Source organism: Triticum aestivum, chromosome 4A (assembly GCF_018294505.1).
Source record: "Triticum aestivum cultivar Chinese Spring chromosome 4A, IWGSC CS RefSeq v2.1, whole genome shotgun sequence".
Lineage (NCBI taxonomy): Eukaryota > Viridiplantae > Streptophyta > Magnoliopsida > Poales > Poaceae > Triticum > Triticum aestivum.
The window spans coordinates 738,631,581-738,703,669 of record NC_057803.1 but is presented as its reverse complement, the minus strand read 5'-3'; the positions used below and the strand labels follow the sequence as shown (position 1 = coordinate 738,703,669).

Below are 72,089 nucleotides of genomic sequence, written 5' to 3'. Positions count from 1 at the left end.
GCAACCACGGCAGATGCATCCAGCGACAAACAGGGGACTCCACCGGCAAGCTCTGGTCCCGACAAAGATGGATCTGCGCAGGCGCATGAGAAGATGCAGAGAAGAATGGTGCAGCGCCCAGTTTACTTTGTCAGTTCCCTTCTGCAGGGGGCTAGGTCAAGGTACTCTGGTGTGCAGAAATTTCTTTTTGGCCTTCTCATGGCCTCGAGAAAGCTGCACCATTACTTCCAAGCACACGAGATCACAGTCGTCACTCGTTTTTCGCTGAAGAGGATACTGCAAAATCCAGAAGCAACAGGCAGGATTGTTGAGTGGGCACTGGAACTGTCAAGCTTTGGCCTCAAGTTTGAGAGCACTTCAACTATCCAAAGCAGAGCATTGGCGGAGTTCATAGCAGAATGGACGCCAACACAAGATGGAGAAATTCCAGAAACGAGCATCCCCGTCAAGGAAGCAAGCAAAGAGAGGCTGATGTACTTTGATGGTGCTTTCTCGCTGCAAGGCGCCGGTGCGGGCGTGCTACTTGTTGCACCCACCGGAGAGCACCTCAAGTACGTAGTCCAGATGCACTTTCCCAAGGAGCAAGCAACGAACAATACCGCAGAGTAAGAAGGTTTGCTTGCCGGTCTCAGGATCACAGCAGACCTTGGGATCAGGAAGCTCATTGTCAGAGGTGACTCACAGCTTGTCGTTCGCCAAGTGAACAAAGATTATCAGAGTCCGTTGATGGAAGCTTACGTTGATGAAGTAAGAAAGCTAGAAGAGCACTTTGATGGCCTACAGATGGAACATGTTCCAAGAGCTCAGAATGACATTGCCGATGGCCTGTCAAAATGCGCCGCACTTAAATTACCTGTGGAACCAGGGATCTTTGTGCTCAAGCTGACTCAACCGTCTATAACGCCATCAACTGGATGGAGCAAGAAGAGTAAGTTGATTTCTGGTGACTATTTTCCGGCAGAGCTCCCCGAAGCCGCCGCCAAGAAAGTCCTCAAAATCAACACCAAAGGTGCTTAGGAGCAGTCTGCTCCGGCAAGCCCTAGGGTTTGTTCCGTTGAAGCAGACGCTCCCGACAAGTTTTGCTCCGGCAAGCTTGCCGGGGAACGTCAAGCTCCGGCTGAGCCGCAGGTTCTTGCCGTAGAAGCGGATGTTCCCGCAGCAGCAGATGTGCCTTTAGTCCTTGTTGTTGAGCCGCAAGCTCCAGCATGGGCACAGCAGATTGTCCATTTCCTTCAAACAGGAGAACTTCCCGAAGAGCAAGAAGAAGCGGAAAGAGTAGCCCGGCAGTCAAGTATGTACCAGTTTGTCGACAACACACTGTACAGAAGAAGACTCAACGGCATGAAATTGAAGTGTATTCACCGGGAAGACGGACAAAAGCTGTTGGCAGAGATACATGGAGGCATATGTGGTCACCACATTGGCGCAAGAGCACTTGGCGGCAAAGAATTCCGGCAAGGTTTCTTTTGGCCGACAGCCCTCCAGGATGCAACTGCACAAGTAACCAAGTGTGAAGCGTGCCAGTTCCATTCCAAGCAGATACACCAGCCAGCTCAAGCTCTCCAGACGATCCCTTTATCCTGTCCATTTTCGGTCTGGGGGCTCGACATCCTCGGCCCCTTTCCCCGAGCTGTCGGGGGCTTTGAGTACTTGTACGTTGCAATCGACAAGTTCACAAAGTGGCCGGAAGTGGAACCAGTGAGGAAGGTGACAGCACAGTCAGCAGTCAAGTTCTTCAGGTCGATTGTTTGCCGTTTTGGGATCCCTAAAAGGATCATCACCAACAACGGCACGCAATTCACGAGACACACCTTCATGCAGTATGTCCAAGATCTTGGCGCCAAGGTCTGCTTCGCTTCTGTTGCTCATCCGAGAAGCAACGGTCAAGCGGAGAGGGCAAATGCTGAAGTGCTGCGCGGGCTCAAGACCAGGACTTTCGACAGGCTGCGCAAGTGCGGAAAGAACTGGATTGAGGAGCTGCCGGTGGTTCTTTGGTCGATCAGGACGACGCCAAATCGAGCCACTGGCCAGACACCTTTCGCTCTAGTCTATGGAGCAGAGGCAGTTCTGCCCACGGAACTCGTATACAGGTCACCCCGAGTGCTCGCTTATGACGAGCTTGAGCAAGAGCAGCTGCGACAAGATGACGCGCTGCTCCTTGAGGAGGACCGTCTTCAGGCCGCTGTACGAGCTGCTCGATACCAGCAAGCTTTGCGCCGCTACCATAGCCGCAATGTTAATGCCAGAAGTCTCGAGGAAGGCGACCTTGTTCTTCGGCGCGTTCAGTCCGCCAAGAATTCCAACAAGTTGACGCCGAAGTGGGAAGGCCCTTACCGGGTGAAATGAGTCACTAGGCCTGGCGCTGTCCGCCTTGAGACCGAAGATGGCGTTCCGGTGAGCAACTCCTGGAACATTGAGCATCTTCGTAAGTTTTACCCGTAGGGCGCGGTTGCTGGAACCTGTTGCGGCAACCACCTTTTGTACAAGTCTTGCCGATGTTGCATATAATCCTTTGTACGAAGCCAGGCGCAGACCCCGTGCATAAGTAAAGCTCATGTGCTCCGCACATCTTGTCAATTTCATGGTTTTTTACTTTACATGCGTTATCTGACACTTTGTGCAGCGCCTACCCCCGGTAAGCAATAACGAGCCGCAAGGCTCCATATCTTTATTTTCTCTTCTTTCTCTTTCTCAAAGAAAGGAAGGTTCCCTCGCCCACAAGTTTGCCGGGGGGGAAAAGAGAAGATAATGGTGTGGACCAAGCGTCGTTCGAGGAAGTTTCGCCTTACCGGGAAGCAAACGACAGAAAAGCTAAGTTGCTAAAGTTTGAGCAATCAGTTTTAATTTTTTTTAAGTTATCTTCCTCGAACGACCGTGCTTTGTATGGAAAACCTGTGCGCGGAGGAACCAACTCGTAGCTAGTTGCGCCCTTACTTTGTTTCGAGTCCGCTCAACAACTTAAGTGAGCTGCGACTAGTTGCGACAAGGTTTCTTGTCGGTAGCGGCACCACCAGCAGGCTGCTGACGTCTCGCACTCAGCGCTCGCGGCTAAGGTGCCTGCGCCGACAAGTTCCCTAAAAGCGAAGGGCAAAAACATACAAAGGAAGGAATCAAGTAAAGGAAATAACACAACAATCTCTACCCAAAATAGAGTCATATTACAAGATAGCTTGTCGCGGCTCTAACAGTTTGTTCTCATAACATGACCAGCAGTGACAAGAAAAAGAGAAAACGGGCGGCCTAATCTACGCGATCGCCCTCAACCCTCTTGATCCCACTCACCTTGTCCACAATGGGTGCGACAAGGGCCTTGAGCGCTTCCAGATCAGCATCCGGCGGCAGGGACCTGAGGACATTGGTGAGGTTGATGCCTGGGTTGCGGAAGGCCACCTTCACCAGCAACTTTTGAAGAGCTCCCGCGCAGATCTTGCGCGACTCGTCGGCCAGCTGCTTTGGGATCTTCTCCCGGAGTCGCTGGAGGGCCGTCGCCACGCCTTTGAAGAACAAGCTGAGCTTGACGCTGGGTTGGATGTGCTCATCGGAGGAGTACCCGAGATCCTCCATCCCCAGCTGCGCCAGCTCCCCGTCGATGGCTGCGGCAACATTCACAAGACCCTCGGTCTAGTGCTCCACATTCTCCCTAAAAGTGTCCTGGGCGGCAGCAGCACTCGCCAGCAGCGCCTCATCGGCCTTGATCTTCTCCGTCAAGGCCACCTCCCGCTCCCTGGCGCCGTCCAGCGTCTGAGTCAAAGTAGCCAGCTTCAACTCAAGATCTGCGTTGGAGTCCTTGGCAGCACTAAGCTCTTTGCTCCTCTCAGCAAGACGACCTTGCAGCTCGCCATGAGCGGCGGCGTCCTTTTCGCGCTCACGCTTGAGCGCAGCAAGCTCCTCGCCGCTCGCCTTGAGGTCGGCCTCCAGCTGCGCCATCTTCGTCTCCAGCTCCTTCTTGGCGGCTTCGGCAGCTACGGCAGCATCCTCTGCTTCCTTGAGAGCCCCGCCAATTGCTTGCTCGCGCGCGGCAAGCTCCTCCTCGTGGCTGTCAAGGTTTACCTTGCGCTGCGCCAACTCGCCATCCTGCGCAGATAGCTTCTCGGCAGCAAGCCGCTGTTGCTCTTCAACCTCAGCCTTCTCGAGGAGGAAGGCTTTACGCTCCTCGGCGAGTTGCTCTCGCTCCTCTGCCAAGGACCGGAGAGCTTCCTGCCTGAGACCCCGGAGCTCCTCCGCGCGCTTCTCGATGTCCACTCCCGCCTTCGCGACAAGCGCTTCTCGGGATTCCAGCTTGGCCTGTCGGGCACGGTAGAGCGACAACAGCTTCCGCAGCAACCGCTCCTCCTCAGGCTCGTCACTGCTGCTGCTTGGCGCGTCGACCAACGTCAACCCAGCGGAGGTGAGCACCTCTCCATCCAAGATCTCTCCTTCGACCGGCGCCCTGGAGCTTGACGCCCAGGGGAGCTTGATGAAGATGACGTCGCCGGCCTTCAAGTAGGCGCCGGGCTGGGGCTCTTCGGAGCCTGGCGCTGCAGCAGCGGCGAGGGATCGGCGGTCGGCGTAGCGCCTGACGCTCCTGCGGCCTCGGGGCCGTCAGTATGATCGCCGGACCCCTCGTCAGCTTCTGCGGCGGCAGCCTTGGCGGCCTCTTCGCCGGCGGGATCATCGGCGCCGGCCTCTTCTTCGATGGCAGCGGCGTCGTTGGTATTGCCGTGCGCGTTCTCGTCGCCGGCGACATCGGTTTCCATCGGCTCCGTGGCAGATGGATCTGATGACCGGAAAAAGGAGAAAAGTCAAGCAAAATATCCAAAAAGAAAATCCGAAGAAGAAGAACCCAAGGGAAGTTTTCAAGCAAGAGGATTACCTGTACTAGGATCTGCAGTCATGGTCTCAACCACCGGAGGCTCACTGGTGTTGTCCCTTGCCGGAGAAATGTCCCTTGCCGGAGAATTCTCCCTTGCCGGAGAAGGCTCCCTTGCCGGGGAATCTTCCCTTGGCGGTGTAGTCGAAGCGGATGGCATTTCGGGAGCGGCTTTCGGGCACTCCTGGTGAGGCTGCTCTGCTCCTACACAAACCAACATTCAGATACCAGCAAAGAAAGAGCACCCATGCGCGCCTGACAGCAGAAAGTAAACCATATACTTACGTTGGGGGCTGCGCTGGGGGCTGCTTTGGGGAAAAGTTGCCGGGTCCGGCAAGGTGGTCTCGGACATGCCCCCTGCTGCCGTGGTGGGTTCGTCCTCGATGACAATCACCGGGACCTTGGCTCTCTTCGCCGCTCTCTGGGCCAGAGTCCTGAAAAGGAATGGGTTTGGAGTAAAGCAAATCAGATATAAGACAAAGCGACAAAATTGAAGAACTACAAGTACAGCAAAGAGTCTTACTCTTCTTCTTCCTCGTCAGAGCTGAGCGCGGAGAGATCGAAGTCCGGCTCGCCTCCGGTGCGACGAGGCAGAGGAGTAGGTTCCCTTGTCCGCTTGGCAGGGGCAGTAGCGGTGGACCGGGAAGACCCTGCTCCAGTTGCTGCAGCGGCGTGAGGCGCTTCCGCGGCAGCAGTGCTTGCCGTGGTAGAGCGCGTCGCGCGGCACGGCGGCTGTTGACTCATCTGCCGCCCCTCTATGTCCCCGGCCTTGCGAAGACGCCTTCTTGGTGGAGCTGGGGGCTCCGCTTGCGGCGAGCTGGCTGAAGGTGGGGAGGAGGAGGAGCCGATCTTCAACGAGTCGCTCGCACCCTCGGCGGGCTCGCTTGACTCAGCTTCAGGCCCGACAAGCTCTTCCTCGCCGGCAAGCTCCTCTCGCTCGACAAGGCTTGTCGGCTCTGCTGCCTCCGCCTCCTCCACGGTGAATCCAAACTCGCCCGCGGCAGCGGCTGCCGCCGCCTCTTCCAGCCTAGTGGCGATGCGCTGCATCTCCGCATCGATGGTGTTGCGGGTGAGGCTCTTCTGTTCATCGGGGCTTACCGGCACTTCTACCAGGCCATCAAAGAACTCCTGCACGACATCATCTGCAGGCTCTTGCCATTTTGGGACAATTCCATGCGAGTCGCACAGCGACATCATTGCACGGATGCGGTCGAGTAAGGAGTTGTTGCACAGCGGAACGACACCCCTCGGCAACATGAACGCTTCGGGATGTTGAGGATCGCGCTTGAACAATTCCAGGATCATCGCGTCCAGTTCCAGGACAGTGAAGTTGAAGTTGAGGCCCGGTCGCAGCCTCATGATATCCGCCGCATTCTAGAACTCCCAGGCGGGTCTCCTCCTCTCCTGCAGGGGGGCGATGCGGCGACGAAGAAAATCTGCGCCAACAGCACCTACGGTGAGCCTGGCAAGCCTGAGGCGTAGGATCCGGGTGACGGCAATTTTCAGCCTATCGTCTTCCGGGGCCACGTTGCTCCAATCGTTGCCGCGCACTATTGGGGCTTGGCGCTGGGTGGTAAATGGCTGCGGGTTCTCCTCGACAATCCAACACCATTCTGCTTTCCATTCCTCCCACTTGCTGCGGAGCTCTCCCTCCAGATAAGCGTCCTTCTTGCCGGTTCTCGAGATCCATGCGATTCCGCCAGCAAGAGGCTCCCCTCTCTCAACTCGGGGCATAAAGAAGTGGCGGAAAAGAGCTACGTTTGGATAGTCTCCGACAAAGTTTTCGCAGAGATGTGCGAAAACTGCCATGGTCAAAACAACATTGGGGGTGAAGTCAAGGAGGCGGAACCCGTAGGTGTTCATGATATCGCAGAAGAATTCAGAGAAAGGCGGGCAGAGCCCACAGTAGAAGAACAGCGCGAAGAAAGGGTATCCATTCGGAGCCAGTTCCGAAGCGGCGGCTGGGAGTACCTTCGTACGCGGATGCGCTCGCGTCTCCGTCGACCAGAAGAGGTAGTAGTACTCCCTCAGCTCCTTCGCGGCGAGCTAGGAGGGGGAGATTGTCCGCTCCTTTCGCAGCGCCGCGAGCCGCTGCGCCTCGGCCGACTTCACGACCTTCCCCTTGTCGGCTTTCAGAGCCATGGCGGAGGTGGTGGGGGAGATCGACGGCGTTGGTGTTGCTGGTGGCGATGGGGGGCGGAGCGCTGCTCTCATTCAGCTTTGGGAAGAGGGGGGGAGCGGCGGAGATTTCTGAGATTAGAGTAGCAACCGGCGAGATGGGTGAACTGCCCCTGTTTCCCCTGCTTATAAAGAGGGAGGGGGCAGGCGTTCCGTCTTTCCGAATAAAGAAACCACCCACGATCTCTCCCACGATGCCGCATTCGACGCGTGCCGTTCGGGGAGGGCGCAGTGGATGCGGAGTAAGATACGGCGTGACCCAGGCCGCGCGTGCCCGTGCCCTGTTTTGGGCCTGGCCCAACAGCGCTCGGCGCCATGTGTGGCCCAGGCCCGGGGGCTCCTGTCGGTGTACTATAGTAGGGGTACCCTAGTATCCCGGACTTGTGCACGGGCAGTCGCAGCACCCCCGCGGCAAGGCTTGCCGGGCGACCGCCAAGGTCCTCCGTGGTTCCTCTGGAGCCATTCAAGAACAAAGTATTCAAGCCAAGGAGACAAGGCCCCGGCAAGAGGAGCTTGCCGGGAAGGTCAACCAAGGCGTCTCAAGGAACTTGCCGCGACGCGTCCCGGCAAGGCCTGGTGAGCGACAAGCTTCCAGACGCGACAAGACAATGACCGCGGCAAGGCGCTTGCCGCGGCAAGCGACCACTCTGTACCCACGCTCCAGCACATCCACCAACATGTCGCCCAGGGACCTTTCCAAGCGCGCGTGGCGGGAGGCTGTGCAGCCAGCGGTGCACAGTGGCAAGCGACGCTGACAAGATAACCATCGTGGCAAGCGGTGGCGTCCCTGACGGTCCCTTTCTGCACTGTTTGGGCGACTCAGACGGGCATTTAATGCCTTTGTCCCCTGCCGTCAGGGTTAGGTAGGATACACTGTTCAGGTAGCTGTACCAGCCACAATTCCTTTTCCATTTTTACCCTTGTCTACGTTGCCACCTGTCGGTGACCCCTTGAGCATATAAAAGGAGGCCCATGCGCAACGTAGAGGGGGGTTCGAGGGCAGAAAAACACTCACGCTCGGTCTCGTTAGCAGCTAGTGTGTACTGTAGCACTCAGCGCTCCCGAGCAAGAACTGAATACACTCAGACATGCAGCAGTAGGAGTGTTATCTCTCCGGAGAGCTCCGAAGCTGGGTAAACTGCTCGTGTGCTTCGCCTCGATCCGCTCTTCGTGCGATCTCCGCCCCCCGCCGAACCGAAAGGGGCTCGGTCCGCCGGTCCCATAGGTGTTCGTGGATCAGTTTCCCCGACATGATCTAAAATAAGATGGAGAATGTGCACTTGTATCATACCTATCACATGATGGATATGGATCTATATGAGCATAGGGAGGCATTCACGACATTGGCATTGGTGGCCCAAAATAAGGACATGAATATGTTGCATTAAAATTCTCACTTTGCCAATACCGATCCTCATATTTGTGCCTTGGGGGTGATCTTGGTTTCTTTGCATGATTTGGCTGATAAGCAATCTTCTCTTCACTCTTCTTTTGATATTTTTCCAATAGTTCAGCGAAGGTGATTTTTGATCTCTTACACTTGCACTTATTTCGGCCTTTGTTTTCTTTTGGTTTGCTTTCATCGATCATTGGATTTGCTTGCTGCCCCCAAGTCCTTGGCGTCTCCACTGTAGCTTCGATGGAATTCTCGCCCTCAAGATTATGTTTATTATGCTCTTCAACTACTTCTTTACTTGAAAGCTTGATCCCATCTACAGTTTTTACCTTCTCTTTAAATGGATCGGCTTGAAGTAGCCGATGCAAAAACTTTTTTCCATCATGACCAATCAGAATAGAGTGGTCATCTCTTGGTGTTTCAACAAATTTCAATTGTCCTTTTTCAATGGCTAATTTAGCTATTTGACGAAACATGTGGCAGTCCTCAAAATTATGCTTGGATGAATCATGCAACTTACAATACATTCGTCCTTGGATAGATGGCCTGACATGGTGATCAAGAATTCTAATGTAATTATTTTTCAACAACAAATCAAAGATTTGATCACACATGTTTGAATCGAAGGTATACCTTTTGTTTTCAAGCCGATATTGTTGTGAGAATGGCTTTGGAGTTAAGCAAACGAATGGTTCAAATTTGGAATCTCCCCATTTGGCTATGCAATGTGTTTTGCACTCTATATCCGATGACTTTTGATAAGATATCATAATAGCATCGGTTTTCTCAAAAGAATTTAACCTTGGCTTTAAATTTCTGAAACAAAAATAGTTAGAGCATACATGTCTCAATTGAGACCAAATGCAAGCCAAGTAGTAAATAAGCAAAGCTACCCAATTAGACATGAAGTTTAGATAAAGCAATGGGGAAAACCCTGGCTGCAACAACAAGTCATTATCGGTCTTTATAAATGGCGCAATGGGTTGACCGATATGCTCAATAAAATTTTTTTATTGCTAACAAGTAAATTACCGTTCTTCATTGGTCTTTCAAAATTACTTATGAGGATTTGTCTAATAGATGCATCAACAATAAAGTTGTGACCAAATCTGAAAACAGGTAAATTACTTGACAGCCATACCTCTTCAAATATGTTGGGAGAGCATGATGGTGGTGCGACTTGAAGAACATCTTGCTCCATCTTTGGATGGCTCCCCAACACCTTGTCATCATCTTTTTCTTGATTCCGTGCATCATTGCTTTGAAGATCCATGTTAGCCGAACTTTGTTCGGCTACTTGTTCTTGTCCATGAGGCTTGTCAATTTCTATGGTACGAAACTCATAGGGCAGGAAGTAGGTTCCATTGACTTCGGAAAAATCAAGCATGGTTGCTTTGGTATGCTTGCCATGCCCTTTCTCAATAATGCTTGCCTCTTTGGATTTGATGGATTCAGAATATATACTAATTGATTCGGCTTTTTGAACCGAAGCACCTTCATGTTTCGAATCATCCTTCTTTTCATTGATACTACCAATTGGCAACGATTCTTTTATCTGAGCCAATTCTTTTTCTATTTGTTTCTTGCGGTGAGCGGCAAAATTGGCTTTAAGCTTTTTCTCAACTTCATCCCACTCCGGATATGATTGCCCCCCAGTGCCTTTAGATTTTTTCGGCAATGACACAAAGGTGTTGCCGAAACCTTGCAATTGTGTAGGGGGGCGTATAATATGATATAGTACAAGGTGAAGGCGTATCCATTGTTGTAGAACCATATTTTTGCTCGCCAATTCTATCAGTTGGCAAAGATTCATCTTCTTGCAAAACTCTAGCTCTTATTGCATTATAATCAGGAACTAGCCCCTTATCATGTTCTTCAAGGCAAAGAGCACTAATTCTCTTGTTTTGTGCCAAGCTCTTTTTTAATGCAGCCACAACCTCTTCTGGAAGGGATTGCTCCACAATACTTTCAGATTCTTTCGGCAATGATTCGTGAGTGTTGCCGAAATTCTTGAATTGCGTAGAGTAGGCATTATATGCTACAGTATTTGATGACGGCACATGTGTTCCTGTAAAATTTTCAGTTATTCGGCTATGACCATGAAGATGCGGGGCCGAATTATGAACATCTATAGTTGCATACGGTGCTGAAAAATTACTAGCATGAGGTGTAGCATATGACGGTTGACAGTAACTGACCGAATATCTAGTAGTAGCATGGCCAATTGTCCCATGCATCGGCAATGTTGGATTTACATATTGCAAATTAGTTGCCAATGATTAAAAGGGTGAAACACTTTCTTGTATGCTATTAGGAAGTTTAACATGAGGTGTTTCAAATGGATTAACCAAACTCATCATGTTGTTCATCGGCATATGGATATGTGGGGTTGCCGATGCATGAGAGTTAGGATACATATGTTGTTCGTTGCTAAAATCATAAGAATTTGAAGCATGGAGATTATTTTGCATCGGCCCTTGCGCATAATTAGATGCATGGTTGATAAAACTAGGGCTAGCTGATACATTATGCTCATTAGGCGACCTAGCAACAACATATGAATTATTTGCATCTACAAAGGGAAATTGGGTGTTCATATTACCTTTGTAGATTGCAAACCCTAGATGACAATATCTTCGTAACAAGAATGGGTCGGAGACCGTTCAAAGCTTCGTTCCCCAGCGGAGTCGCCAAAAAGTGTGTTCGCACAGGAACACATCACCGTGTACCTCCAATGCCAGGGGTGATGCACCGCAGCTCATGTCGAAGGAGACCCGTCCGGAAGCACGGTACGCAAGCAATCCGGCGGGCGCTTTTGAGTATCCGAAACCCCACACACCCGGGAGGGACCCGGTTAGGGCGCGCGGCGGCTATGGGCTGCCCTAGGTCGACCTGATCACCCCTAGGGCCTCGAGGTTCGCCGCCCTGCAACAAGAAGAACAGACGAAGAACGAGGAAGAAGAAGAACAAGGGAGAAGGAAAAGTAAAGGTAAAAAGTGTAGATAGATTTGTTCGATTGTGTGTTGTTCTTCAATCGGCCGTCACCTCTTACATATATATGAGGAGGCTGGACTTTCCGTATAAGAAAAGAACTCAAATCCCGTCCAAAACATCAAAAGATAACCTAACTCAGACTACGAGGGCCAGAACTTCCGGTCAGCCCGGAACTTCCGGGCTAAAATTACATCAAGTTGCCCTTTTGCACAGCTCCTGCAGGTCGCATATGGCTTCGGATCGTGATGGTCCCAAAAGCAAAGTTGTAGACTTGCAGTGGAGAAAAATTCTTTAGTTGATCACTTTTTCATCCGAGGTCATCTTGATGTTGAAATTGGCCCCGCAAATCTTCAAATAATGTTAAAATTCCAGTTTTCGGGGTGCACTACATGCAAACTTTCGGTTTAGCTTGGAACCTACCCGGAAGTTTTGCCCGGAACTTCCGGGACAGACTTATGCAGCACACTATTTTGGCTCTAACTTTTGCATACGAACTCCGATTTAGACGTTTTTTCATATCAAAATCGATCGTACGAGATGAAGACAATCCATGTAGAAACCTTTCTCATACGAGGCCATTTTGGGGGATTAATCAGACGAATAGTGTTCTGAATACAAAAACTCAATAATTCAAACACAACTTCGGCCATAGAGATGAGATCGGATCGGCCGCCTTTGGGAGCCGCGACCTAGGAGGAGGCCCCACAGCTAGCCACCGCCACGACGTGGGCTTCGTCCGGTGGTGGGTGGTGGCCTCTCGCGGCGGCGAGGGAAGAAGGCAGAGGAGAGTTGGTCTGTGGCGGCACGGTAGGGGCCTACCAGTCGTGTTGCCTAGGTTATGCGGCGCGGGGAAAGGGAAGTGTCAACTTTTTTCCTAGCTTAGATAAACTTGCACTCTCTCAAATCCATATTAATTGTTGGTAATTACAATTCTCAACTCTAATTAAGGTCTAAAATACCCCTCAACTCCCCAACCGTCACTGTACATTGTAACCTCTCCCCAGCATTATTTCTGGATTTATTTCAGGATTTCCGGCGATGCGCTTTCAGCGGGAGGAGACGTTCCCGTCGACGACGAGGCGCCTACGGTGGTTTCGTAAATCTCAAGATGATATGCCAGCTCAGTCTCTCGGAGGTGCTCATAGAGATAGGGTGTGCGTACGTGCGTTCATAGGGATGAGTGTATGCATGTGTGTATGAGCGCTTGTGTCTGTACTGATGCTTAAAGAAAAAACCTCTCCCCAGTTTTCACTTTTTACCCTGGTTTGTGCCTATAGGTGTCGCCACATCTGCCAGGCAGAAAGGACATGGCCCCACTTGTCATCACCTTCCCCACCTCTTACCTCCAGTCGCCAGATTGGATGCAGCTAACCAAGGGCGGCGCGGCCCGCTGCCGAACAGCACCACAGCAAGTCTGGCGTGGCGGATCCCAGTCCTCTCCGGAAATGTCTCCCCCGTCGGAATCGAGCGCATCCCCTCCGTCAGCTCCGTCCACCTCCGGCCTATCCCCGCCGGCACGGTGACCTCTGCAAGCCCCTGTAGACTTTATTCCCCCCTCCACGGCCGTTTCTTCGATGCTGATGCCGATTTTAAGGTATTGTCTGTATGAACCTGCCTGCTGTCCGTGTTGTTCTAATTCCACTAGGTTGGTTCGGCGACTAACGCTGCACTGAATTTCCAACAGTCCAGTACTGTCCATAGATTCAGACAGGGGTCTTACCGGGCTCGGGATGTCGCGACATGGTGGTGCTCTGTGCCAAGTCTGCACAACGACTAGCAATTACTAGTGTGTTGCAAGTACTGATTAGCGTGCTGGCTGCTAGAATTTCGACATGGTTTCTCGCTTGTCATCGTCAGAGCTTCTAGTTTGACATACAAGACAGCTTCTTTGCTGGTTGCTACTACTTCAAATTGTGTCTTCAGAACGCTCCAAACAGACCTGATGACGAATTAGTCCAATGAAGGTGGATCCCAAGCAACATAGCCGGTCCTAAGCCCGGGTAAAGGAGGAGGGTTGTGATAGGCTTGGCGAGCCAACGTAAAAACTCAGCCACTCTTATGGAGATGAAACCCAAAAGATTTTCGTTGGGGCGTAACCCTCTCAGCGACGCGCCACATCGGGCCAAGGTCGCTAGAACGAAGTGGTGGAAGCTCAAGGGGGAGGTAGCTCAGGTGTTCAAGGAGAGGGTATTTAAGGAGGGCCCTTGGGAGGAAGGAGGGGATGCGGACAATGTGTGGATGAAGATGGTGACTTGCATTCGTAAGGTGGCCTCGGAGGAGTTTGGAGTGTCCAGGGGAAGGAGAAGCGAAGATAAGGATACCTGGTGGTGGAATGATGATGTCTAGAAGGCGCTTAAAGAGAAGAAAGATTGCTTTAGACGCCTATACCTGGATAGGAGTGCAGACAACATAGAGAAGTACAAGATGGCGAAGAAGGCCGCAAAGCGAGCTGTTGGTGAAGCAAGGGGTCGGGCATATGAGGACCTCTACCAACGGTTAGGCACGAAGGAAGGTGAAAGGGACATCTATATTGGCCAAGTCAAATGCATCAAGGATGCAGCAGGCCAACTCTTGGTGAAGGACGAAAAGATTAAGCATAGATGGCGGGAGTACTTCGACAAGCTGTTCAATGGGGAGAATGAGAGTTCTACCATTGAACTGAATGACTCCTTTGATGAGACCAGCATGCGTTTTGTGCGGCGCATCCAGGAGTCTGAGGTGAAGGAGGCTTTAAAAAGGATGAAAGGAGGCAAGGCGATGGGCCCTGATTGTATCCCCATTGAGGTGTGGAAAGGTCTCGGGGACATAGCGATAGTATGGCTAACCAAGCTTTTCAACCTCATTTTTCGGGCAAACAAGATGCCAGAAGAATGGAGACGGAGTATATTAGTACCAATCTTCAAGAACAAGGGGGATGTTCAGAGTTGTACTAATTACCGTGGAATTAAGCTGATGAGCCATACAATGAAGCTCTGGGAGAGAGTCATTGAGCACCGCTTAAGAAGAATGACAAGCGTGACCAAAAATCAGTTTGGTTTCATGCCTGGGAGGTCGACCATGGAAGCCATTTTCTTGGTACGACAATTTATGGAGAGATATAGGGAGCATAAGAAGGACTTGCATATGGTGTTCATTGACTTGGAGAAGGCCTATGATAAGATACCGTGGAATGTCATGTGGTGGGCCTTGGAGAAACACAAAGTCCCAGCAAAGTACATTACCCTCATCAAGGACATGTACAATAATGTTGTGAAAAGTGTTCGAACAAGTGATGTCGACACCGACGACTTCCCGATTAAGATAGGACTACATCAGGGGTCAGCTTTGAGCCCTTATCTTTTTGCATTGGTGATGGATGAGGTCACAAGGGGTATACAAGGAGATATTCCATGGTGTATGCTCTTTGCGGATGATGTGGTGCTAGTTGACGATAGTCGGACAGGGGTAAATAGGAAGTTAGAGTTATGTTGACAAACCTTGGAATCGAAAGGGTTTAGGCTTAGTAGAACTAAAACCGAGTACATGATGTGCGGTTTCAGTACTACTAGCTGTGAGGAGGAGGAGGTTAGCCTTGATGGCCAGGTGGTACCTCGGAAGGACACCTTTCGGTATTTGGGGTCAATGTTGCAGGAGGATGGGGGTATTGATGAAGATGTGAACCATCGAATCAAAGCCGGATGGATGAAGTGGCGCCAAGCTTCTGGCATTCTCTGTGACAAGAGAGTGCCACAAAAGCTAAAAGGCAAGTTCTACAGGACGGCGGTTCGACCCGCAATGTTGTATGGCGCGGAGTGTTGGCCGACTAAAAGGCGACATGTTCAACAGTTAGGTGTGGCGGAGATGCGTATGTTGAGATGGATGTGTGGCCACACGAGGAAGGATCGAGTCCGGAATGATGATATACGAGATAGAGTTGGGGTAGCACCAATTGAGGAGAAGCTTGTCCAACATCGTTTGAGATGGTTTGGGCATATTCAGCGCAGGCCTCCAAAAGCTCCAGTGCATAGCGGACGGCTAAAGCGTGCGGAGAATGTCAAGAGAGGGCGGGGTCGACCGATTTTGACATGGGAGGAGTCCGTTAAGAGAGACCTGAAGAATTGGAGTATCGACAAAGAGCTAGCTATGGACAGGGGTGCATGGAAGCTTGCTATCCATGTGCCAGAGCCATGAGTTGGTTGCGAGATCTTATGGGTTTCACCTCTAGCCTACCCCAACTTGTTTGGGACTAAAGGCTTTGTTGTTGTTGTTGTTGTTGAAGGTGGATCCCGACCTTCCTCAGAAATGTCTCCCCCCTCCCTCCACGGCTGTTCTCTTCGAGGCCGATGATGATTTAGGTATCTATTATTAGTCGGGAGTACTGTCCGTGTTGTACTACTAATTCCTCTGAAGGTTGGTTCAGCGACTAACCTTGCACTGAATTTCCAACAGGCCAGAGATTTCATTCAGGGCTCAAAGTGCAAGTCTGCATACTGACGCTCAATCAGTGTGTTGCAAGTACGGTTCAGTTTCATTGCAGGTACTAATTAGTGTGCTGGCTGCAGGAATTTCGACAAATTTTCTTGCTTGTCATCGTCAGAGCTTCTCGTTTGCATACAAGACAGCTTGTTTGCTGATAGCCACTACTTCAAATTGTTTCTTCAGAGTGCTCCATACAGATCCGAGCACGAGTTAGTCCAATGAAGATACTGGATGCCGAGGAGCAACGTGTCAGCAAGGTGGGAGGACCTGGTGTGTGGAAGGAACTCCGATTCAAGACCATTGATATCCCTGATGCTGCTCAGTGGAGCTCTGGTCCAGTGCAACTGACTTCCTGTCCGAAATTTCGCCCATCTTCGGTGACCAGCACATAGATTCCGACAGGTTAGCACAAACTAGAACCAAGCTGTTTTCTCTTGAACCTTTCCTTTATTTTAGCCTTAGTTTCCATGCTAATTATCATGTACTAGCATGGGAATTCGAATTATTAAAAGGAAATCAACAAAAAAAGCTCTCCACAAATTGCAGGAACAAATATTATTGTCGACAACAGAAAAAATAGATGGCCTTGTAACTGAATGAAGGATGATTATAATGTTTTGCGGAACATATGCCAAAGTTAACAACATACATGCATGAAAATTAACTTATGTTGCAGTACAAATAGAAACTTAAACGAGAAGCTTATTGGAAGCACTTCACCATCTTAGGGATATGAGTCCATAGCCTTATCAATCTGGTACGGCCATATAGCAAGCAGTAGCAGATGGGGATTCACCATTAGCATGTAAACACGCCAGGGGATCAATCGACAGACCAATAGCCAAAGTAACATAAGCGAAGGCTACTTTAAACACCAATGCCGACCTGATACTCATAGCAAACCTAGTCCTGTCCCAACTCCCGAGCAAGATTAACCCAAAACACGGGTACTCCAGAAGAAAAAACAATACCATCAGGGATCTGCCAACCGAGGCACCAATGGCCCCCATCCACTTCTTTGATGGAAAACCTCAATTTTCATCAGAGACAACAACTGCGAGCCAAGACACTGTTTGTTTTGTAGGCTTCGTTTCTGTAAACCGGCCAAAAACGAAGTTTGCAAGAAAAGTTGATAACCAACCAATCATTAACCAATATTTGGCATTTGCCAAATTTTGTTATGACAACTTGTGGCATCAAACCAATCATGTGATCCTCGGATAAGGGGGTTTCTTGATGCAAGTAATTTTGAGTCAAAGATCTATTTGCGATGGTTCGAAAATGTGGTTCTATTGTTGCCAAGAGAAAAAGCTCGATGGGTACTTGTGTAGGGCTTCAAAATGTTAAAAAGGAAACTAGTCCAGCGACCGCCGCCGTCTCCCACATCTTCTCCGTTGGTCACAGTTCGCTCATTCCAAGTAGGCTGCATACGCAATATCCACATCACCACCGCCTCCGTCGTGTGGCCCGGCCTCGCTACATGCGCCATCGGTGCTAGATCTCTTCGGAAATGCCCCTTCGTCGAAATCTCCTCAGCCAGCGCCTCCGCAAGCTCATGGAGTTCTTCATCTTCCTCTGCGACGACTGGTTCTTGTGCTCTGTGATTTAGGGATGTTTTGTCTGAACAATTTTTTTTGACATATTTTGTCTGAACATTATTAGTCAGTAAAACTGTACTTACTTGACACACTCTGTTCATCTTTCGGCTGCTACAACGGTAGCCAGTGGGTCTAATTTTCCCACTTGATGTCTGTCTAGAAAAGGTTCATGGCCTCAAGAATGGACATAGATGATCTTCTTGTTCAATGCTTGTTCCGTACATCCGTTCCGTTAGGTTGAGCGACTAACCTTTCCCTGAAATTTCCACCAGGCCAGAGATGTTCATTATGATAACGAATCGGCGTGCGGCTGTAGGAGGTTTGACATGGTTAATTTTTTGCTTATCATCTTTTGAGCTTTGCACTTGCATACCAAATAGCTCGTTTGATGGTAGCTGCTACCTCAAATTTGTGTCCTCTCGGAGTATCTCAAACAGCTCCGAGTAAGGAATATTCAACTGAAGATGCTGGATTCACAAGGTCGTGGATTGCGCACGCAAGGATTGGCATGTTGGTGACAGCGGGGTGCGTGTGGTTGGTGAGGAAACGAAAGGGGTGGAGGGGAGGTGAAGCTGGGTCAAGAGGGAAGCAGGCATGGGAGGAATAGAAAAGTTTCCAGTTTCACCGGGAAACGAAGTAGGTACATGTCAGACTGGTCAGTCCAAACTAGCATCAACATTGTTTTCTCTCGAACATTTTCTCCCTAGCCTACTATCTATCCTCTCAGCATATTTCTAGAGGTCTCATGTTCTTTTCTTGTGCGCTTTCTGTGTCGACTTTCTAGAGAGAACTCCAAAATCTTACCAAAGAAGATGCAGAAACTGGCTGTTTTATTTGACAAGAAATTAAATCGGGATTTGTGCAGATTAGTTAAAGAGTCATTTTCCTTAGTTTTTGTTATTTAACATTGGTACGATAGTAGTAGTACATACATAATTGCTAGTCCTATCAAACCTGAGTCATGCACAACAACTAATCAAGGTGGTGGCAGGTAGCTGTTTTCTATTCTAATGTCTGAAACTTGTAGGAACATGAGTGGAAATTTCCAGCTATGACGAAAGCCAATTGCACCGTAAATGTGTACTATATGCCACCAGTTCAACTTGCTGTAAAACAAACTAGCGTGTTAGTTCAGGCATCCCTCTCAGCTGGTTGTTGTTCTGTATTTTAACTAGATGCCAGTTATCCACCAGCTGGATGATCTATTTTTTTTTCCAAGCATGACTTACTCTTCACCTAATTGACACATAAAATTGTTTGAAATAACGTATTTATCCATAGAACTCCGACTTCTCCGCGGAGTTGGTAAGTTCCCACAACCAACTATTGGCCAAAGCTTTCTCTCAGCTAGCTCTGAACATCATTGGCACGGTTCATAACACACACATAGCCATTCCTTGGGTTTGGTTCTCCGAACAGCATGCCAACTTAATTTCCCCCATGCCTTCCATCCTACCTCTGAAAAAGCTCTATGGCGTTGCAAGGTGTTGCATGGGGCATATCCGTTGCAGGCTGGATCATGTCCCCTATTATCTCCAAGCTTTTGGACAAAGTCTTGTCCTACTGCAAATTCGACAAAGAAGAGACACTGCATCGCCTGTTGACGGACGTTCTTCCTCGGCTGACGCTTACTCTGGAAGCAGCGGAGGCCATTAATCATAGGGTATTCTTCGAGGGGGTAGTGAAGGGTCTCAAATCTGCTTTCTATGACATTGAAGACATCCTTGATGATCTAGAGTACATTCGTCACCAAAAGATGCTGGACGAACAGAAAAGGTCTTCATCAAAACAGAAAAAGAAGAGACGCAAAACTGCTTCGGATGGTGAAGCTGGCCCCTCAAACCAGGTCCGTTCTTGTTCTTTAATTTTTTTATCCCAAACAAATATACTTAATTATCCTTGCATGGTGCCTTTATCCTAGTCTAATTGTGCTACTCTCTCCGATCCATATTAATCGTTGCAACTTTAGTACAAAGTTGTACTTAAGCTGCCGCAATTAATATGGATCGGAGGGTGTACTTTTCCCCTTGTATTTTGGTATGATGGATCATGTTAATGGCATATTTCGATAGTTTCTATACCAATATAAAAAGTAAGTGTTTGTGGAATACAAAATGTTCTGAAGCGTCCATCCAATGGCCCTTGTATTCAGTTTTGCCCTTGTAAATGTGTTTTAATTTGCACGCTAACTCCTATAGTATACCCCTGAAATCTTACACATTGAACGCTGGTTGTGTGTTAGTTAGGCTACTCGGTAACGTTATCTTTGTGCTAGATCGTTCCACGATGGTTTGGTGAATTTTCTTGTGATATTTCTAAGCACACATCATTTACTTTGTGGTTTCTGCAACATTTATCATTTTTATCATGGGCAGTATCATGTGATTTATGATTTCTATGCTTTTAATGAATCTATTTGCATGACACGGATACAAAATAGTGTTGTTTATGATTTCAGAGACGAGCCAACGATCTGCTAAATCAACATTTAATGCCAACAAGCAAGCGTGCATTGCAGCTACATGGCTGAACGTAGGCATGAAGCATGCCACTCTATCTCAGGGTTTGACGCAACTAATATCCTTCCACTAAACTAGATCTTACAGTGAGAATTAGTTAATTCCTGAAATCACCTAATTAACAATTTCTAGTGACATCGTCTCCCTATTTCAAATCATCACTACTAGGAAAAACACTACCGGTAGCGTTGTTTTTTTTTTGCAAACCGGTAGCATGGGTTCCCGCGCTACTACTACGATGCTACAACTATTTCTTAGCAGTAGCGCGTGTTTTACCCCACGTTACTGATAAACAAACATACCAGTAGCGATGGTTCCCCGCGCTACTACCATTTCAAACCGCGCTACTACTGTAGTAGCGCGTCTAGGATACACCCACGCTACTAGTAACAAATTAGGATTTAAAAAAATCTACCTATTTCATTTTAGGCATACATTTCATAGTACTCGCATACATGCATTTCATAATACACACACACACACATATACAATATATGCCACACGTTTAGGTCGTTGGCGTCGGCGCCTCCACAAGCCCGTGTTGATGGTGTTGATGTTGTCGTCGCCGCTGCCGTGGCAGCACAATGACGATGTCGTCGTCGTCGCCGCCGCAGAACCGTGATGATGTTGTCGTCGCCGCCGCCGCAGCTCCGTGTCGATGTCGTTGTCGTTGTCGTTGTCGCCGCCACACCCTCAGGTCGATATCGTCTTCGTCGCCACCGCCGCTTCATGTCCATGTGTTCCCTACTAGGAACTCACATATCCTGGAATTGGACAATGAATCAAGACCACTACTAGGAACTCACAAAGAACCTGGAGCATTAGTACAGTATAATAGTAACCTATAGATCACTAAGTAACAATAGCAGAAACAAAAGCATATAGTAGCAGCATAGTACATATGAATTATTAGTACCAAACAGACCAGTCCTAGAAATTAGGGAAAACCCAACTTAAGAAGGATACAATGCTAGGCATGACCACAAGTGAAATGAGATATAGACAGCTTTGCTTTCCACCGGCCAGAAGCTAGATCCTCATCAACCATTCTCAGCTTCACTATCAGCATTTCAATCTATTCTTTTGTCCTACTGCATTTCGGGTTCAACACAGACGAAGATTTTTATCAATACTAGGCTAACAATTCATACACGAATGCGATATGGTTTTATTATTAGGTGATGACTTTTTTGTATGGGTTTGCACAATATATTAAATGTTTTCAGGATCTACTAGTATAATCAAACATCAAAAGTAGGCTTCAGAAGAAACGCTTAGCTTATATACGTAAATTTACAGGCCCGAGATACCTTGCATAGGTCAAGAAGAATATTGTCAAGAGACTCCTGAGCTTCATTTGGACAACGGTCATGGAAGGATCTTATCGCTTCGATGTCTTCTTCAGCCCGATTTGCTTCTTTCAGTACAGTAGCCATGTCCTTCAATGCACTCTCACTTCGTTCACCAGTGTTAATAGCTACCCAAAACAATGGAACTGCCTTGTTTGGATCCTTTTCAATTAACTGGAATAATAGAAGCAACGTGAGGAAACAAAGATAGACACAAGCTTACCTGACGAACAATTTCACAATCAAGATTGTAAATGCATCTTGATTGATTCACAAGTCTGCAAGTGCCACAGATAAAAAAAACTATGTAAACACAGGTAATGCACAGAAGCATTTGAGACCATCAGGCAGAATGAGCACCTGTTACAACTACTAGTGAGACAAACATAGTGCAAACTAGTGAGACCGAATATATTTGTATGAAACCGTGTATGCAGGTTCAGCTATCGTGTGTAATAACAACAAAATAATAAGTAAAGCAAGAATAACTGGTAAAGCAAAGAGTTCCATGTTTGTCAGGGTGAACAAGATCGTTCAAAAGTTGAGGTCCTACTCAGATTCCACAATCACTTCACCATAATTGTTTGGATAAAATGTACAGGTAAATGGCTAGACGCAGTGTAATGCTCACCTGGAAAGCCATGCGGCAATAGGGTAATCTATTCCCATCAATCCTGTCCGAGAACGTACTCCATGGACAAAGCGCATACTGCACACCTCTGTGAGAGCAGCTAGGGCTTCCTATGCAGATTTGAAACAGAATAGAGGGTTCAACAAATGTTAGGACACAGGGGCTTATAGAACTAGCTAAGGGAAATTCAGATAATATATTTATTTCTCTTTTTTGTGCAGTTAGCAAATATCCTGATACAACTCAAGATGGTGTGAAGCAGCCATATAATGGTTTTTCATTGGAAAAATACTAAGCTTCAATGCTACTGCATCCTTCTCTCCCATATACTTGCTGGAGGATTTGGTGAATTTAGCATCTCACGAGATTCAGCAAGCTGCAGTTATTACAAAATACCATTACGATGCAACTAAAAGAACAATGATAGGTTGATTGAAGACAAAATTCAATGAATTGACTCAGGCCCATGATGCATAATTATTAACATTTGGCCTCAACTTGGCAGCAGTAGTGAGCAGTGGACGAGGGGGAGGGAGATGGAGATGCTACCTGCCGTGGTGGGTCATCATGGCCATGCTTGAGCTCGTGCAGGACCTCTTGGTCACCCTAGGAGTAGACCCTCCCGCCCCTCCTCCTCGAGCAGAGCAGGGCCGGCGGCTAGGTGCGCCCCTCCTCCTCCTCCGGCAGGGCAAGGTCGGTGCCGTCTTGTCGTCATTGCCGCCTCCGCGCCATGGTGACCTGCAGCAAAGGGGCGGATAGGAGGAGAAGGTGAGGTGAGGAGGATAGGGCGGACCCGGACAAGGAAGGACGGGAAGGGCCTACCTGGGCAATGCTGGTGACGGATCCTGCAAGCTCCCGCAGTGAGGAGGAGATCGTGGGGGAGAAGAGGTCGACCGAGGGGTGGGGGTGAGGTTCGTGAGAGAGTTTTTTTAGGGATTCACGAGAGAGTTCGGTGGGGTGGGATCGGGGCAGTGGACACGCTCAATAGTAGCGAGGGGTTTCTCACCTGCGCTATAGCTTTTCACTTAGTAATAGCGCAGGTTTTACGCCCAGAGCTACTACTACGCCCTGTTCACGGGAGATATTTATTAATAGTGCGTTTTTTCGTCATGTGCTATCTGTAATATTTACTAGTAGCGAGGGGGTAATATAGCACGCTACTAGTAATTAGCAGTAGCATGGGTCAATATAGCGCGCTACTAGTAAGCGTCTACCTATAAGCTTTTTTCTAGTAGTGCATATTCTCCACCGGCTCCACATGCTTCTCCCCCACCCTCCTCTTGGTTGTAGAGTGCAAACATTATATGAAGTAAGTTGTGCAAGAAGGGCATTCCTTTCACACGACATAATTATTTGTTTCACACGCAAAAAAAGTGGCCTTATGCCTAGTTATTGATTTAAGCCTTGTACAAACTAGTTCAACTCAATCTAGCATTGCTATCTCCATCCTGCCAGCATGTGTCCACCTACAGGTTAACGTTGCCAAAATGCATATGGTTTGAATTTTGAAATGTTGGTTGCTTTTGCAGGGTATTTGTATTGAACCGAGTTTGACTCTGATGGCAGCTTTAAATGTACGCTTGAAGGACAAAATGGCATCAGTAGAAAAGCTCATTGATAAAGCGCAGGGCATTATCGCATTGGCAAAGCCGTCAACCAAGGGCGAAACTGCTCCCGCCAGAAAGATAAACACACGAACTACATCAGCTCCAACGGTAAAGATAACTGGACGAGATGGGGATCGTGACCGGATAACAGAAATGCTTCATGGTAGAGAGGATGATGTCAATCCAAGTTCAAGTAACAGTAATTGTTTCTCTGTAATAGGCATTTATGGCATTTCAGGATCTGGGAAGACAACGCTCGCACAACATGTTTGCAAGTATGAGAGAAGTAATACCTATTTTGACCTTATTATATGGATTCATGTTTCTCAGCACTTTAGTGTGGGTGACATTTTCAAGGAGATGTTTGAGGCAGCTTCAGTGGATAAAGACAAAGCTTGCCCTAATTACAATAGCCTTGATGTCCTTGAAAAAGAACTGGAGAAGAAACTAGATGGTAAGCAATTCCTATTGGTATTAGATGATATCTGGTGCAATAAGGATGTCAGTGAGCAGCAGTTACTGAGGTTACTTTCTCCACTGAATGTTGGAAAGAGAGGAAGCAAGATCCTAGCGACAAGTCGCAATAAAGATGCATTTTCAGAGCTAGGTCCTGGTATGGAACCTACCTTTTTTCAAATACCTACCTTGGATGAACAAGTGTTCTTGGAATTGTTCATGTATTATGCCCTTGATGGTGGACGTGTTGATGATCCAGATCAAATAGAACTCAGAATTATCGGGGCTGAAATTGCACAAAAATTGAAAGGATCGCCACTGGCAGCCAGCACAGTGGGAGGACAACTACGTAAAAGACAAAAAAATGTTGACTTTTGGAGAGAAGTTAGAGATAGAGACCTTCTGAATGAGACGATGGGGGCCTTGTGGTGGAGTTACCAGCATCTTGATGAGCACGTCAGGCGATGCTTTGCTTACTGCAGTATTTTCCCCAAAAGACATCGTTTGAACTGTGATGAGTTAGTTAAATTGTGGGTGGCAGAAGGATTCATAAATATTGCTCATCCAGAGCAGGACATGGAAGCTGTTGGTCGGCGTTACTTTGATGAGTTAGTGGCAACCTCATTCGTGCAATCAGGAGAAAATTATGTAGGCAAGGATTGTTATTTTGTCCATGATCTTATGCATGATTTGGCTGAGAAGGTGGCAGGGAGTGATTGCTTTAGAATCGAGAATGGCTTGAGAACAGAAATTCCTGTTGATGTTCGTCATCTTTTTGTTGCAAATACAGCAATGATTACTGAGGAGATTTTTAAATTGAAAAAACTGCGCACTCTCATTATCGATGATACGGCACCCATCAACAAAGAACTCATAAAAAAAGTGTCTGAGAACCTGGAGAAATTGAGGGTTTTGGCTGTAGAAACCTCAGGGGCAATTGAGTTCAAAATTCCAGAAACTATTGGTCATTTAAAGCATCTACGCTATCTTGCTTTACTGAGCCCCGAGAAGTGCTATCTTTGCCAAAAACAATAGCCAATCTTTACCATCTGCAGGTGCTAATGTTTGGTTATTTAAGTACTGCAAAAGTTTCACCTGATATAAATATGGGTAACCTCACCAACTTGAGGCATATCATCGGCGGCATAAAATTGCATATTCCAAACGTCAGCGGGCTAATGTCACTCCAAACTCTAGAAAATTTCATTTTAAGAAAGGAACATGGGCATGGGTTGAAGCAGTTGAGGGACCTAAACAAGCTTCGAGGCAGGTTGAATATCTGCGGTCTTGAAAACATTAAAAGCAAGGAAGGGGACGAAGCAAAGCTAGCTGATAAGAAAGGTGTAGTCGAGTAAAGACTGTCCTGGGGTGATCATACAGCTTGCACACCAGAAGTTCAAGCAGAGGTACTTGAAGGTCTTTGCCCACCAAAGGGTCTTAAAAGTCTGCAGATATGGAACTACCAGGGTATGAGATACCCAAGTTGGATGTTGTGTGGGCAGAATGTTGGACCCAAAAACTTAGAAAAACTTTGGCTTAATGGATGTGATCGATTGGGGCCTACTCCCAATCTTTTTGGGTTTTTCATTCATCTTCATGAGCTCTACATCCAGGGTTGCAGCTGGGACACCTTGCCAAACAATGTGAATGACCTCGGGTCACTCAAGATCTTAAAGTTTTGTCTTTGCTCTCGTCTCGAATCACTGCCAAGACTACCCTGGTCTCTTAAGCTGTTTGAAGCGGTGGCTTGCGACAAAGTGTTCATGAGCTCATGCAAGAAAATAGGCCATCCAAACTGGCAAAAGCTTCAACATGTGGATGATGTTCGAGTTATTGAAGACGTTTCCCCATTGACAATGACAACTTTAGAGGTATTTACATCGACAAATCCCTTTGATGCCTCATTTCTTGCGGGTTAAGAACGTCATGATTGTTTTTTAATGTTTTGTAATACATTTACTAACCTATAAAAATACCAGGAATCATATTGTATGGGCTGAGAAGTAAAAGACTCACCGTCCTAATGATATGCTGTCAATTATAAGTTCGACCTACACGGGGTGCGGACGATGCAGCATATCATACCTGTGTCAACTTATGAACACTTAATTATTTGTATCCAATGGTTTGTAATAATGTGGAATTGTGAACACTGGATTTATTTGCTTTATATGGTACTCTACTGTGAAAACATGGCCAGTGGATTTGTTTGTTTCCTATGTGTCTTGTAATAATTTGGGATCATATCACCATTTTTCAGTTTCCAAATTCCTGTAGTCTGTTGTATTGTTTGTATTCCAGATTCCAATGATGAAGAGTGAGTTTATTTGTTCACTTTTCATTGGTTGTTCCAGATGTTTATGAGCTGCCAATTTCTGTCATTCAACATGAGATTACAGACTATACTCTTGATGCGATCCACCACAATTTATGAAAAGCTGCTTGCAATGATGTTTGAAAAAAATGTACTATGTGCTCACATGTGTGATAGAATAACTCAAGAATTAATACTTTGCTACAGGAACATAGCTTTTCCTCCATCTGATAACAAAAGCTGGAGCTGGTTGTAACATTGCCAACTTGACAGCAGCCCCCGCTAGTGCCTGTTGGGGAACGTTGCAGGAAAAAAAAATTCCTACGGTTTCACCAAGATCCATCTATGAGTTCATATAAGCAACGAGTCATGGGAGAGAGATTGCATCTACATACCACTTGTAGATCACGTGCGGAAGCGTTCAAGGGAACGGTGATGATGGAGTCGTACTCGCCGTGATTCAAATCACCGATGACCAAGTGCTGAACGGACAACACCTCCGCGTTCAACACACGTACGGAACGGACGACGTCTCCTTCTTGATCCAGCAAGGGGGAAGGAGAGGTTGAGGAAGAAGGCTCCAGCAGCAGCAAAATGGCGTGATGATGGTGCAGAGGCAGTACTCCGACAGGGCTTCGCCAAGCACTCAACGGAGGAGGAGAGGTGTTGGGGAGGGGAGGGGCTGCGCCTTGGATCAGGTGTTCAGCCTCCCCTCGCCCCTCTATTTATAGGGGAAGGGGGGAGGGGGCCGGCCCCCTCTAGATGAGATCTAGAGGGGGGGCGGCCAGGGAGGGGGGCTTGCCCCCCAAGCAAGGGGGGCGCCCCCACTAGGGTTCCCCCCCCCCAACCCTAGGCGCATGGGCCCAAGGGGGGGGGGCGCCCAGCCCTCCAGGGGCTGGTTCCCAGCCCCTTCGGCCCATGAGGCCCTCCAAGAGGGGTGGCCCCTCCCGGTGGACCCCCGGAACCCCTCCGGTGGCCCCGATACAATACCGATATGCCCCCGAAACTTTCTGGTGTCCGTATGACAACTTTCCATATATAAATTTTCACCTCCGAACCATTCTAGAACTCCTCGTGACGTCCGAGATCTCATCCGGGACTCCAAACAACATTCGGTAATCACATACAAGTCTTCCTTATAACCCTAGCGTCACCGAACCTTAAGTGTGTAGACCCTACGGGTTCGGGAGACATGCAGACATGACCGAGATGGCTCTCTGGTCAATAACCAACAACGGGATCTGGATACCCATGTTGGCTCCCACATGCTCCTCGATGATCTCATCGGATGAACCACGATGTCGAGGATTCAATCAACCCCGTATACAATTCCCTTTGTCAATCGGTACGTTACATGCCCGAGACTTGATCGTCGGTATCCCAATACCTCGTTCAGTCTCGTTACCGGCAAGTCACTTTACACGTACCATAATGCATTATCCCATGACCAAACACTTGGTCACTTTGAGCTCATTATGATGATGCATTACCGAGTGGGACCAGAGATACCTCTATATCATACGGAGTGACAAATCCCAGTCTCGATCCGTGTCAACCCAACAGACACTTTCGGAGATACCTGTAGTGCACCTTTATAGTCACCCAGTTACGTTGTGACGTTTGGTACACCCAAAGAACTCCTACTGTATCCGGGAGTTACACGATCTCATGGTCTAAGGAAGAGATACTTGACATTGGAAAAGCTCTAGCAAAACGAACTACACGATCTTGTGCTATGCTTAGGATTGGGTCTTGTCCATCACATCATTCCCCTAATGATGTGATCCCGTTGTCAACGACATATAATGTCCATAGTCAGGAAACCATGACTATCTGTCGACCAACGAGCTAGTCAACTAGAGGCTTACTAGGGACGTATTGTGGTCTATGTATTCCCACATGTATTATGATTTCCGGATAATACGATTATAGCATGAATAAAAGACAATTATCATGAACAAGGAAATATAATAATAATCCTTTTATTATTGCCTCTAGGGCATATTTCCAACAGTCTCCCACTTGCACTAGAGTCAATAATCTAGTTACATTGTGATGAATCGAACACCCATAGAGTTCTGGTGTTGATCATGTTTTGCTCGCCGAAGAGGTTTAGTCAACGGATCTGCGACATTCAGATCCGTATGTACTTTGCAAATATCTATGTCTCCATCTTGAACATTTTCACGGATGGAGTTGAAACGACGCTTGATGTGCCTGGTCTTCTTGTGAAACTTGGTCTCCTAGGCAAGGGCAATAGCTCCAGTGTTGTCACAGAAGAGTTTGATCGGCCCCGATGCATTGGGTATGACTCCTAGGTCAGTGATGAACTCCTTCACCCAAATTGCTTCATGCGCTGCCTCCGAGGCTGCCATGTACTCCGCTTCACATGTAGATCCCGCCACGACGCTCTGCTTGCAGCTGCACCAGCTTACTGCTCCACCATTCAACATATACACGTATCCGGTTTGTGACTTAGAGTCATCCAGATCTGTGTCGAAGCTTGCGTCGACGTAACCCTTTATGACGAGCTCTTCGTCACTTCCATAAACGAGAAACATGTCCTTTGTCCTTTTCAGGTACTTCAGGATATTCTTGACCGCTGTCCAGTGTTCCTTGCCGGGATTACTTTGGTACCTTCCTACCAAAATTACGGCAAGGTTTACATCAGGTCTGGTACACAGCATGGCATACATAATAGATCCTATGGCTGAGGCATAGGGGATGACACTCATCTCTTCTTTATCTTTTGCCGTGGTCGGGCATTGAGCTGAGCTCAATCTCACACCTTGCAGTACAGGCAAGAACCCTTTCTTGGACTGATCCATTTTGAACTTCTTCAAAATCTTATCAAGGTATGTGCTTTGTGAAAGACCTATGAGGCGTCTCGATCTATCCCTATAGATCTTGATGCCTAATATGTAGGCAGCTTCTCCAAGGTCCTTCATTGAAAAACACTTATTCAAGTAGGCCTTAGTGTTGTCCAAGAATTCTATATCATTTCCCATCAAAAGTATGTCATCTACATATAATATGAGAAATGCTACAGAGCTCCCACTCACTTTCTTGTAAACGCAGTCTTCTCCATAAGTCTGCATAAACCCAAACGCTTTGATCATCTCATCAAAGCGAATGTTCCAACTCCGAGATGCTTGCACCAGCCCATAAATGGATCGCTGGAGCTTGCATACATTGTTAGCATTCTTAGGATCAACAAAACCTTCTGGCTGCATCATATACAACTCTTCCTTAAGATAACCGTTAAGGAATGCCGTTTTGACGTCCATCTGCCATATCTCATAATCATAGTATGCGGCAATTGCTAACATGATTCGGACGGACTTAAGCTTCGCTACGGGAGAGAAAGTCTCATCGTAGTCAATCCCTTGAACTTGCCGATAACCCTTAGGGACAAGTCGAGCTTTATAGATGGTGACATTACCATCCGCGTCCGTCTTCTTCTTAAAGATCCATTTGTTTTCTATCGCTCGCCGATCATCGGGCAAGTCAGTCAAAGTCCATACTTTGTTTTCATACATGGATTCTATCTCGGATTGCATGGCTTCAAGCCATTTGTTGGAATCTGGGCCCGCATCGCTTCTTCATAGTTTGAAGGTTCACCGTTGTCTAACAACATGATTTCCAGGACAGGGTTGCCATACCACTCTGGTGTGGAACGTGTCCTCGTGGACCTACGAAGTTCAGTAGCAACTTGATCCGAAGTACCTTGATCATCATCATTAATTTCCTCTCCAGTCGATGTAGGCACCACAGGAACATTTTCCTGAGCTGCACTACTTTCCGGTTCAAGAGGTAGTACTTCATTGAGTTCTACTTTCCTCCCACTTACTCCTTTCGAGAGAAACTCTTTTTCCAGAAAGGATCCGTTCTTGGCAACAAAGATCTTGCCCTCGGATCTTAAGTAGAAGGTATACCCAATGGTTTCCTTAGGGTATCCTATGAAGACGCATTTTTCCGACTTGGGTTCGAGCTTTTCAGGTTGTAATTTCTTGACATAAGCATCGCATCCCCAAACTTTTAGAAATGATAGCTTAGGTTTCTTCCCAAACCATAATTCATACGGTGTCGTCTCAACGGATTTAGACGGTGCCCTATTTAAAGTGAATGTAGCTGTCTCTAGAGTGTATCCCCAAAACGATAGCGGTAAATCGGTAAGAGACATCATAGATCGCACCATATCCAATAGAGTGCGATTACGACGTTCGGACACACCGTTACGCTGAGGTGTTCCAGGCGGCGTGAGTTGTGAAACGATTCCACATTTTCTTAAGTGCATACCAAATTCGTGACTTAAATATTCTCCTCCACGATCCGATCGTAAGAATTTTATCTTTCGGTCACGTTGATTCTCTACTTCATTCTGAAATTCCTTGAACTTTTCAAAGGTCTCAGACTTGTGTTTCATCAAGTAGACATACCCATATCTACTCAAGTCATCAGTGAGAGTGAGGACATAACGATATCCTCCGCGAGCCTCAACGCTCATTGGACCGCACACATTGGTATGTATGATTTCCAATAAGTTGGTTGATCGCTCCATTGTTCCGGAGAACGGAGTCTTGGTCATTTTGCCCATGAGGCGCGGTTCGCATGTGTCAAATGATTCATAATCGAGAGACTCTAAAAGTCCATCAGCATGGAGCTTCTTCATGCGCTTGACACCAATGTGACCAAGGCGGCAGTGCCACAAGTATGTGAGACTATCATTATCAACTTTACATCTTTTGGTATTCACACTATGAATATGTGTAACATTACGTTCAAGATTCATTAAGAATAAACCATTGACCATCGGGGCATGACCATAAAACATATCTCTCATATAAATAGAACAACCATTATTCTCGGATTTAAATGAGTAGCCATCTCGCATCAAACGAGATCCAGATACAATGTTCATGCTCAAACTTGGCACTAAATAACAATTATTAAGGTTTAAAACTAATCCCGTAGGTAAATGTAGAGGTAGCGTGCCGACGGCGATCACATCGACCTTGGAACCATTCCCGACGTGCATCGTCACCTCGTCCTTCGCTAGGATCCGCTTATTCCGCAGCTCCTGCTGTGAGTTACAAATATGAGCAACGGCACCGGTATCAAATACCCAGGAGTTACTACGAGTGCTGGTAAGGTACACATCAATTACATGTATATCAAATATATCTTTAGTGTTACCGGTCTTCTTGTCCGCTAAGTATTTGGGGCAGTTCCGCTTCCAGTGACCCTTCCCTTTGCAATAAAAGCACCCAGTCTCAGGCTTGGGTCCATTCTTTGAGTTCTTCCCGGCAACTGGCTTACCGAGCGCGGCAACATCTTTGCCGTCCTTCTTGAAGTTCTTCTTACCCTTGCCCTTCTTGAAGTTAGTGGTGTTATTGACCATCAACACTTGATGTTCTTTCTTGATTTCAACCTCTGCTGACTTCAGCATTGAAAATACTTCAGGAATGGTCTTCACCATCCCCTGCATATAGTAGTTCAACACAAAGCTCTTGTAGCTTGGTGGGAGCGACTGAAGGATTCTGTCAATGACCGCCTCGTCCGGGAGGTTGATCTCCAGCTGGGACAGGCGGTTGTGCAACCCAGACATTTTGAGTATGTGCTCACTAACAGAACTGTTTTCCTCCATCTTACAACTATAGAACTTGTCGGAGACTTCATATCTCTCGACCCGGGCATGAGCTTGAAAAACCATTTTCAGCTCCTCGAACATCTCATATGCTCCGTGTCGCTCAAAACGCTTTTGGAGCCCCGGTTCTAAGCTGTAAAGCATGCCGCACTGAACGAGGGAGTAATCATCAGCACGTGATTGCCAAGTGTTCATAACGTCTTGGTTCTCTGGGATGGGTGCTTCACCTAGCGGTGCATCTAGGACATAATCTTTCTTGGCTGCTATGAGGATGATCCTCAGGTTCCGGACCCAGTCCGAATAGTTGCTGCCATCATCTTTCAGCTTGGTTTTCTCTAGGAACGCGTTGAAGTTCATGTTGACATGAGCGTTGGCCATTTGATCTACAAGACATATTTTGCAAAGACTTTAGACTAAGTTCATGATAATTAAGTTCATCTAATCAAATTATTTAATGAACTCCCACTCAGATTGACATCCCTCTAGTCATCTAAGTGTTACACGATCCGAGTCGACTAGGCCGTGTCTGATCATCACGTGAGACGGACTAGTCATCATCGGTGAACATCTCTATGTTGATCGTATCTTCCATATGACTCATGTTCGACCTTTCGGTCTCTTGTGTTCCGAGGCCATGTCTGTACATGCTAGGCTCGTCAAGTTAACCCTAAGTGTTTCTGCATGTGTAAAACTGTCTTACACCCATTGTATGTGAACGTAAGGATCTATCACACCCGATCATCACGTGGTGCTTCGAAACGACGAACTTTAGCAACGGCGCACTGTTAGGGGGAACACTTTCTTGAAATTGTTATAAGGGATCATCTTATTTACTACCATCGTCCTAAGTAAACAAGATGCATAAAACATAATAAACATCACATGCAATTATATAATAGTGACATGATATGGCCAATATCATATAGCTCCTTTGATCTCCATCTTCGGGGCTCCATGATCATCTTCATCACCGGCATGACACCATGATCTCCATCATCATGATCTCCATCATCGTGTTTTCATGAAGTTGTCACGCCAACGACTACTTCTACTTCTATGGCTAACGCGTTTAGCAATAAAGTAAAGTAATTTACATGGCGTTCTTCAATGACACGCAGGTCATACAAAAATAAAGACAACTCCTATGGCTCCTGCCGGTTGTCATACTCATCGACATGCAAGTCGTGATTCCTATTACATGAACATGATCTCATACATCACAATATATCATTCATCATTCATCACAACTTCTGGCCATATCACATCACATGACAATTGCTGCAAAAATAAGTTAGACGTCCTCTAATTGTTGTTGCATCTTTTACGTGGCTGCAATTGGGTTCTAGCATGAACGTTTTCTTACCTACGAGTAACCACAACGTGATTTTGTCAACTTCTATTTACCCTTCATAAGGACCCTTTTCATCTAATCCGCTCCAATTAAAGTAGGAGAGACAGACACCCGCTAGCCACCTTATGCAACTAGTGCATGTCAGTCGGTGGAACCTGTCTCATGTAAGCGTACGTGTAAGGTCGGTCTGGGCCGCTTCATCCCACAATACCGCTGAAGCAAGAAAAGACTAGTAGCGGCAAGCAAGTTGACAAGATCTACGCCCACACCAAAATTGTGTTATACTCGTGCAATAGAGAACTACGCATAGACCTAGCTCATGATGCCACTGTTGGGGAACGTTGCAGAAAATAAAATAAAAATTCCTACGGTTTCACCAAGATCCATCTATGAGTTCATCTAAGCAACAAGTCATGGGAGAGAGATTGCATCTACATACCACTTGTAGATCGCGTGCGGAAGCGTTCAAGGGAACGATGATGATGGAGTCGTACTCGTCGTGATTCAAATCACCGATGACCAAGTGCTGAACGGACAACACCTCCGCGTTCAACACACGTACGGAATGGACAACGTCTCCTCCTTCTTGATCCAGCAAGGGGGAAGGAGAGGTTGAGGAAGAAGGCTCCATCAGCAGCACGATGGCGTGATGATGGTGGAGAGGCAGTACTCCAACAGGGCTTCGCCAAGCACTCAACGGAGGAGGAGAGGTGTTGGGGAGGGGAGGGGCTGCGCCTTGGATCAGGTGTTCAGCCCTCCCCTCGCCCCTCTATTTATAGGGGAAGGGGGGAGGGGGCCGGCCCCCTCTAGATGAGATCTAGAGGGGGGGGGGGGCGGCGGCCAGGGAGGGGGGCTTGCACCTCAAGCAAGGGGGGCGCCCCCACTAGGGTTCCCCCCAACCCTAGGCGCATGGGCCCAAGGGGGGGGGGGCGCCCAGCCCTCCAGGGGCTGGTTCCCTGCCCCTTGCGGCCCATGAGGCCCTCCGAGAGGGGTGGCCCCTCCCGGTGGACCCCCGGAACCCCTCCGGTGGCCACTACAACAAAATTGACATACTGTGACGAAAATCCTTGTGACGATGGTGGACAACGTCACCTAAATTCCTAATGTGTGATGTTCTAATAGGTGGCGTCGCCAATTACCGCAAATCGGTGACGTTAGACGTCACTGGGATGCCTCGGCCTTTCAGCACACCTGGTTGCCAATTTCTGTGACGATTTGGTATTTTGTATGACGAACTAGCTGGAGTCACCGAATACTACAAATATGTGATGATCATTTTTGTCATGTACTGTCTAGCAGTGGGACCCACCATAGCTAGTTCACGGGTTATCGAGAGGTAGGAGCCATGCGTCGGTTTTGGCGGTGGGACCCGCCACCATTTTTTTAAGGTCTATTTAGCGTTGTAATTATTTTATTTTATCCAATATAAGTAGGTAGTTCACATGGAAATACTTATGAATATTATATTCTTAAAAAGGGAAGACCTTGTTTTGTTCTTTTTTAGATGGTTATTTTTTAGATGGAAATTTAATCAGGCATTAAAAATATAAATTTTAAAACAATTGTTTTTGTTTGGCAGTGTATATGCTGAAAACTTCAATTGGGCGCTCGTGAGCTAATTTTGTTTCGTTCTATCTCAAAAGTTAAAATAGAAGTAGGAGAGTTGATGACATCTTTTTTTTTTATTCTTATCTATAAACAGACTGGGCAAAAAACTTGACTGAGGCGCTCGTGAGGTCATATTGTTTCGTTCTGTCAATAAAAACTAAAAATAAGACAGGAGAGTCGATGCCAAAAGGATTATTACAGGAGTCAGAACCGGCATTAGGAAAGAGTACGGACGCTATGCAAATCGTGCTATCATATGCTTGGACTATATGTTGCCATTAGGAAAGACTTTGGACGCTATATAAATCATGATATCATTTTCTTGGACTACACGTCTGGGCGTGTGTGACTATATCTGTATTTTTTTTTGAGGGAGACCATATCTGTAGGTTAGTTATTTCTTCCCGGGGCATATGCGACTCGATCTGATCGTCTTCTCGGTTCTAGCTGGCGGCGTTTCACGGCGGGGAGAAGCAGGACGGCGATAGCCGAAGCACGGCACAGATCGCTTCCGGCTAGCTGTTGCCAATTGAAGTGCATCCACTCCCCTGTACCACCTCACACGGATCCATCCAGCCACCATATCGACATATCGTACGAGCCGTTACAGCGCCGCCGCATCGCCCCGTCTACCACACCGCTCCTCCGCCTCTCCCTCTTACCTCCATTCTTCCACCACAGGCATCGCATTTGCTCGTCGCCGACGGGGACAACGTCGCTCGTCCTCAACCTGTCCCCAACTGGCCACCGTCCCGTCACCAACTGTGCTCAGAATTTGCAGTATCTATCCATCACCTGACGAAGGCGCGGAGTTTAGACTTGCCAGTGCTCCCGGCTTGGCCCCAACTCCCAAAGCATCGATCGAGCCGACCCCTGCAAGGTAAATTGTGTGAACAAATGAACTGTTACTTCTGCTGTTGTATTGTGTGTATGAATGTTACTATGATGTAGCATAGATAGATGCATGGTTTTGCAATGACAGTGAGATATACTCCCTCCGTCCGGAAATACTTGTCATCAAAATGGATAAAAGAAGATGTATCTAGACGTATTTTAGTTCTAGATACATCCCTTTTTATCCATTTTGGTGACAAGTATTTTCGGACGGAGGGAGTATATGTTTTTGTATAAGACATCCACAAGTCAGTGGCCTTTGGAAACCAAGCATATATGATGTACTTAGGAAAGACAATGTTTAGGAGGTTGCCTTAGTATATGTTCTCATCAATCTTGAAGGGGTTAAATTTGTGCCCGTTTTGTTATTTCAGTTTAGTAGTGGGTTCACTAGTTGTGTTAGTAGTAGATTTTGCTTCAATGCAGTGTAAGCATAATTTTGCTAACGGTAAACTATTTTGTTGTAGTGCATTGTGATGTGGACCCTTGCTCTGAGCCATTGAAAAATAAAATTGGGTTTGTTGGGCACCGAAGATTTCTGCCTACCAAGCATGGAGAAAGGTCGGCCTTTCTGTTTTGTGGTGATTGGTTTGATCTCCATGGCAAGGCGACCGGCATGAAAGATGATGGTTACTTCAAAAGTCTTAATGTTAAGGTGTTTCAATACAAGAAGGATACTTTCATCTTGGCTTCTCAAGGAGAGCAAGTGTTTTACATGGAGGACACAAAATATGGAAATGACTGGAATGTGGTGCAGACTTTCAGTCAGAGACATTTGTACGATGTTCCTGAACTAGAGACAGGCGAGCTCAATGCTACAGATGCATACAAGGAAGAAATGCCCTCGACAACTTCCACTGTGAAGGATATTGATCAATTGTTCGACACTTATAGCCGTGATGATGAAGAAGGCACGCCTGTTCATGCTAGTATTGTTCACGATCTTCTCAAAGATGACAACAATTATGATGAAGATAGTGGTACTGACGATGATGGACAGGAAGATGGTGCATTGAGTGAGAATGAGCATTCAAGTGATGATGAGTAGATTGTGTAATGCCTATTTGTATTTTACCAAAGTTTAGCTCTTTTATGTTTTTTATATGTTCATGTTCACATAATACAGTAGGGACCATGGTTTAGATTTGAGACATACATGGGTGATTTGGTCAGTACTTACAGGTAATTGGACTCGTAGATAGTTTTACTTGACATCTACTCCCTCCGTTCCTAAATGTAAGTCTTTGGAGAGATTTCACTATGAACCACATACGGATGTATATAGATACATTTTAGAGTGTAGATTCACTCATTTTACTCCGTATGTAGTCCATAATGAAATCTCTACAAAGACTTATATTTAGGAACCGAGGAAGTAACTGATACGTGTGTGCAAAAGTGCAGTACTGAACATGGCGATTGATCAAGCACTCACCCTGCTGCCCTCTTTGCACGCGTGTTCCCCTTTGCACGCGCTTCCTGAAGAACCACCGAGACCCGATCCTTCTCCTCTCGCACGACCCCTCCAGACTTCTCCCCTGCACCGCGTGCATCCTCAAGCACCGCCTGGGCCCCCGCAGAACGGCTGGAGGAAGAAGCCGCGCCGTGGGAGCAGCGGGGGAAGGGACGCCACTGTGCTTCGGACAGCACGCTGTTGCGGAACCGCCGCCGCCGAAGCAGGCGCCCCTGCAGCTCGAGCAGCAAGCAGAGGGGCGAGGGCGCTCGGCCCGAACGGCGCTCTTTGGGAGCCACCGGCGGCGAGGTGCGGCAGCGGGTCGTCTTGGCCTTCACGCGGGGTGCGGCGTGATTTGGGGAATTTCTGTGGATAACGACATGGAGGAGACGAGGAGCAGCTGAGTGTGATCGTTTTTTTAAGCATACACCATAGTGGTAGACAAACATAATTTTTCTGAATGTTCATGGGAAATACAATGAATGTTCATTGAATTCAAAAAAAAATCTGCAAAATTCAAATGTTCTTCATCGAGAATACAAAAAAATCTTCAAAAAAATAGAAATGTTTAATCAAAATTAAAAAATGTTCAATTTTTACAAATTGTGAACATTTTCCTGAATTCGCAAACATTTTTATGGATCAATGATCGGGAAAGGAAGTGATTGTGTGAGGTGACTGTGCAGCGCTGCGGAGATGCTACTGCCCACCCGGGCTTGAGGAGTCGCTGTCGGATCTGTTCTCGACCATGGCGAGGTAGGAGTAGGGCGGATGGAGGAAGGGGAGAAGATGAAAGTGGAATGGAGTGGACATGTGTAATAGGGTTTGGTCCTACTTCGAACATTTGTAGGGACGGGGTGGGGTCAGTGCAGGATGGTCCGCCTGGCGGACGCGCCCGGTCTTCCCCATACCCACCCCAGGTATGGATTGTATATGAGGGCTACCGCTCAAACCCGGCCATATATGGATGGTATGAGGATCCCATCTAACATCCCACATACACCCCCATTGATTTAGTTGATGAAGGACTAGGAGGGTGACGATCGAGGATGAACCCTAGTTCGCTGACGTTGGAGGTTGGGGGCTATGCGCATCAGTAAAATCAGACTATGAGACAATCTTCATTGAAACACATCATCATGGATCGCCCTCCTCCCCAAGAAATCAGGGCTCCTCTTCCTCCCACCGGCGCGACCGTCGGTTCGCCTCGTCTCTGGTGGCCGTAAGGCATTGGGGCGTGGTGAATCCCGGCCCTTGCCGATGGAAGGGCTCCATTTTTAGATGTGTTTTCACGATTTATAAGGGATTATATCCTGCTCAGGAAGTTGAGATGGCAGGGCTCCCTAAAGATGGAAATACGACTCTCCTCGCCTAGCCACAGTTTCGGTGGTGCATCTCCGGCACATCCATCTTTGGTGGATTTGCTCGGATATTGTCTTCGTGTTGGATCCTTCTGATCTATGCTACTTTTCCTCAATGACAATTGATGTTCTGTTGATTCTATGGTGCCTTAGCACGGCGACTTCCCGACTGTCCACTACAACAAGTTTTACCCGGCTCCGATGAGGGAGGGACGATGACAGTGGCGCGCCTTCGTCTCGCTTCAGCGCTTGGAGTCGTCGCTAGGTGGTCTACAAATCTAGATATTTTTTTGGTATTGGTTGTACTGCCATGATTGAAAGGAGTAGATCAGATGTTTTCCTAAGAAAAAGGAAAAAAATCATCCCAACTTACCAATTTTATTTACACAAGCAGTTAGAATAATCACTCATTTGCATTTTGTTTTTTTCTGGATCACATACTTAAGATCCCTCTATACAATTTTCGACATATTTATTTATAGTTATCCCAAAAACAACATGGAAAATACCACATCATATTGTTCCTGTAAGATTTACTTTTTAATAATCATTTTTACTTATTTCGAATTAAATGAATTACGTAATATTAAGTAAAATAAATTATGAAAATACACCATCTCCTCTCAAAAAAAACTCTTTTCCCTCCACCCACATACTATTTTCCATCCACTTTTCTATATTTTTTCCCGCATTCAGCCTGTGTATCCACCGGTCAAAGACCCAGCCAAAGATTATCCTTCTATTTCCCCCGCGAACAGGCGCCGCTAAAAGCCATTTTTCTCGTCAGATTCAATCGACACCACGACTGCGGCGATCAGGGCCGGCAGATTGGGGGTGGCCGCCGCGCCGTCCGAGCTCGGATCCACCAACCTCAACCATCCCCCTGAGCACTCCGCTATATTCCCCCCTGATTTCAGCGACCGGCGACGACGGATTGGAGGAGGCTGCCCGACCGGCCGAGCACGGATCCACCGCATCAACCGGCGACAGTGGATTGGAGGCCGCCCCACCCGGCTCTCTTTCCCGAACGATTGCATCGATCGGCGGCGGCTCATGGTAAATTTTTTATCTCGCCCTCCTCATACCCCAAGCTCTAGACGCAGGGGATCATCAGGGAAGCAATTTGGGGGATAAAAGCACCCACGGGTGTGAGACTTATTTACATGTCTGAATTCAGCGACCATGTGGCAAATACAATAGCTTTGCAAGATTTAGTTGGTCTTTATTCAGTTGTCATGAGATTTCCTGTAATACAACGACCATGTCCCTGTTTGTGGCTCTGCTACCCCATAAAAGTCTTCACCTATGATCGTCATAACTGAATAAAGATTGAGTCTGCTCTTGTTCTTGATACAATATATTACCATATGGAGTTCACAGTGTATGTTCTTTATTTCGAATTCTAGATAAAGACCGAGTCTGCACTTCTTGTTCAAAACTGAATAAAGAGCGACTCTGCACTTGTTTGAAACTGAATAAAGACTGAGTCTATGAGTCTGCACTTCTTTTTGTTCAAAACTGAATAAAGAGCGACTCTGCACTTGTTTGAAGCTTGAATAAAGACTGAGTCTATGAGTCTGCACTTGTTCTTGTTTAACTGAATTCTGGACGCTCCATATTTCCAAGTATGTTATTTATTTCTTGTGATATGCATAGCAGTGAATATCTTGCAAAACAGAAACACAAGGGTGAGGCGTATTTTAAGGAAAGGGATGCAAGGATTGCGGAACGCAAGGCTGTGGAGAGGGAGTATCTTAAAGACATAAAAAACTTAGCTCGTAGCCTCGTATACCCTAGTGCCTCTAATGTGCAACCGACACAAAATGCACGAGCTGCTGATGATCGCAGCGACTCAGAGTATGAACCAGATTCTGAAGAGGAGGCCCATGGATAGGAAGAGGATTTGAGACATGAAGAAGAGGAGGTACATTGTGGATTCACCTTCCTTGTATCATGTGTATGCCACTGTGCACTATGCGTACTCAAAGATTTCTTCACATTTTTTGTCCCTCCACTTTTCTTAATTAATCTAGATGATGGCATCTCTGTTCATCGCATTCCTATTTGAACCTCTGTTGACATTGCATAAGTTAGTGTTGATTAACTGCCTTGTTTTACTCACTTGTTTGACCCAGGACCTGAAGGTTCTGCCATGCCAAAAACGAAAAAGCGTGTCAGATGCAAAAACAGTGCAACTGCTACCTCAAGAATAACAAGATCTAGAGCTACCAGAACAACTAAGTCATTTGAAACTACAAACCATCAAAAACAGTCTGCACCAAACCCAACAAACACATCACCTCACCTAACTTCTAAGGATAGCAACTCGCCTGATGCTGATTCAAGGGTACAAGGTTCTCAAGACATGACAGGCACATCCGGATAATCAGATAACATGATTACATTACAAGGCCAAGGTATATGCGACATCATTGCTTCACCCCTTCTATTTTCCACTTTAAATTGTAACCTTCTAATTTATCTGCAAACTTGTAATGTAGATGCATTAGCATGCTCCACTTGTCCAACTGATCGACGTCCATCAAGGAGATGTCGTGGACGTGGACCAACCATGGGGCATGGGCTTCAGGAGTATGCAAGCAGAAATGGAGGGAGGAAAATGCGTATTGATTTTACAGAGGGGAAAGTGAGACCTACAGACCCAGTCCAAGCAGCAAAGCTTTCTTCTGAGTGTGGTATTCACATCAGGAGCAGAATGCATGTTGCTACGCACTGGAATGGCTATGACAAAATCCCACTCAAACATGTTATTCCCCATGCTATTAAAGGTATTGCGGTGGTATAGTTTTCTTCAATTTTCATTCACGTGTTCGCATGTTGCATAGTCAATTTAGTGATATATCCTATATATGATTGGTATTTCAGCTTAACTTTGAGATGGATAAGGATGACAAGGTTGGGAATGATGTATGCACAAAAGTAATCCAGAAGGGTGTTTGACAACAACGCTACAGGCTAAAGAAGAAATACTCCAATGGTTATACTTCTCAAGAAGCATTATCCAAAAAGCCAGCGAATATTACTCATGAGAATTGGACCAGCCTTGTCAATAAATGGTCTGATGAAAGAAACAAGGTTTGTAACAAGACATGCGACCAACAATAGTTTACCGTGTGTAAATACTTATATTCATTTTCTTTATATAGGAAATATGTCAAATGAATAAGGAAAACCGAGAAGCTGTGAAGCATCACCAAAAGATTGGATCTATGTCTTATGTTGCCTATTTCAGCAAACTTGTAAGAATTCCAAATATCTTACTTGTAGTCTTATGTCTATTGCATCTGGCCAATATATATGTAGTAGCAATATTACAATTTCATATATCTTGTAGAAAAAAGACAAGTACAATAATCAGGACCCAAGTCCCACTGAATTTTTCAAAGACACCCATACAAATAGCAAGACTGGTAGCATGTGCGAGCTAGCACTTCTAGCTCATGTAAGATTTCTTCCTTTATTGTTTTTGACTTGAAATAGATTCTCATATTGATAAAGTGTAATCTAGCATATGAACTTTGCCTTAGCATCAATGTTTTTCTTTATACTATAGAATGCCATGGAAAAGGAAAGGAAAACATAATCAGAAGGTGAGCAGCCAGTATACGATACAGCGACTGTGGCTGAAGTTCTAAAGGAAGAAAGCGCCCATAGCACCCTCCTTTCAAGCATGGGGTATGCATCAAGATCCGGGAGGTCTGGAAGCTCTACTTCATCAGCCCAGATCAAAGTTTTAGAAGAAAGAATTGAACAAAAGGATAGAGAGGCAAGAGATGCAAATGATAGGTAATTATCTTATTTCCCTTCCTGTTCTTGTTGTTTCTTTTTGCTTGCTTCTGTGTGCAGAGTGCACTCATTTCAGTGAACAAAAGTTCAACTAACGAGTGCTTCTTTTAACCTGGGCTGCTGACTTGATATCCTTTTGGCGATGCATCCTGTAAGCAAGCTATTGGTTATGCATATTTTAAAACATTATAAGTTATTCTTGGGATTTAATGTTTCATGGCCCATGGACATGCTTGCCTTGAAATTTAATAATGTACTTCTCTATTTCAAATCGATACCCTTGTACCTTGTTATCTTGTCTATTTTCATCTCAATACGATGCAATGTTGCTGTGTTTTGTGATTTATAGGCATCAAGAGGAGTTAGCCGCAAGACTTGAAGCACAAGAGAGAGCATTTGAAGAGATACAAAAGAAGAAGCAAGAAGAATTGGAAGCTCTAAAGAAGATCCAGGAAGAGAAGAATAAAGCCTGGACAAAGAAGCAAAAGGAGACGGATAATCTGCTTGATTTTCTCTTGAGGGCTCAAGCAACTCAGCAGTCCCAGTCCAAACCAGATGGTTCATGAATGCCATCCTTACATTGGAATCATCAGGATAACATATGTGTCTTTAGTTAATATTAGTTTTCATCTTGTATATTATATGTGTCAAACTTGAGTCGGTTTTTTACTGTCATTTTGTTTACAGAATGATTTGGCTGAGACGATTTCATATATAATATGATTTGACTTTCATATCAATTTATGATGTGATTTTTCTCTTTAACTTTTTCATATAATCTGATGTGATGTGATGTGAATTAAATACTTATTTTCATCGTAATTTAGATTCGAAAGAAAGTAAAAAAAATGATGACGTCATCTTCATCGATAATAAAAGTAGTGGCACTAGTAGTGGGATAGCCTATCGGGTGTTGATGTGGCATAAAGTTAGTGACGTTGCCTCGTCACCGAATATGGTACAACATGGCATATTTTCTCCTAACATGTGACATTAATTGACCGTCATGGAAATAGCAAGTCGATGACATTCTATATAACGTCACCAAAGGTCCTAATTTCGATGGCATTTTTGTGTGTGCGCCGTCACTAGGAGTAATCTGTGACGGGGATTCCGTGACGATGCTTGTGACGCCCATAAAATGTCACCGGGGGGTAATTTGTGACGTTATTAGATATTCAATGACATTTTTTAGCTCGTCATAGTAGGCTCGATCTCTTGTAGTGGGCCCCGGTACAATACCGATATGACCCCGAAACTTTCCGGTGTCCGTATGACAACTTCCCATATATAAATCTTCACCTCCGGACCATTCCGGAACTCCTCGTGACGTCCGGGATCTCATCCGAGACTCCAAACAATATTCAGTAATCACATACAAGTCTTCCTTATAACCCTAGCGTCACCGAACCTTAAGTGTGTAGACCCTACGGGTTCAGGAGACATGCAGACATGACCGAGATGGCTCTCGGGAAATAACCAACAGCGGGATCTGGATACCCATGTTGGCTCCCACATGCTCCTCGATGATCTCATCGGATGAACCACAATGTCGAGGATTCAATCAACCCCGTATACAATTCCCTTTGTCAATCGGTACGTTACATGCCCGAGACTCGATCGTCGGTATCCCAATACCTCGTTCAGTCTCGTTACCGGCAAGTCACTTACTCGTACCGTAATGCATGATCCCATGACCAAACACTTGGTCACTTTGAGCTCATCATGATGATGCATTACCGAGTGGGCGCAGAGATACCTCTCCGTCATACGGAGTGACAAATCCCAGTCTCGATCCGTGTCAACCCAACAGACACTTTCGGAGATACCTGTAGTGCACCTTTATAGTCACCCAGTTACGTTGTGACGTTTGGTACACCCAAAGCACTCCTACGGTATCCGGGAGTTACACGATCTCATGGTCTAAGGAAGAGATACTTGACATTGGAAAAGCTCTAGCAAAACGAACTACACGATCTTGTTCTATGCTTAGGATTGGGTCTTGTCCATCACATCATTCTCCTAATGATGTGATCCCGTTGTCAACGACATCTAATGTCCATAGTCAGGAAACCATCACTACACCATAACACTAAATCCCCGACAGACAGATTGGTTGGGAATACAAGTTTCGCCAGCAGATAGTTGGACGGGAAAGACTATTGCCGACCGACAATGTCTGTTGGGGAAAGTCGAGACGGGAAAACCCTTTCCCAACCGACATAGATTTCCCGACCGACTGTTTGACGGCTATGGAGTATCTTTCCCGACCAACATTCTATTGGGCCTATCATGGGCCTTTCCCGACCAACAGTCTGTTGGGGCAACCATGGGCCTTTCCCGACCAACTATTGGATGGGGTATTCTTTCCCAACCAACATTCTGTTGGGCCTAGCGTTAGCCTTTCCCAACCGACTGTCAGACGAGGTTGTTTTGCCGACCAACAATCAGACAGGGCTTTTATTTGTCGACCAATAGTTCATCAACATTTTATTTAGCCAACCACTGCTTTAGTTAACATATGGTACTAATTACCACATACATAGAGTTCATGTGTTATAAGTATAATCACCAAAACACCATACTTCAGGCTCACATCAGGTGCACCAAACATTTTTTTTATTCCATTAACTAGTTTTCCCATACATACACTTCAGTCTGCCTTCAGTCCATTCTAAACATAACTACGGAGACACCATACATCAGGTTCACAAAAGGACAGGTAAAAGATGCAAGTATGATACATCATTTGTACAAAATGAAATCTAAAACATCTAGTTGACGTGGATTGTTGGCTTCATGGTTCCTTGTGAGCGTAGTCCTTTTGTTTGCTTCCTACAAAAGTCAAATAATTCTCAATTATAATACACTATTAGAAACTAGACTACAGTACCCAAATTCCAACATAGAGGATAATCACATCCTCAAAAATGTAAATAGTAATAAATACAAAGAATTCAATAGCCATGTGTTAACACTAACTTTGATCCTCGGCTGAGATCACCCCACCCGGCCCACCATCTCCATAAGGAGTTGATAGGTCAGCAAAGGTGTTTGTTTCTTCTCATTAAAAATAAGATAAATTACTGTATTGGCATTGGCAAAAAAACTGGAGTACGCATGATCTTCAGATAGCAGAAGTGTTTGAAGCATCTATTTGTGTTCATACAATTATTAATTATGTATTATATAAATAATTTATTCTCCTACATTTGTAGTATTGTCAGCATCTCATTGAGATCATTTTCACTTTTTGGCATTCGACAAGTAATGAGCAATGCTTATCTAGCAATTTAATTTGATTTTCAAGGACTACACGTGTGCAGACTTATTATACAAATTTGTACTCCCTCCGTCCCATAATCTAAGACATTTTTTGACTCTAATGTAGTGTCAAAAAATGTCTTACATTATGGGACGGAGGGAGTAGATCTTACTAAGACAACTTAAGTAACTAGGCTTTATGATGATGTACTTTCCATAGCAGATGTGTGCTAAGCATAGAGTTTTATGTACTATTCTTCCTGGAAGGAGATTGACTAGCTGGTGAATACATCCCTTATTTTAACTTTAAATTTCACAAAATAAACAGGATTGTTCAGGTTACCTTCGAAAGATGTTTTTCCGTCTAGCTATACTCAAGATAATCGCACCTGGTCCAACATGGTAGCTATATATTGCAGTCATGAGATTCCTTGTCCCAACTACCAACATTGATTGACGCCCTCACCCATATATAAGAAATCTTGCTCCACTATCTGTAAAGGGAAAAATGGTTTCTTCAGATCCTCACAAACCGAGGTATACATTCATCAAGATCTGGAATTCTTTCGGTTTCTCCTCGAGATAAATTATATTAATATTCACTTCACCAATACAACGATTAATGGCTCACAAAACAGTGAAAGCGACACAAACAAGTTTGAATATTGATATACTCAGCCAAATACAGTTTAGTGCTGAAAAGTTCACAAGTAATTGCTGAAGCGAAACTCAAAATAAAATGTGAATGTTACGTGCATAGCTTGACGCTGTTAAGGTCATGACACCAGCCCACTTACAAGCATGGCAGCAACTATTACTTCACAAGGTAACTGAATTGCTCCACATACAGAAACTATTACTATACAGGAAACTATCTCCCAATTTCTTGCTCTCTAGTTTGAGAGTAATTTGGTTAAGTTCATCTTCACAACAGTTTAAGCTATTAGGAACACCATAACAACTAAATAATTCCAATACCATTTATGTTAACCATGCATTATGTTCCAATATAGTATACACACTAGTTCGAACAATTTTCCATTAGATTTGGACAGTAAGGTCATGACAGCAGCTTTGTGTACTGCCCACTTATACAAACATGACAGCTTTATATGCATAGCTTTGCACTATTAAGGCCATCACAACAGCCCACTTATTCAAGCATGACTACTTCACAAGTCAACTGAATGGTTGCATATAAAAGAACTATTAATCTACAAGAAATTAGTAACTCCCAATTTCTTACTCTCTGATTGAGAGTACTATGGTTCAGTTAAATTATACAACAACTTTAAGTTATTAGGGACACCATAACAACTCAAAATTTTCAATACCATTCATGTCAAACATGCATTATGTTCCAGTATACACACTAGTAGTAGCACGCTTCTATTTTGTCTTAGTGGGATCTAAAATAGCCTTCTGAAAAAGAGGTTTGTCTGTTAAATCTTTGTAACCAGTAAATCTTCTTGTAAACATAAAATTCTAAAAAGTAAGTGCTCAAAATTATTTCATCAATTGTGATTTCTTGCAAGAATGTGTTAGTTGGAGAACAGGATATTAACAGTAGGCAAACCATCATGGAAGAATGACGACATAAAAGTCGAATGTCAACATATCCCTATTTTTGTTCTATAAGATAACATGGCCATATGCAAAACATGAACTCTCTTTTTCACTATATGAAAAAAGAACAACATAAAGGTCCAATGTCAACTAGGCCTGTAGTTTCCTGCTTTCTAATTTAAGAGCAGCATGTACCAGTTCGTCAACGAGAACCCAGCCCCCATGTGAATAGATTATCTTTTCCAATAAAAGGATCCCCAATGGACACCCAATTTCATTAAGAGTTCATAGCCCTTTTTGTTCAGATAAGTGACCGAAATTACCGTAGTGACGGGATGCTCCTTTTGTTCGGACGCCCCATAGAAGAATTCATGTGGTCTTTCAAAGTTGAAACCAAGTATTACTTCTGGGAACTAAATAGAACATAATGTTACAGTATGATATTTTCACATGAAAACATTTACCAAGTGCTACATGTATTCCGTTTGTACCAAAGAATTAATAGAAAACTGGAGATATGTATACTGGACGAGAACATAGTCCTATATGCCAATCAGAAGTAAACAGTAACGTCATCCAACATTGCTTGCTCTCTCACATACGTACTTACAGAGGTTCTTCGAAGAGTAAATTGTAGTAGCATTAAGTCGATGGGATGCATGCATATGCCTATGGACATCTTCCAGTGGCCTTTTTTCCCCAAACTTACAAAAGATTCATTTCCCCTGCAAAAAAATAATTTACTACTTCAAGGACTTCTGCTTCCATGAACCGAAGCTGCACGATTTCTTTTTGAAAGAGGTTAAACTTACAACCAAATAAAAAAAATCTGGTCCACCGGTGGGAGTTGGAATCTGAACACGCACACACAAACACACACGCACGCGCGCGCGCACACACACACAAACACAGAACTTACGATGTTGTTTCTGCCATGGATGGCTGGCTCCTATTCTCCTGAAGTGGGGAGAGATGGGGGCACGTACCACCAAGCTCAAACATACTAATTGGGGTGTTTATTTTGTGACATCGACGGAAAAAATATTGAAAGGCTTTACTGAACATATGTAATGCGTTTGCTAATTTCTAGCTGTCATGATCAAGGGCTCTGAACCAAATATTTATTGGCAGGGTAAGAATGTATCATTACAAATACAGTACAATTATTGCTGTAACTGAGAAATTAAACTCATAATTGTATGCTCTCTGATGTCGATAGTTTGGTTCAGTTTATTTCTAACCATGCCTTTTATTCAGAGATATTGTGCAGTAATATACTCACTCACAAAGCAAGCATCATATCAATTTTGTACTGTCCGAAATTGGTGCCTGGGTGTATTTTCAGTTCAGGGATGTGCATGTATAGAGGTTGACCTTAGCACCTCACTCAAGTAAAAGTTAATTTCAGTAAAATAAAAGAACCTTTATTTTATCTCGTTATTAGACTGCAAAACAAAAGTTCCATCCATCTATTGCTTAAATCTGAATGTTTAACTGTGTCATTCTCTTTCTTGCTGAGAACACATAGATGCAACTGTTCTTAACTAACAGTCCCTTACCCCTTCCTCTCATATAATAATAAACTACATAAGAATGGGTCGGATATGCAGAGGGGTGGGACGAACAACTGAACGAATATAACTAATTCATGAAAATACTTTTTAGAAAACTATAAATCTGCACGCTCCAGTTTCAAATCTGCAGCCTGGAGGGGGGAGTGGAGGGAGAGACAACACAAGAGGGAAAGAAACCTTACTGATTTTGCTGCCGCCATAGATGGCTACCTTCTGGTCACCGAATGTTGGTTGGCAGAGATGGAGGCACCTGTCGCCGGAAGCGGAGGGAGCGGAGGCCGCCTACCTCGCCCTGGACCACCGGGAGCGAAGAGACCATGTCCCCTTCAGATCTGGTACCATGGAAGGGAGTGGAGAGGGGGGAGGGGAGAGGGAGCCGACTATGGGTTGGGGCAGTGGCGCCATGGGAGGGAAGGGTGAGGTCGCCTCTCTAGGCCGGCGGCGTGCGTGGGGAACGAAAGGAGCTAGGGTTTCGTGCGTGGGGAACGAAAGGAGCGTGGAGCGGCGGCGTGCTTGTGATTTTGAGCGAGAAAAACTTCGCGGGCTGGGCCGGTTATTGGCGCTAAAAATTGGCAATTTGCGTGCGAGGCCCATGTAGCATCGGACTTGTCGGTCGGGGTTATTTACCGACCGATGGTTTGTTCGCCAAAACAGAGTTCCCGACCGACTGTTCGACGGTATATGTTGTAGCATTCCCGACCGAAAACAGGTCACTGTACATAGATTTTCCAACCCACAGTTTGTTAGAAATTTTTGTGGCTGACTGTGTGTCGGCAATAGTGACTTTTTCCCAACAAACGTCAGTAGGGAATTCTGGTGCGTGGTGTAGTGCATGACTATCTGTTGACCAACGAGCTAGTCAACTAGAGGCTTACTAGGGACGTATTGTGGTTTATGTATTCCCACGTGTATTACGATTTCCGGATAATACGATTATAGCATGAATAAAAGACAATTATCATGAACAAGAAAATATAATAATAATCCTTTTATTATTGCCTCTAGGGCATATTTCCAACAGTGCCGGCCTGCCGGGCCAACATGCCGGTTGCAGCAAGGAGCCATTGCCCCGCCTATTGCTCTTGAAAGCAGCCCCATCCCTACCAGGAGGCAGTTGGCACCTGGCTTTCCTTCTTCCTTTCTCCGGGTTACCTTTCTGAAAATTAAGAACACCACAAGTTGGCAATATGCAGATTTAGCAGATCTTTGCTTCTCAGACCCCCATGCACACACAGAGGATATCTCGACATGCACACACAGCAGTATGGACATTAACAAGACTGCATAAAAACAATTAAAAAATGTACATAGCTAATTATATAAGATGGTAAGTTGGGGCATTCTTTCAACCTGCCAAGCATTCATACTTTCAACAACATTTTTGTTCCCTGGAGCCCACTTAGCCAGCCCGGCGCATGGAAATTAAGAGTTCAGGGGGTTGAGTAGTTCAAGCATGTAGGCAACAATGACGGTGGTGGTGGTGGTGGCAGTACTAGTTGCAGCAGCAACAACAGCAACAGACTAATAGCCATCAACCAGAGCAGCCAAGCAAGCTTCAACGGGAAAGTGCCTTCAGATCTCCCTTCTTAATGCAAACGATGGTAATCATCAGGTAGCTAGATCAGAACGGTCCAACGGGAAAGCCAAAATATTCAAGCGCATATCTCAAAATGAAAACAGAACTTCAAAACTGTTCTCAAAGAAACATCAACCTGAGAGAGTTGCCAATTCTTTCTGATAGAAGGTACTATATCTACTTGAACATATTCATTTGATATCTAGACAGCATCATAAGACGGGTGCACAAATAATCAATGAATAACTAAAGATGCATTTTTCACCAACTTACCCAACCTCTGTCCAAATGAAGTCGGAAAATTATAAGCTACAGCAGTTCAGGTAAGTGCGTGGCGTTGTTATGCATTGCAGAGAATGAAGTTGAAGTTTCATTGAAAGCGAATGGAACTTCACACTACATATGTTTTAGAAAAAAGGCAGGGTGGAACAACTTTTTAGTTTAGTTTAGAAACAAGAGAACCCACATAGTGCTCTGGAGAAGACATTTTCTATCAACTGAAACAAGAGAACTATCAGAGGGAACAGCCAATTAATGGCAAATCGTGGCTACCTTTGTTGCCTGTAAGTACTCCAATAGCAACCTCTGAATCTGAATTGAGCATCTTTCAGGCCTGAAAAAACCACGGATCACTGACTTTTTTTTCAGTATAAGCATCATCAAATGCACCTATAACAATAGAGCTAACCATGGGATCAGGGATGTGAGATTAGTCCTACACCTCCATGGAACGGAAGCAGAGATGAATCTAGCAGAGATGGTACGCGGCGATGATGGATATTACTGTATCTATATGCATATATAGTTGTGTTTGGCAGGCTAATGCCATTTCACAACCTAGTATTCCCTCCAATCAGTGACATCGAAGATACAAATGGATGATGAACAAATCTTGGAACACACGACCATGAATTCCTCAACTGAGTAAGTCCTAGCTAGAAGAAAAACCATTCGACATACAATGAACAGGAGTACTACACAATTTGAAACATCTAACCAATCAGCTAATAATTTCTTGCCACTGCCAGCATATAAACCAGGTAATGCTTGTGCCTGGCCACTGTTAACCATTTGTACTGCTTAGTTACATGCAGTGTTTGGCGGAATAATTAGAGGACACGGAAAAAGGAAGCTACAAATGCTACTATTTGTTACTGGTATGCACATACCTTGACAAGAGAGGAACAACTTCAAAGAAAGTAAACTTGGATTGAAATCTCTGAAATAGTCTGATAAGTTTCTGCTTGGCCACTAGGCAAATCGACACTGCATTTACCAACGCTTCAGTATATCGTTGTATGTTCGCTATCTACATTTATAGCACAGCAAATGCCCTGTCCTGGCACCAGCCAAATCCTATTTTTATACGTGAAGCACAAGCTTATACGATACACAGCTTTTTTTATAACCTTTGGAAATTTGGGGTATGGACGCCAGCAAGTTTTCTCCTCTCCAAATAAGGAATGATCGCCACACGTCTTCATACTGTCTGCAGGGCCCTTTGCTCCAGGCTGCTTTTATGCCATTTTACTGAACCATGAAGCACTGGCAACATAATGATTTGTTTCGCTTTTCCTAAAGATAATTTTTACAACCTTGCATATTTCCATGGCAGTTTATGGAGATATCAGCAAGATACTGACATTATGATTTTCATTTTTGAAAGAATTTTGGAGTTCGTTGATGTACAGCGATTTCCATAATGTTCGTCTCGATGGGTACAGCCAGTAGGCAAATCGACACTGCATTTACCAATGCTTCAATATATTGTTGTATGTTCGCTAACTACAGTTATAGCACAGTAAATGCCCTGTCCTGGCACCAGCCTAAATCCTATTTTTATACGTGAAACACAAGCTTATATGGTGCACACCTTTGTTCTATAACCTGAAGTAACAAAAACGGACCAAACTCACACACACCAAGCAGAAAATCTTTCCATTAATGCTTGCACCTTTATTTCATTTTTTGGCGTTGATGTAATATCTCTGTGGTTAACAGATCCATAGCTCTACTGAATTCATTAGCAACAGAAAATACAAATAAAATAACCTGCTCAAAGGCAGTGGTTTACTAAAATACTGAATGAATAAGGTTGTCTAGGCATTGCACCAGTAACCAGTCTGATTTTACTACGTAATTATGATAACCATAATAACTACGTAATTGTTATGGAAAGAAAGACCGATTACAGTATAATTTAATTTAGCCACATGGAACTAATACATGTCCAGCAAAAACAAACAAACAAGAGTAACAGTGTTTTTTGAAAATGAAATGATGCTTAATCAGTAGGTTTACCAGGCATTTGCGGCATGATTCAAGCAGAATAATTCAGCCGAAAGAAGAGACAATTCTTGCAGGAAGCACAGGGGTGGTTTGAAGGTAAAAAACTACTGCCTGCGTGTGTCTGCTAACGGCTCTGAGAACAAAGGAACATATTCAGAGGTACACAAACAAGTAGTTCTGCCGACACAAGAGCCAGTTCTTGGAGGAAACACTGGTATGGTTCGAAGGTAAAACTACTGCTCGTCAACCTCTGCTAATGGTTTTTGGAACAGAGGAACATAAGGTAGAAATTTTTGTATACAGTCTTTCTCAAGATTAAGGATACATCCAACTTTCTGATGCCGCATATCATATGCCACCAAGGTATCACCTCCACATGAAACCAGGAAAATGGTGTCGCAATGCGGATGAATCTCAACCACTGTGTAGTTCTTCCCAGTCATGCTCACAAGCTTATTGGTGTTGGCGGTATGCTTCAGCACTAATTCCTTGCTGTCATGATCCTTGAGGCACCAGAGTGTTATCTTAGAATCGAGGCTTTCATTGTTATCATGAATGGGAACCACGGAATCTAAAGAATAGTGTAAGCACCCCTGCGACAATCCAATTGCACCAATTCTTGGACCGTTGGGCACGCGGATAGTCTTCCACACTTTCCCCTCCATGTCCAACCCCAGCAGCACATACTCATGCTTGTGGTTCAGGCTTCCAACCGTGTACATTAGACCGCAAACAAAGACATACTTACTAAAGAAGCAGAGCGACACTTTCTCAACCATCCCACTAACCCTGCGAGTCCAGGCTCCTGTCCGCGACGAGTAGATGTTCACTCCTGTGATGTAAGATCCCACCAAAATCTGCTCGAAGTGAAGAACGTAGAAATGGGATGAGACCGCAGGATCAAATGCCAAGCCTGCGGTACAACTAAATCTGTTTTCCGGCGCCTGCGGTGAAGGGGGCAGCTCCACCCACCTCCCGGTGACGGGATTGCACACAACAAAACGGAAATCATCCTCTCCCCAATTTCAATTCCAATAGGCCATCATCTTCTTGTTGCTGCCACGGTAGAGAAGGAGGCCATTGCAGGCGTCCACCTGGGCCATGTACTTGTACTTGTTAGGTTGCAGGCAAGGGAGGAAAGGGTCGAACGGGGCTGCGCCGCCGGAGACGCTGGCGAAGTGGTGGCGATCCCCGCTGTCGTGGCTGGTGAAGTAGAGGAAGCCGGCGAGGGTCTGGGGCAGCATCTTGCGGTTGGAGGGGTCGGCGATGAGATCTCGCCAGGACACGGAGACGCACTTGAACCGATGGACGGATCTGGCGGGCAGGCGGGAGAGAATTTCCAGGATGAGGTCGTCGGTGAACAGGCCGGCTGCCTCCGCCGTCGCCCCCAGATGGGTTTCCACCCTAGACATGATGTTCCTCACGAAGTTGTCCCCTGTCTCCGCCCCCTCCATGGATCGGAAGCGGGAGAGCGTATGATATGCAGAATTGCAGACGATCTGCAAGTAGAGAGATGAAATCATCGAGTAAAAGTCGAACAGAGTGCATAGTCGGTGGTGATCTTTGGGTGTTGTGGTGAGTCGAGGAAGATGGTACGTACCTTGGATTTGGATTAGGGCGGACAGCGGATCCCTTTACGTACTACTGGCGAAGGGTTTAGTTGATCGTTGGCAAAAAGAAATTTAAAAAAAAACTCCCGACATATCCCTTTTTACTGTAATGTTTTGGTCCTCACCAAAAACTCTCAACTCTCCTACGTAAATTTCTCCCCTCAATAGATGATTTATTTGCTTCCTATGGGTTTGTAACAATGTTTGTATTCCTCCTTACTGTGTTAAAGGAGGAATTGTGACCGCTCCATTTGTTTGATTGTAATAATTTGTGAAGAAGTATCTACCAATTCCGCTGAGTACTCAATTCCGCTCAATCACCATGAATCAGAGTATAAGCTTGGATTGCAAGAGGAGGAACCAGAGGAAGGGAGGAGACAGAGGAGGAAGATGAGCTACAGGGAGAGAGGAACTCGCACGCGCCAAGCCTAGGCCGAAGCCCATCCGTCCAAGCCGCCTTCTGCGTAGATGCTTCCCCTGGTATTTGTACTCTCTTGTGGCTTTGGGCTGGGCTAGATACTGGTTGGAGGCCCACGTCGCTGACAAATTTTTGGATGATGAGATGAACACTGAAGCTATCTGTTTATTTTTCCAATAAATGATGATCTATGGTATCATGGAACGATGTGTTTCCAGGTTCCAGTTGTCTGTAAAACTAATTTTGGACGCTGGTTCTGTTTATTGCTGGTTGTTGTGCTTCCATACACACAGCAGTTTTCTGATGATCTTATTGCTCTGCGCCCAGATGTGTAGTTCTTATAAATGTGTAGAACAAAATATATCAAAGGAAATCCGGAAGTTTAATTTCGCATGAACACACAGTGCTCATTCCGTTCTATGTTGTTACATGGTCTACCAATATTGATGAAATAAAATCAAGATGGCAATCCAACCAAATAAACAGTGGAGATCTTCTATCCTTTATAGGCAAGAGATTGCGCTACTACGTTAGCCTCCCCTCAGAAAGTGTTTACAGCTTATCATCTTTGCAAACATTCCGCAATTTTTTGACGACCGTCCTGCAGCACGCAGAGTCTGGAACTCTGGATGACCTCGTCCGAAGAGCTGGCTGGGGCAAGGAGACATTGCCCTGGTGATGCACACCCTCGACAGTGGCCTTGCACCCTCGGTGCTCTCACTGGGCACCTGCCTTGCCTTGTTCCTTTCTCTGGATTGCTTGTCTGAAATTTAAGAGGACTACAAGTTGTCAGGCAGCTTTAGCTCACCATACATCGACATGAATCTTTGCTTCTCCGATAACTCTCTTCTTCAAGTTACAGGCAGTAAACAAGCATGTAGGTGTGGTGGAGCCATCAAATGCCTGCAAAATAATGCTTTTAATATCCCCAATTGAATTGACACAAAGAATAAGCGACCATGTTTAAGACATATGGTCTAATATCTCAACGCGCACACAGCAAATACGGACAGTAGCAGAACTACTAGACTGGTGAGGTCAGAAGGGTTAGAGAAAATTGAGTTCGTTTGTAATTTCTAGTAAGGTCAAGTATTGTTGGAATATTTTCTCAAAAATAATTTGGATGAAAAGAAAATAATGTGTGTGTGTGAGAGAGAGAGAGAGATAGGAATAACTAGAACATAATTTGGGTTCTGTCCTAGACAGAGAAGTGTTTAGTGAGGTCATTTTGCAAAGGTTTTTTGTTTTTGAAAAGACCACTATTTTTCAAGGAAAATAATTTAGGCAAGTTTTGTTTTCAAGATGATCCCTTCCTACACTTTTAGCTTTAAACAAAAAGCAAAAGCATTTAGCTATAAATAAAAACAGTAGCTATGGAATTTAGCTATAAACAAAAAACAGAATTATGTTTCTTTTCAAAAACTTGGTTAAAGTAATTGTTGCTATATAAATGAAAAACAAGATTGATGTTATATGATATATGTCATTGATGTTCATTTGCATATTCCATTACTGTTGATTATATCTTTTCATTAAAGTGGTCATGTTATATCTTTTCATTAAAGTGGTCATGTTATATCTTTTCATTAAAGTGGTTCGATTGTGCCCAAGGGGCCTTTTGTTGTTTGCAGAGAATGAAGCCGAGTGGCCTATGTTTTGCCGGAATGTTGATTCATTTCCATTCCGGCAAATTTCAGACGCTCGATTTGTCCACTTTGTAGCAAAGGCCATGCTGAAATTTTTCCGTGAATTTCGGCATGACTTGTGCTACAAACTAGGACATATCGAGTGTCCGGGATTTGTTGCAACGGGAATGAATCAACATTCCTGCAAAACATAGGCCTTTTTTATGTCATTATTCATTTTATTAGGTCTAGAATTAATTGACTAGATTTAATCGTAGGAAACATGGCTAGCAACGATGAAGGACAGTGTTCTGCTGATTGCAATGTCTATGAGGCGGCATACGCCTATTTGAAACTTCTTGAGGAGCAACGGTTGTTGCAGGGCCCACCTGACACATCTGAGACTGAGACCGACATTGAGACTGGCGCCGAGACCGGCACTGAGACTGACACCGAGACTGGTGAAGCCGGTATAGAACCAAAACCGAAGAGGATACGGTGCCCAAACCAGCTCATCACTACTAGACTGGTGGTCGCGGTGGTGGACTCTGGCAATTTTGAGCCTAAAGAGCCTGCGGAAGTGCGCGCGTGCTACGGCAATCAAATAGGCTGCATCTTACGGGCAACCGCCACCATCAACGATTGAGAAAGTAAGCTACACCAGGTATTCTTGTTCCCGGGCCAGGATGAAATCAAATATAATCGACCGTGGCAAGACCCGGGAACGAAGAAGATAAACAAATGCGCCATGGGAAAGTTTAGCGGGGTGTTGTTCACCTGGAAAGTAAGGGTGAAACATCGGATCATCACCAAAAAGGAACCCTACTCCAAAAAGGATAATCCGAAAATTATGGAAGAGCAGATCGAAATATTCAAGAAGGCTTGCACTGCCGAAGATGTCAAAGAAAATTCGGAGTACATGAAGGGGCTCCAAGAGAGGAACATGGGGTGCCACCACCTCGGAAGCCGTGGTACGCGAGGAAGAGGCCCATATGGTCCAAGGAGGACGCGTAATGCAAAATTCTGGGGATCCCAGACCCCTTGGCGGAGTTCACCATCCCGCAGGAGCGTGACGTCATCAGGGCCTGGTACTGTTGGGACACAGTCAATAAGGTTTTTGATACAGATGCGGTCACGAAGGAGTTCATGAGACCGCTGGTAATTATTAATTTACCCCTTAATTTTAGTTTTTGATCAGTTTGACTGCACGTTTAGTCACATTTGGAAACGATTCATGTTCCTTTTGCAGAAATAGCAGCACATGATTGCGGCCGAAAGCGACTCGTCGTCTGAGGCATTGGCGAAGCCCAAGTGGGACACCCAATTCAACCAGGGCTTGAACATATTGAAAGGACTCCCGATGGACACTCGGCCGTCGTATGGACGCGTGCACGGCGTCGGAGACGGCGCCACATGGAAGAAGTACTACCGTGAGACCACGAAGGAGAGAAAGGAAAGATGAAGGTTAAATGAAGAAAACATTGACAAGAAGGTTGGGATTGCGGTTGATAAGAAATCAGCTGAGACAGTCAAAGTAGTTGTAGCTGCCGCAAGAGAGGAGGTGGCAGCTTCGTATAGTGTCTTGGTTCCGGCTATCGTCACCTGGACCAAGCAAAATCTAAATAAAGAGGCAGCGGACTTTCCCCTTTCCAACTTCTTCGGGAGCAGCTCGTTTAGCGCACCTGTCCTGCACATGCTCCCACACCCGCTAGCATCACGTCCTTCATCTCTAGCATGCTCGGCGGGGCTTCGTCTTTGGCTGAGCTCACTAGTAGAAAAAGGGCCATTCGAACCAGTTCGTGAGGGCCATTTGTCCCTGTTCACGAAGCGGGACTAAAGGGTCATAACTAAAGCCCTCTGATGACCACAAGTGTAGGGGATCTATCGTAGTCCTTTCGATAAATAAGAGTGTCGAACCCAACGAGGAGCAGAAGGAAATGATAAGCGGTTTTCAGTAAGGTTTTCTCTGCAAGCACTGAAATTGTAGGTAATAGATAGTTTTGTGATAAGATAAATAGTAACGAGTAACAAGTAAACAAAGTAAATAAGGTGCAGCAAGGTGGCCCAATCCTTTATGTAGCAAAGGATAAGCCTGGACAACTTCTAATAATGATAAAGGAGCTCCTGAGGACACATGGGAATTATCATCAAGCTACTTTTCATCACGCTCATATGATTCGCGTTCGGTACTTTGATAATTTTATATGTGGGTGGACCAGTGCTTGGGTACTGCCCTTACTTGGACAAGCATCCCACTTATGATTAACCCCTACTGCAAGCATCCACAACTAGAACAAAAGTATTAAGGTAAACCTAACCATAACATGAAACATGTGGATCCAAATCAGCCCCTAACGAAGCAACGCATAAACTAGGGTCTAAGCTTCTGTCACTCTAGCAACCCATCATCTACTTATTACTTCCCTATGCCCTCCTCTAGGCCCAGTAATGATGAAGTGTCATGTAGTCGACGTTCACATGACACCACTAGAGGAGAAGACAACATACATCTCATCAAAATATCAAACGAATACCAAATTCACATGACTACTAATAGCAAGACTTCACCCATGTCCTCAGGAACAAATGTAACTACTCACAAAGCATATTCATGTTCATAATCAGAGGTGTAATAATATGCATTAAGGATATGAACATATGATCTTCCACCAAGTAAACCAATAAGTATCAACTACAAGGAGTAATCAAAACTACTAGCAACCCACAGGTACCAATTTGTGGTTTTGGATGCAAGATTGGATACAAGAGATGAACTAGGATTTGAGAGGAGATGGTGCTGGTGAAGATGTTGATGGAGATTGACCCCGTCCTGATGAGAGGATCGTTGGTGATGACGTTGGTGATGATTTCCCCCTCCCGGAGCGAAGTGTCCCCGGCAGAACAGCTCCGCCAGAGCCCTAGATTGGTTCCGCCTCGTGGCGGCGGAGTTTCGTCCCGTAAGCTTGCCCCCGATTTTTTACAGGGTAAAAGCGATGATATAGCAGAAGATGGACACCGGAGGCCCACCAGGAGGCCCAGGAGATATGGGAGTGCGCCCTATAGGGGGGGCGCCCCCTGTCTCCTGGATAGGGTGTGGGCCCCCTGGTGTATTTCTTTCGCTCAGAAATTCTTATTAATTCCAAAAAGTTGTTTCATGGAGTTTCAGGACTTCCGGAGTTGTGCAGAATAGGTTTCCAACGTTTGCTCCTTTTCCAGCCAGAATTCCAGTTGCCGGCATTCCCCCTCTTCATGGTATTGAGAGAATGGCCATAAGTATTGAGATATAATGTGTAATAACAACCCATAATGCAATAAATATTGATATAAAAGCATGATGCAAAATGGACGTATCAACTCCCCCAAGCTTAGACCTCACTTGTCCTCAAGTGGAAGCCGATATCGAAAAATATGTCCACATGTTTAGAGATAGAGGTGTCGATAAAAATAAAATACGGACATGAGGGCATCATGATCATTCTTATAACAACAACATATAAAGATTCCATTATATAATTTCTTATGCTCAAGTAATAATCAATTCACAATATCAAGTATGGTTCACAAACTTCATAAAGAACTAACAAACTATAATCTCAGTCATTGAATCAATCGCAATTTATCATAACCTCAGAAAGAGTCAATAATAGAGCTTTTCAGCAAGTCCACATACTCAACTATCATATAGTCTTCTACAATTGCTAACACTCAGGCAATACTTGTGGTTATGGAGTTTCAGACGGACACTGAGAAAGATAGGGGCTTATTGTGTTGCCTCCCGACGTATTCACCTTTAGATGATGTCAAAAATAATAGCCCATGCTAACGAACATCCAATTGGATATGTATATCACGATCTTTAAAACACGAGGAGCTTGCCAAAGGATAAAATGAAAAAGGGAAAGGTGAAGATCACCTTGACTCAAGCACAAAATAAAAGCATAAAGTAAGAACATGAAGTAAAAGATAGGCGCTTCACAGAGGGAAGCAGAGGTTGTCATGCGCTTTTAGGGTTGGATACACAAAATCTTAGTGCAAAAGAATGTCACTTTATATGTCACTTGTGTATGGACCTTTATTATGCAGTCTGTCGCTTTTATTGCTTCCATAACAAGATCGTATAAAGCTTATTTTCTCCGCACTAATAAATCATGCATATTTAGGGAGCAATTTTTATTGCTTGCACCGATGACAACTTACTTGAAGGATCTTACTCAATCCATAGGTAGATATGGTGGACTCTCATGGCAAAACTAGGTTTACGGGTATTTGGAAGCACAAGTAGTATCTCTACTTGGTGCTGGGAATTTGGCTAGCATGAGGGGGAAAGGCAAGCTCAACATGTTCGGAAGGTCAATGACAACATACTTTAACTGAGATGTGATAAAACATAAACTACTACGTTGTCTTCCTTGTCCATCGTCAACTCTTTTAGCATGTCATACTTAATGAGTGCTCACAATCATAAAAGATGTCCAAGATAGTGTATTTATATGTGAACCTCTCTTCCCTTATTACTTCCAATTAATTGCAACGATGACCAAAACTGCGTTTATCAACTCTCAACAACCTTTATGCATCATACTTTCTATGTGTGAAGTTATTACTATCCATAAGATCAATATGAACTCTTTTATTCTTTTTATTTTTCTCAAGATCATAGCAACAAAGCAAAAGCCCTTGACTCAACACTAATCTTTATTATAGATAACTCAGGGACTCGATTACAAAAAGAGTTCATTAAGCAAAACTCAAAACTACTTGATATCAAAACTTCAATCTACCAGATCAAGATACTACTAAAAGGATCGAGCTAAATAAAACGGTAAAGATAGGAGTGTGACGGTGATACGATACCGGGGCACCTCACTACAAGGATACCCTCCACAAAGCAACACATATTCTACAATGTTTTAACTGTATGTTGCAAAATTTACCATAGATACGCATTTAAGCATTGCACCTTATGCGTTGTACAGTTGTACCTCTTGACCCTGTTGTAGTACAAGTAAAGCCCAGCGCACTGCACAGCCTTTTTCTTGTAATAGCCCAGCCCAGCCCAAATTGGCTTTCATAGATAATCTAGGTTGTTCTCTCCCCACCCTCCACTATTCCTTAGGCTCCCACGCCGGCCGCCACCCCTCGTGGCTGCGATCAACCCGCATCCTGGCGCGCCGCCCCTCTTCACTCCCCCGCGGTCCTCCATCCCGTCGGCCGCCAGTACCACTTCCGTGTGACTTTGCAGCCCGGTGCGCCGCCTCGCGTCACCACTCCCCTGCATGTGGTCCTCTCCTCCGTCCCGACGCGCCGCCAGCACCTCTCCCCTGCGACTCTGCATCCCGGTGCGCCGCCCCTCGTCACCCCTCCCTTGTGACCATTGGCGAATCCAAGGTACGGCCATGAATCTGCTCAAGCCTGCCCGCCAAGTTTGAGAAATTGTTTTTTTGTCACAAGCCCATGAATGGCAGGAACAAATGTTTGATCCCTAGGTACGCAGTGAAGGTGACGGCCAAAGATTTTGATTTGTTTATCCGGTGTTCCTGCATGATGGTCTTGACTCTTGAGGGCTGACCGGCTGAGAAGATTTGTTTGGGCTTAAGAAAATTCTTTAGTTGTTTGTGCACCTGAGTTCATGGTCAAGGTCTCATGGAGGTAAGCTTCTATATGTTTGTTTGGTAGGCGAGCCAATAAGTTACTTAAGCTTATGATTTGTACCTTTTGTTCTTCATCCATTAGGTATATGACGTAAACTAGAGACTCATACATGATTGTCGTAGTATTCACTATCCACATATTGCTTAGTTGTAGTATCCTGGATAAAGTTGACATATTATGTTAGAGATCAAGGTTGTCATTGCTGGAAATATGTCGTGGCCACTGAAATTTCAAATAGACAATGCACCAATACAACACATAAGTTTAATTGTCATGGATGGTCACCTGAATCAGCATACCTATAATCTTTTTTTTTATCTCGGCACCAAGTGTGTTGTTCAGTTCCCTGTTCCCGTGGCCAGATTTAATATTGAGAATTTTATTTCCTGTGCAGTCCAATGGTATAATGTTGGAAGCCCATGGTGTCCATTGAATTTTGTTCATCTGCTACTAGCTGGATTCCAAGCATTGTAGGTACTCCAGTGAGAAGTTCGTCATACATTGGGTAAATATCATTGAATTGCACAAGCAGTGCACATTTCCGGCCTACTGTGCTTATAAAAATTAATGGTTCACACCATCTTCTTAATGTTGTATCCATTTTTGAAGAAGCTTTGGTAGTTATGATACTGATATACTTGTGGTAGATGATTCATGTATGCTGCTACTTTAGCTTTCAATGCAATAAAAGGTCCAACATTTATATTCGTCTGAATAAAGAAAATATATGTACATGGTTTATTGGTTCATTTTTCATATCATAAAGAACTTTTGTTGAAGGAAATTCTGAGTCTTGTTTTGCTCTGATTGATAACACTTCTCAGCATGCTTGCTTTCTAGGAAGATTGATTATTTATTCATATCTTGAAGTTTGATAGAGCTGTCCAGCACACAATGATTGTCCACTACTACTTCTATTATTTGCTCATAAACATGCTAAGAATGCTCTTGCTTTCGTAAAAATGTCATAGCAGACAACACACATTGCTAATTTGAATACTGTTTGCAGTTTTGACCCTCGTAAAGCTGATGAATGTGAATGAAGACTATGGAGAACTTTCTTCAGTAGCAAAGTCTTGTTGGGGAACGTAGTAATTTCAAAAAAATTCCTACGTACACGCAAGATCATGGTGATGGCATAGCAACGAGAGGGGAGAGTGTTGTCCACGTACCCTCGTAGACCGTAAGCGGAAGCGTTATGACAACGCGGTTGATGTAGTCGTACGTCTTCACGATCCGACCGATCCAAGTACCGAACGTACGGCACCTCCGAGTTCAGCACACGTTCAGCTCGATGACGATCCCCGGGCTCCGATCCAGCAAAGCTTCGAGGATGAGTTCCATCAGCACGATGGCGTGGTGACGATGATGATGCTCTACCGGCGCAGAGCTTTGCCTAAACTCCGCGACGATATGACCGAGGTGGAATATGGTGGAAGGGGGCACCGCACACGGCTTAGGAACGATCCGTAGATCAACTTGTGTGTCTATGGGGTGCCCGCCGCCCCCGTATATAAAGGAGCCAGGGGGAGGAGGCGGCCGGCCAAGGAGGGCGCGCCAAGGGGGGAGTCCTACTCCCACCGGGAGTAGGACTCCCTTCTTTCCTAGTTGGAATAGGAGAAGGGGGGAAAGAGGAGGAAGAGGGGAAGGAAAGGGGGGCGCCGCCCCCCTTCCCTTGTCCTATTCGGACTAGGAAGGGGAGGGGCGCGCGGCCCCCTCCTGCCTCCTTCCCTCTTCTCCCTCGAGGCCCATGTAGGCCCAATAACCCCCCGGGGGGTTCCGGTAACCTCCCGGTACTCCGGTAAAATGCCGATTTCACCCGGAACAATTCCGATGTCCAAATATAAGCTTCCAATATATCGATCTTTATGTCTCGACCATTTCGAGACTCCTCGTTATGTCCGTGATCACATCCGGGACTCCGAACAAACTTCGGTACATCAAAACTTATAAACTCATAATAAAACTGTCATCGTAACGTTAAGCGTGCGGACCCTACGGGTTCGAGAACTATGTAGACATGACCTAGAACTATTCTCGGTCAATAACCAATAGCGGAACCTGGATGCCCATATTGGTTCCTACATATTCTACGAAGATCTTTATCGGTCAAACCGCATAACAACATACGTTGTTCCCTTTGTCATCGGTATGTTACTTGCCCGAGATTTGATCGTCGGTATCCAATACCTAGTTCAATCTCGTTACCGGCAAGTCTCTTTACTCGTTCCGTAATGCATCATCCCGTAACCAACTCATTTGGTCACATTGCTTGAAAGGCTTATAATGATGTGCATTACCGAGAGGGCCCAGAGATACCTCTCCGACAATCGGAGTGACAAAACCTAATCTCGAAATACGCCAACTCAACATGTACCTTGGGAGACAACTGTAGTACTCCTTTATAATCACCCAGTTACGTTGTGACGTTTGGTAGTACCCAAAGTGTTCCTCCGGTAAACGGGAGTTGCATAATTCTCATAGTTATAGGAACATGTATAAGTCATGAAGAAAGCAATAGCAGTATACTAAACGATCAAGTGCTAGGCTAACAAAATGGGTCATGTCAATCACATCATTCTTCTAATGATGTCATCCCATTAATAAAATGACAAAACATGTCTATGGTTAGGAAACATAACCATCTTTGATTAATGAGCTAGTCAAGTAGAGGCATACTAGTGACTATATGTTTGTCTATGTATTCACACATGTATCATGTTTCCGGTTAATACAATTCTAGCATGAATGATAAACATTTATCATGATATGAGGAAATAAATAATAACTTTATTATTGCCTCTAGGGCATATTTCCTTCAGTCTCCCACTTGCACTAGAGTCAATAATCTAGATTACATAGTAATGATTCTAACACCCATGGAGTCTTGGTGTTGATCATGTTTTGCTCGTGAGAGAGGCTTAGTCAACGGGTCTGCAACATTCAGATCCGTATGTATTTTGCAAATCTCTATGTCTCCCACTTGGACTTGGTCCCGAGTGGAATTGAAGCGTCTCTTGATGTGCTTTGTCCTCTTGTGAAATCTGGATTCCTTTGCCAAAGCAATTGCACCAGTATTGTCACTGAAGATCTTCATTGGTCCCGATGCACTAGGTATGACACCTAGATCGGAAATGAACTCCTTCATCCAGACTCCTTCATTTGCTACTTCAGAAGCAGCTATGTACTCCGCTTCACATGTAGATCCCGCGACGACGCTTTGTTTAGAACTGCACCAACTTACAGCTCCACCGTTTAATAAAAAACATGTATCCGGTTTGCGATTTAGAATCGTCCGGATCAGTGTCAAAGCTTGCATCAACGTAACCATTTACGACTAGCTCTTTGTCACCTCCATATACGAGAAACATATCCTTAGTCCTTTTCAGGTATTTCAGGATGTTCTTGACCGCTGTCCAGTGATCCACTTCTGGATTACTTTGGTACCTTCCTGCCAAGCTTATTGCTAAGCATACGTCAGGTCTGGTACACAGCATTGCATACATGCTAGAGCCTATGGCTGAAGCATAGGGAACATCTTTCATTTTCTCTCTATCTTCTGCTGTGGCCGGGCATTGAGTTTGACTCAACTTCACACCTTGTAGCACAGGCAAGAAACCTTTCTTTGCCTGATCCATTTTGAACTTTTTCAAAATTTTGTCAAGGTATGTGCTTTGTGAAAGTCCTATTAAGCGTCTTGATCTATCTCTATAGATCTTGATGCCCAATATGTAAGCAGCTTCATCGAGGTCTTTCATTGAAAAACTTTTATTCAAGTATCCCTTTATGCTATCCAGAAATTCTATATCATTTCCAATTAATAATATGTCATCTACATATAGAATCAGAAATGCTACAGAGCTCCCACTCACTTTCTTGTAAATACAGGCTTCTCCAAAAGTCTGTATAAAACCATATGCTTTGATCACACTATCAAAACGTTTATTCCAACTCCGAGATGCTTGCACCAGTCCATAAATGGATCGCTGGAGCTTGCACACTTTGTTAGCACCTTTTGGATCAACAAAACCTTCTGGTTGCATCATATATAACTCTTCTTCCAGAAATCCATTAAAGAATACAGTTTTGACATCCATTTGCCAAATTTCATAATCATGAAATGCAGCAATAGCTAACATGATTCGGACAGACTTAAGCATCGCTACGGGTGAGAAATCTCATCGTAGTCAACCCCTTGAACTTGTTGAAAACCTTTCGCAACAAGTCGGGCTTTATAGACAGTTACATTACCATCAGCGTCAGTCTTCTTCTTAAAGATCCATTTATTCTCAATGGCTTGCCGATCATCGGGCAACTCAACCAAAGTCCATACTTTGTTTTCATACATGGATCCCATCTCAGATTTCATGGCCTCTAGCCATTTTGCGGAATCTGGGCTCATCATCGCTTCCTCATAGTTCATAGGTTCATCATGGTCAAGTAACATGACTTCCATAATAGGATTACCGTACCACTCTGGTGCGGATCTTACTCTGGTAGACCTACGAGGTTCAGTAGAAACTTGATCTGAAGTTTCATGATCAATATCATTAGCTTCCTCACTAGTTGGTGTAGTTGTCACAGGAACCGGTTCTTGTGATGAACTACTTTCCAACAAGGGAGTAGATACAGTTATCTCATCAAGTTCTACTTTCCTCCCACTCACTTCTTTCGAGAGAAACTCCTTCTCTAGAAAGGATCCGATTTTAGCAACGAAAATCTTGCCCTCAGATCTGTGATAGAAGGTGTACCCAATAGTCTCTTTTGGGTATCCTATGAAGACACATTTCTCCGATTTGGGTTCGAGCTTATCTGGTTGAAGTTTCTTCACATAAGCATCGCAGCCCCAAACTTTAAGAAACGACAACTTTGGTTTCTTGCCAAACCACAGTTCATAAGGCGTCGTCTCAACGGATTTTGATGGTGCCCTAATTAACGTGAATGCGGCTGTCTCTAAAGCATAACCCCAAAACGATAGCGGTAAATCAGTAAGAGACATCATAGATCGCACCATATCTAGTAAAGTACGATTACCACGTTCGGACACACCATTTCGTTGTGGTGTTCCGGGTGGCATGAGTTGTGAAACTATTCCGCATTGTTTCAAGTGTAGACCAAACTCGTAACTCAAATATTCTCCTCCACGATCAGATCGTAGAAACTTTATTTTCTTGTTATGATGATTTTCCACTTCACTCTGAAATTCTTTGAACTTTTCAAATGTTTTAGACTTGTGTTTCATTAAGTAGATATACCCATATCTGCTCAAATCATCTATGAAGGTGAGAAAATAACGATACCAGCCGCGAGCCTCAACATTCATTGGACCACAAACATCAGTATGTATGATCTCCAACAAATCAGTTGCTCGCTCCATAGTTCCGGAGAACGGCGTTTTAGTCATCTTGCCCATGAGGCACAGTTTGCAAGTACCAAGTGATTCATAATCAAGTGATTCCAAAAGCCCATCAGTATGGAGTTTCTTCATGCGCTTTACACCGATATGACCTAAACGGCAGTGCCACAAATAAGTTGCACTATCGTTATCAACTCTGCATCTTTTGGTTTCAACACTATGAATATGTGTATCACTACTATCGAGATTCAATAAAAATAGACCACTCTTCAAGGGTGCATGACCATAAAAGATATTACTCATATAAATAGAACAACCATTATTCTCTGATTTAAATGAATAACCGTCTCGCATTAAACAAGATCTAGATATAATGTTCATGCTCAATGCTGGCACCAAATAACAATTATTTAGGTCTAAAACTAATCCCGATGGTAGATGTAGAGGTAGCGTGCTGACCGCGATCACATCGACATTGGAACCATTTCCCACGCGCATCGTCACCTCGTCCTTAGCCAATCTTCGCTTAATTCGTAGTCCCTGTTTCGAGTTGCAAATATTAGCAACAGAACCAGTATCAAATACCCAGGTGCTACTGCAAGCATTAGTAAGGTACACATCAATAACATGTATATCACATATACCTTTGTTCACTTTGTCATCCTTCTTACCCGCCAAATACTTGGGGCAGTTCCGCTTCCAGTGTCCAGTCTGCTTGCAGTAGAAGCACTCAGTTTCAGGCTTAGGTCCAGACTTGGGTTTCTTCTCTTGAGCAGCAACTTGCTTGCGTTCTTTTTAAAGTTCCCCTTCTTCTTCCCTTTGCCCTTTTTCTTGAAACTGGTGGTCTTGTTAACCATCAACACTTGATGCTCCTTCTTGATTTCTACCTCCGCAGCCTTTAGCATTGCGAAGAGCTCGGGAATAGTCTTGTTCATCCCTTGCATATTGTAGTTCATCACGAAGCTCTTGTAGCTTGGTGGCAATGATTGGAGAATTCTGTCAATGACACTATCATCAGGAAGATTAACTCCCAGTTGAATCAAGTGATTATTATACCCAGACATTTTGAGTAAGTGTTCACTGACAGAACTATTCTCCTCCATCTTGCAGCTATAGAACTTATTGGAGACTTCATATCTCTCAATCCGGGCATTTGCTTGAAATATTAACTTCAACTCCTGAAACATCTCATATGCTCCATGACGTTCAAAACATCGTTGAAGACCCGGTTATAAGCCGTAAAGCATGGCACACTAAACTATCGAGTAGTCATCAGCTTTGCTCTGCCAGACGTTCTTAACATCGTCAGTTACATCAGCAGCAGGCCTGGCACCCAGCGGTGCTTCCAGGACGTAACTTTTCTGTGCAGCAATGAGGATAATCCTCAGGTTACGGACCCAGTCCGTGTAATTGCTACCATCATCTTTCAACTTTGCTTTCTCAAGGAACGCATTAAAATTCAACGGAACAACAGCACGAGCCATTTATCTACAAACAAACATAGACAAGCAAAATACTATCAGGTACTAAGTTCATGATAAATTAAAGTTAAATTAATCATATTACTTAAGAACTCCCACTTAGACAGACATCTCTCTAGTCATCTAAGTGATCACGTGATCCAAATCAACTAAACCATGTCTGATCATCACGTGAGATGGAGTAGTTTCAATGGTGAACATCACTATGTTGATCATATCTACTATATGATTCACGTTCGACCTTTCGGTCTCCGTGTTCCGAGGCCATATCTGTATATGCTAGGCTCGTCAAGTATGACCTGAGTATTCCGCGTGTGCAACTGTTTTGCACCCGTTGTATTTGAACGTAGAGCCTATCACACCCGATCATCACGTGGTGTCTCAGCACGAAGAACTTTCGCAACGGTGCATACTCAGGGAGAACACTTCTTGATTATTAAGTGAGAGATCATCTTAAAATGCTACCGTCAATCAAAGCAAGATAAGATGCATAAAGGATAAACGTCACATGCAATCAATATAAGTGATATGATATGGCCATCATCATCTTGTGCTTGTGATCTCCATCTTCGAAGCACCGTCATGATCACCATCGTGACCGGTGCGACACCTTGATCTCCATCGTAGCATCGTTGTCATTATGCCATCTATTGCTTCTACGACTATCGCTACCGCTTAGTGATAAAGTAAAGCAATTACAGGGCGTTTGCATTTCATACAATAAAGCGACAACCATATGGTTCCTGCCAGTTGCCGATAACTTCGGTTACAAAACATGATCATCTCATACAATAAAATATAGCATCACGTCTTGACCATATCACATCACAACATGCCCTGCAAAAACAAGTTAGACGTCCTCTACTTTGTTGTTGCAAATTTTACGTGGCTGCTACGGGCTTAGCAAGAACCGTTCTTACCTACGCATCAAAACCACAACGATAGTTCGTCAAGTTAGTGTTGTTTTAACCTTCGCAAGGACCGGGCGTAGCCAGACTCGATTCAGCTAAAGTGAGAGAGATAGACACCCGCCAGCCACCTTTAAGCACGAGTGCTCGTAACGGTGAAACCAGTCTCGCGTAAGCGTCCGCGTAATGTCGGTCCGGGCCGCTTCATCTCACAATACCGCCGAACCAAAGTATGACATGCTGGTAAGCAGTATGACTTGTATCGCCCACAACTCACTTGTGTTCTACTCGTGCATATAACATCAATGCATAAAACCTAGGCTCGGATGCCACTATTGGGGAACGTAGTACGTACACGCAAGATCATGGTGATGGCATAGCAACGAGAGGGGAGAGTGTTGTCCACGTACCCTCGTAGACCGTAAGCGGAAGCGTTATGACAACGCGGTTGATGTAGTCGTACGTCTTCACGATCCGACCGATCCAAGTACCGAACGTACGGCACCTCCGAGTTCAGCACACGTTCAGCTCGATGACGATCCCCGGGCTCCGATCCAGCAAAGCTTCGAGGATGAGTTCCATCAGCACGATGGCGTGGTGACGATGATGATGCTCTACCGGCGCAGAGCTTTGCCTAAACTCCGCGACGATATGACCGAGGTGGAATATGGTGGAAGGGGGCACCGCACACGGCTTAGGAACGATCCGTAGATCAACTTGTGTGTCTATGGGGTGCCCGCCGCCCCCGTATATAAAGGAGCCAGGGGGAGGAGGCGGCCGGCCAAGGAGGGCGCGCCAAGGGGGGAGTCCTACTCCCACCGGGAGTAGGACTCCCTTCTTTCCTAGTTGGAATAGGAGAAGGGGGGAAAGAGGAGGAAGAGGGGAAGGAAAGGGGGGCGCCGCCCCCCTTCCCTTGTCCTATTCGGACTAGGAAGGGAAGGGCGCGCGGCCCCCTCCTGCCTCCTTCCCTCTTCTCCCTCGAGGCCCATGTAGGCCCAATAACCCCCCCGGGGGTTCCGGTAACCTCCCGGTACTCCGGTAAAATGCCGATTTCACCCGGAACGATTCCGATGTCCAAATATAGGCTTCCAATATATTGATCTTTATGTCTCGACCATTTAGAGACTCCTCGTTATGTCCATGATCACATCCGGGACTCCGAACAAACTTCGGTACATCAAAACTTATAAACTCATAATAAAACTGTCATCGTAACGTTAAGCGTGCGGACCCTACGGGTTCGAGAACTATGTAGACATGACCTAGAACTATTCTCGGTCAATAACCAATAGTGGAACCTGGATGCCCATATTGGTTCCTACATATTCTACGAAGATCTTTATCGGTCAAACCGCATAACAACATACGTTGTTCCCTTTGTCATCGGTATGTTACTTGCCCGAGATTTGATCATCGGTATCCAATACCTAGTTCAATCTCGTTACCGGCAAGTCTCTTTACTCGTTCCGTAATGCATCATCCCGTAACCAACTCATTTGGTCACATTGCTTGCAAGGCTTATAATGATGTGCATTACCAAGAGGGCCCAGAGATACCTCTCCGACAATCGGAGTGACAAAACCTAATCTCGAAATACGCCAACTCAACATGTACCTTCGGAGACACCTGTAGTACTCCTTTATAATCACCCAGTTACGTTGTGACGTTTGGTAGTACCCAAAGTGTTCCTCCGGTAAACGGGAGTTGCATAATTCTCATAGTTACAGGAACATGTATAAGTCATGAAGAAAGCAATAGCAGTATACTAAACGATCAAGTGCTAGGCTAACGGAATGGGTCATCTCAATCACATCATTCTTCTAATGATGTGATCCCATTAATCAAATGACAACACATGTCTATGGTTAGGAAACATAACCATCTTTGATTAATGAGCTAGTCAAGTAGAGGCATACTAGTGACTATATGTTTGTCTATGTATTCACACATGTATCATGTTTCCGGTTAATACTATTCTAGCATGAATAATAAACATTTATCATGATATGAGGAAATAAACAATAACTTTATTATTGCCTCTAGGGCATATTTCCTTCAGGTCTGTACTCTGTACTGATTCATCATGCAGCAACACACTGTTTGTGGTATTTCTTTGATGATATAGCAACGGTATTACTTCATTTTACTAAATAATAAGCTATCGAATTTATGTCTTTCTTTACTTATACTTTTCTCAGGCCGACCAATTTCATAATGCAGGCAGGGGTTTGGAAGTGCATGCCGCAGTATATATGGTGGATTTGTGAAATGGCAGGGGTTTGTCTAACTTATTGATTTAC

General features: G+C 45.1%; 2 pseudogenes; one reads left to right on the top strand and one right to left on the bottom strand.

The window, feature by feature from the left end:
- Positions 1-18,944: 18,944 nt before the first annotated feature.
- On the top strand, positions 18,945-35,754 carry LOC123084479 (putative disease resistance RPP13-like protein 1; annotated as a pseudogene).
- Positions 35,755-52,972: 17,218 nt separating this feature from the next.
- On the bottom strand, positions 52,973-54,193 carry LOC123084478 (F-box protein At2g23160-like; annotated as a pseudogene).
- Between the last annotated feature and the right edge of the window lie 17,896 nt (positions 54,194-72,089).